Source organism: Callionymus lyra, chromosome 8 (assembly GCF_982586985.1).
Source record: "Callionymus lyra chromosome 8, fCalLyr1.hap1.1, whole genome shotgun sequence".
Classification (NCBI taxonomy): domain Eukaryota; kingdom Metazoa; phylum Chordata; class Actinopteri; order Syngnathiformes; family Callionymidae; genus Callionymus; species Callionymus lyra.
Genome location: NC_141825.1, coordinates 18,545,874 through 18,617,962, shown reverse-complemented (window position 1 = coordinate 18,617,962; position 72,089 = coordinate 18,545,874). Strand labels below are relative to the sequence as shown.

Sequence of the window (72,089 nt, the reverse complement as noted above, 5' to 3'; positions counted from 1 at the left end):
GAATTTCTCGAACTCCTGTGTTGTTCTCAGTATTATCTTGATCTTTAAAGTATGTACTTTTTTGAGTATTGTTTTGATTGTTTAAGCGCTTTGTGACCCTGGTCTCGAAAAGCGCTATATAAATAAATATTACTTACTTACTTACTTACTTTCTACCAAGGGTGAAAATGGCCGCAGGCTGTATTTCATAGTTTAGACAGCACGGTAAGCTAAGGCAGTTTGCGGCTGCAGAATATTGTGGTGAGCATCGCCCCCCCCCCCACACCCTCTCTCGACAAAACACACAATTCCATGCCAATCATTACTGGGCTACGATAGCAAGAAAGTAGACAAGGGAGGAAATGGCATCCGGCTCAGACATGGTGGAGCACAGCAGGCATTTAAGCCGTGCAACCGAGCTCCCGGCTTTTTAATTGAGGATAAATCACGGCGCGGAGATGTACCCTAAAACGCTGTGCGTAGACGACGTCTGTGGCTCAGAGACAGAGAGAAGGAGCGGGGTGTAGCAGATTGGGTTAGTGGGAGACAGCGCTGTATCTGAATCAGACTCCCACTCAGCTGTCTCCAGAGGAAATCAAACAAGCCTGTGCGGTTCATTATTTCGTCAGTCGACTCAGCAGCTCGGAGAACTGGCGACACGGCTATTTACCCGGGAGTCTCCGCTGACCTTGTTTTGGAGAGCCAGAATCAGAAGGGCCAGAGATATGGGAGCTTGTTTTTCCATGGCAAACCTGTTCTTGCTGTTTACGCGAGAAGCTGAGAAACTGAATGTCGGATCTTTGCATGTTCTAAGTCTGTGTTTTATTAAAAATAAATATAATACCACAAACTCTGTTTTCTGTTTACTGTTTACTGTTTTCGGGCCTCCGGGTCACCTTGACCCTGGGATAACATAAGGGTTACAAAGTGTCTGGAAGGCAATCACCGTCATTTTATACTTGGCTACAACAATAGTGAGAATTTGACAATGTTGTTAAATTGTAAAGATAGACTTGTCTTGTACAACTTTAAAAAAAACCAAAATCAGTGAAATGTCTACAAAAGTCTGTTTTTTGTGTGTTCCTCTAAAACGACACACTTACTATTTAAGTTAAGTTTAAAAGAAGTTTATTTTAAATTCACACAAATAAATAGCTTCAAAAAAATATATTAGATGGTTGTATTTCTGAAGTTGTATCCATTTAAAGTTCTCACTCAATAAATACAAAAATGGCCGACTATGGGCCTTCATAAAAATCCCACAATCCTTTGCAAATTTGTATAAGTTATGTTTCAGCATACATATCAAGATATAAACAAGTGAAGCACTCATTATTATATCGCCATCTCTGTGCCTGTTTTGGGACCGTAATAGTATTGCTGCTAACGCATATGCTAAAAGCTATGCTAAGTGTAATGCTAATTGCTAACTATTAAAACGATCAAAAAATAACAGAAATTAACATTAAGTTTGATGATTTCAATCTGATTCCTACATAAATAACATATATATATACAGTAAATATTTAATGTTTGTGTCATTAATATGACACCAGATAATTCGTATTTTCACAAATCACACTTTAGTCTTTTCATTTATTGAATACAGAATATATTTATCTATGTTGTTTTTTTATCATAAATACAAAAAACAAAATGTTTTAATCACATAAAAATGGTTCAGTAGTTTGAATAAATAGTAGTTTTATCTCCAAAGACAACATTCTAGTACTGACAAACAAGATCTGCAGTGGTTCACACTGCTCTCCATATAATTGTGTAACGTGTTGTTGTTACATACATGTATCGAGGTGTGGTTTTCCTGTCCGTTGCTATCTTGAAGTCACTGTGTCACAGTCGTGTATACAATTGGTTCTTAACCTCACAAAGTCCTGCGACGTGACCCGCGAGTCAGACCCACGTCCCACTGCACATTCTGTACAGACGGCACCGGCTCCGCTGACGACAGGAAGTATGCGTACTTGGTCAGCAGACCAGGCCTCGACCCCTGACCTCCGATCGTTTTATAGTCCCGACAGAGGAAGAATGTCTTCACAGGAGACACGTGCAGCGAGACACGTCTCTGAAACTGAGTCTAATAATGGCCGCCTCGTACCTTCCTTGGTTGTCGCTCTTGCTGCAAACAATCGTGGGAAATATTCTGAGATATTTTCGGTATCGGACTGATATTGACCGAGACACGCGTCTCTGCGCTATCATGGCTCTCGATGAAGCAGATACCATTGCTGCCAGGCAGTGGAGCGTGGCGATACGATGATGGCTAGACAGGCTGCAATGGGTTGTGGGAAATCAGAGGAGGAACATTCAAATGAAAGACCAAAGACATGACTCTTAAATGTTATCAACATATCTCTGTGTCGTTAAGGTCATGGAAGATGAAAGATTAGTTTCATATTTGGTCGACATTTCTTTGTCTTTGTCTTTGTTTGCCTTCAGTGTCGATCCTGTTGTCTTTATCTGAGGACAATACTCGTTTTTAAAAGTATTTTATTTTTGTGTGGGTTATTTCTTATGGTAACATGGAATAAGGCTCTGTGTATCAATATTAATATGATTTTATTTTTTAATAAAATGTTTAAAAAACTGAATAATAAAACATGTTTTTTTTCTTCTTTTCTCATTTAAAATAAAATATATTGTTTCTTTTCGCACCTTTTTCTTTTTTCTTTGCTTCTTGTACTTCTTTTTACTTTTCTTTTATCTTTTTTCTTCTTCTTTTTACTTCTCTTCCCTTTTTAATTCTTTTTAATTTTCTATTCTGCTTTTTCTTTTATCATTTCTTATTTCCTTTTGTTTCTTTTATTTAAAATTTATTTTATTAGTTTCTTTTTCTTTACCGTAATTAATTTTTAATCTTTTCTCCTTTTTCCCTTCACTTTTCCTTTTTATTTTCTTCTTATTTGTTTCTTTTTTAATTATTATTCTTAATTTCCTCCTTATCATTTTCTCCTTTTTTTCTTTTATCATTTCTTGTTCTTCCTTTTCCTTTCTTCTTTTTCCTTTTCTTGTTCTTCTATTTCTCATTATTTGTTTATTTTTCTTCTTTTTCTTTTGTATTTTCTAATTCTTTTCTTATTTGTTTCTTAGTCTTTTTCTCATATATTTTCTTCATTTTTCTTTCTACTTCTTTCTACATTACACACGGTTATGTCAGGCTACAAAATAGATCATTAAACCAACATCATCAAATACAAAATTTTCACCATCATAACTTATGTGTTTAACTGTCATATTCCTCTGTGTGGTTTAATTTCTTGGTTGTGTACTATAGGTGTTGTGCGTTCGTGTTGGTTTTGGCGCGAGTCCTCGCCTGTGTTTGCGAGTGTTTTTCTGACTCCTAGAAAAGCCCATTTGATCATGATTGTGTAACTGCAGCAGCGAAGGAAGGGATATTGAAAACAGATGTGGCCTCATATGTCAAGAATAAGGGGCTGGGTGGGTTCTAGGCAAAACATTCCCCTATTATTGATTGCTTATCCTCTGGTTTGTTTGGACTATCAGCGGGGTTCTAAGAGTCCTGATGATGAATTTGAGTGGTCTGGGGCAGGTTCAAGACAGTCGCGGGAAGAGAAAACCCTCTCTTCATTCATCATAAGCTACGAAGAGGTCGAAGTTCATCCGACTTGTCATGCATTTTATGGCTATACAGTCAGTTGTAGTATTATTTGAAAAACAGGTTTGGACTCTAAACAAAAGTTGGTATTCTACACGTCCGCCAGCCTCTGAGATCACAGAAGCCCGGCGCCTCTGTGTGTTTTTAATAAGCTTTCTTCAGTATTCCTCCCAAAGACCATCCGTCCAAAAACATTTCTTTCTCCGTATTTACACGTACATGATCTCAACTGGTTTGTTTTCAGCCACTCGATCTTTCTTTGCAAATCCCAGAAATTCGCAATTTGGTTTGGACCAGATCTCTGTTCTTGTCCGTCCAGAACTTTGACCCGTTCTGTTCGATCTGGGACAAGAATCCGGTCATATGTTTGCTCCAGCGCTGGCATGTGATGGTTGGATTCTCTCCATTTTGGACGTGAAATCTTGTCATTCCTTCAATCAAAAAACAACTTGTTTGTCTGGTTAATTGAACACTGATGTTTCCAGTGCTTGTTCTTTCACCCGATGAAGCCTGATTCCAGCCCTTTGACATCTGAAAATGAGCCACATAACTCGGAGTTCTCGATGTCATTGTGGAAGGCATTCCTGCCACGCCTGATTTTAACTGTCAGTAACTCCAGACCGGTGTGGAACCACCTATTGACCCCTTTTAACTTCAGAAAGATTTTGTTTTTTCTGCATAATAACAGCAATTATGCCATCATGAGTCATCGGAGCCTTTTATTTATATCGTAATGTTGCTTCTGTTTGTATGTGTTGAAGCTCGTTTTGTATGATTTGTATTATCATGCAAAATTATTTATGTTTTTGTGATTTAAGATACACTTGAATGACCTCTGACTGTTTTTTTGAATTGTCGTTACTCAAACCTGAAAAGGGGTTTGATCACAACACAAACATTAGAGAGAGAAATAGATAGATAGATAGATAGATAGATAGATAGATAGATAGATAGATAGATAGATAGATGGATGGATAGATAGATAGATAGATAGATAGATAGATAGATAGATAGATAGATAGATAGATAGATAGATAGATAGATAGATAGATGGATGGATGGATAGATTTAAGCTTTAAATCATTAAAAAATGATAAGGAAAATCTTTATTCCTCTTAATTTTTTATCCTTTTAGCAATTAGCATCGCACTTAGCATAGCTGTTAGCATATGTGCTAGCACCAATACTGTTACGAAACAGTAAGTAAGTAATTTGTATTTATATAGCACTTTTCCAGACCAGGGTCACAAAGCGCTTAAACAATCAAAACAATATTCAATAAAGTATATACTTTAAAGGTCAAGATAACACTGAGAACAACACGCACAAGTAAAGTTAGCTTTTGAGTATATGCTACCAAACAAGCAATTTTTATCTTTTTCCATGTTCAACTATGATATCAATAACACTTATAAAGTTCCATTTTTTTTATTCCCTTGTTTCTTTATTTATTTTAATGATTCTTACATTTATTTTAGATGAAAAACTATCAGGGCAGTTGCTACAACATACAACACAACCATATCTCAAAACATCCCCAATGCGCTCATTTCGCTTTGTTTCTTAAGATCTTTTTGATAAACTAATATAATTATCGTCACAGGAAGTGAACCGACGCATGAAATCAAACCTCCCTGAACACATGATCGATGGCTTGTCGTGAACAAAGGTTTTTTTTTTGGTAAACGAAGGAGGGGAAAGATGACAAACGACCTTGTTAAGTGTCGGAATGTAAAGTATTCCCCACAATGCCACACTGCGGCAATTAGTCGAGCGCCTGGTGCCGCGCCAAGACAATGAGACGACAGCTTGTGGTGTTTCGGGTGAGAGCCGTTGAACTTCCATCTTTCTTTTGGAACAGTTCAGACCAGCTACTTTCACACTCGGTCGTTTGGTTCCTCTGCAGAGGTGCCGCCCGTGTGATTGTGCGTAATTTTCCCTAATTTCCCAGAATGTCTGGAAAAAAAATCCCTGAATAAAAGTTAATGGCTGTGGCTGTTTTGTTGCTGCATAATGATGAGGACTTTTATTTGGAAGACAGAGATGGCAAAGGTTTGCCCGTAAACTCTGGTTGATGATGTGTGGACTTTTCTCAAAAGTTGTGGATTTGTTGGCAGTTCTGAGCTCAGAGTCCATGACTCCAGTATTTCTTTCTCTTCAAGTACACATGGCAACAGAGTGTGATGAATATTTTTTATAATATTGCATTTAAAACATTGAATGTTTTCCTCTGAATGTACAGAAGCGAGAATCATGGAATAAATGTTTCATAAACTTGATCTGTGCTTCACCAGAAATGTGATTTAAACTCACTCTACGGTTTATTTATGTAAAAAAATACAATATGAAATAATTGTTAGGTAGTTTTTACAATGTATACAGAGTAAATTTTGCAGATAAAGCGTGATTCTTGGTCGATGGAAAACATTTTTCATTATTTGGAAAATGATGTACATTTTTCAGAAACAATTTTGTTGAATAAGAGAGAAAACGTACCAGGAAGTTCCTTAAAAGTAGTGGTTCATCGGTTTTTACTTAGGCAGCGATGACGTCAAAACAGTAACAAAGAGAACCAAAGATCCAAAAGTTTTGAAAAACTTTGCGTTTATTAGCCCAAACCAGCAATTGATTGAAAAATGTTTTACAGTTGTGAATGTTTGCTTGTAAAAGAAGATATTCGTAAAGTAGCACAAACTTTTTACAAGTCACCACATATTTAAATGTGCCAACGAGGTCAAGTTGTGTACTGGTCTAGTTGTCTACTAAATTATTACTACTAATGTGTACTGGTGAATTAAGCTGCTCTTGAGTTTTTGTTTTGTCTGTTTTACTCAAATAACTCAAACCGTTTTAAACATTCTTAGATGGAATATTCAGGAAATGTTCATGACCGGATAAGAAATATGTAAGTTACATCAAATACATGAAATGTACATAATTACAAACATTTTGTAGGATTAATCGTTCAATTATATGGATTCAATTGATGATAAAAGACCAATGAGGTATTTGGCGCAGTTATGCACTTTATTCCTCAAAGGTACTACCTTGAGAATTCTGTATTTTCAAATCGTTTTTTAAACCTTAAAATGCCCTTTTCCGCATATTTTATTATGCTTTTATTATTTTCTTTATATGTTTTTTTAATTGTTATGGTTCAGGTTAGAATACCAGGGAAATTTATTTTGACTTTTTTAATATTTCTCGATTTTGTTGACAGTTAATCTTTTGCATTAGTTTTTGGGGTTTTAACAGGAAATTAATTTCAGCTTTAAACATTTTTTAAAATTTGAAATATAATGTATATTTATTTATATATTTTATCTTTTTATTCTTTTTTTCTTTTTTTTCTTTAAGAATACATTTTATTTTCAATTATTTGTTATTTTGTTTTAATGGGAAATTAATTCATAGTGTTTTTTTTGTTAAATATGTTTTTTATTTTGTTACTTTTCTGACATAGAAATATTTTGCATTTGTTATTTTGTTCTAATGGAAAATTAATTTAAATTTTTAACAATTTAGTTTTTTGTGAAATATTTGTAGATTTTGTTTTGAAATGTCTTTATTTTGGTACATTTTTTTAACAGGTCAATATTTTGCATTTGTTCTTTTGTTTTATTGGGAAATCAATTTTAACTTTGAATACATTTCTTTTTCTTAAATACTTTTAGTTTTTTTTTACAATTAAATGTATTTATTTCTATCAATTTCAAAACAGTTTTTTTTGTATTTGTTGTTTTGTCTAAATAGGAAATTAATGGATAATATTTAAAAATAAATAAATACATTTAAAATATTTTCAGATGTTTTTGTGACGTTTTTTTTACGTTTTATTCTGAAATTTAACATTTATTTTTAATTTCTTTGGTTTTTTCTTATAATGGGAAATCCTTTAACATGCTTCTTTTTGTTCGACACATTCTCAAACATCTCGATGATGTCCCGTGTGTAGAATATTTATAAGATATTTCCAAAGACTCCATTCATCTGATTCGTCATTGATATTGAAAACGGTGCCGGCGACGGCACAAAAGTTCCGACAACATTTTGGCGACTAGAAAACATCGACCAGGATGTTTCATGCGGCGAAGTTGTTGCCATTTCTTTATGAACTCGAGCTCGGTCGCTCCTGTGAAAGTAGACAGAAAAGAAAATAGGGGAGATTAGCCCGGGCAGTGGGGGGGGGGGGGGGGCCGGGATGTGGGAAGGGAACTTGCTGCAGCCAGAGTGTCTGCCTCCTGAGGCCTCGTCCGCTCGCCCGCCAAGAGCCGCCTGCCCTCCCGCCGCTGTTATCAGCTGGCTCAGCAGCAGCAAAGAAACAGCTAAACAAGGCGGCGTTTATCTGCGCCGACTGTGTTCACTGCACATCCCGGCCTCCGCGCCGCGGCACCACTTAAATCTGGCAGAGAAAGGAAGAGCAGACCCTCTTCATAACAGTCTGCTACCGAGGTGCCAGTGGGTCCCGCACCCCAGACCCCGACTCATCAGTGTTTTCCTTTGTCACGGCTAAAGAATCCTCTCAAGTTTTCTTTGTGTCCCGCCGATTTATCTGGACTCGACTCGATAAACGAGATGCAGCGTTGACGTCCGGGACCATTGATCCGGAGCCGAGCTGATTGTTACAACCTTTAATCAATATTCGCTGGAAGTCCGAGCTTAATGGCCGTCGTGTTATTAAAGTACTCGCGTCCATTAGCGTCGGCTTCTTTTCAACAAGTTCCATCGCGCTCGTAAATCCGGTCGTGAACGTCTCGACGTGAAGAATTAAAAAACAATTTAATCTAATTTTCTTGTTTGATTTCTCAAATTTATGAATCATGGATTTGATTGAATGATCCAAAGGTCAACAGATAACACTAGATGTCTTTTGACGTGATTTGCAAAAAGTCAACAAAATAACACTTGTTCTACTCTTAGCAACAAAACAAAACAAAACCTTACTTTATTCTTGCAACTTAATCGTCGTTGCTCTGGTTCTTTAAAAGCTGATTCATCACTTTTACTATGACTCAGAGCGATAGATTCTATCTGAGACATTAACACATACATTAAATTGAATACATTAAATGGTTTCCTGTCGTAAAATTATGTTTTTTGATACAAGAAATTACAAGTTTGTTACTTCATTTTAAAGAAATTAGATTAAAATCTTCAGAATAAACAAGAGTATAAGTATATATTAGCTAAGCTAGCAAGTCTAGCATTCGATTTAACGCTTCTTTCATTTTGCACTAGTGTTGACATTTTAAGTGAACTTAGTATCTACCAGTTGTTACGGGGTTCTGAGATATACGCCACCCAGAACATGCTCATGTATTTGACTTGACTTTAAAGAGTCTAAATTCATATTTAAAATGACAACGGAATTTTTTTCTTGTGGCACATTTTGTTTTGACGCGTTAATGCTCTTGAAATTTCCGTATAAAATCAATTTCAGGACGATGATGACTGTAATTCATTGGTACGGTGGCCTAGAAGTGCAAAACCTAATGAATAAATCTGAAACCAAAGGACTTTTTAAATTTGCTTCAAAAATTTGTATTTTTGTTTCAGATTTTATGGATTTGTTTTAGGAAATTGTAAATTTATTTCACAGTTAATACTTTATTTCATACAAAATACAAATACAAAATTTAATTGTTTTTCAAGTTTTGTAAATTTGTTTCAGTAAATTTTTTGTTTTGTGTCGTAATGTTGTACATTTTTTTTATCAGCAAATTGACATTTTCTTTCAGAGTTTAAAAATTTGCTTCAAAAGATGTGTAATTTTTATTTCAGAGTTTATGGATTTTTTTTAGGTAATTGTAAATTTGTTTCAAGAAATTTTAATTTTGTTTCAAAAATTGTACATTTGATTCAAGAAATTGTAATTTTGTTTCAGAATTTGTACATTCGTCTCTTGAAATTGTAATTTTGTTTCAAATCTTGAACATTTGTTTTAGGAAATTGTCATTTGTTTTACAGTTTATAAGTTTGAACCTCTGTGCCACCGTACTTATATAATAATAATATATATTATTATAATATAATAATACTTTATTTCAGGAAAATTTAATTGTTTTTCAAATTTTGTTTATTTGTATCAGGAATTTTTTTAGTTTTGTGTCAAAATGTTTTACATTTTTTAATCAGGAAATTGACCTTTTCTTTCAGAGTTAAACAATTTGTGATTTTATTTGACATTTTATGGATTTTTTTCAAGAAATTGTGAATTGGTTTCAGAGTTAATACATTAACTCATAGATTAAATAGTAAAAAGAAATTGTAAAAGTTTGTAAATTTGTTTGAGGGAATTGACATTTATTTTCAGAGTTTGTAGATTTGTTTCAGGAATTTGTAATTTTGTTCAAAAGTTCTTAGAGTTCTTTCAAGATATTTTCATTTTGTTTAAAAGATTGTACATTTAATTCAGGAAATTGTAGTTTTGTTTCAAATTTTGAACATTTGTTTCAGGAAATTGTCATTTGTTTCCCAGTTTATAAGTTTGATTTGAACCTCTGGGCCACCGTACGCCGGTCCTACAGTGAGAAAATGATGCCAGCATCAGTATCAAATACTCAGGCCTGCTCGCTCTCACTGTATCACAAGAACAAGAACTTTCTTATCTGCTGGCCGAGTCTCTCTGACTCCAGCCTGTGCAGACGGTCCTATCTTACTGGACCACGACTCTGTACGCACGAGGAAATCACTCAGTCCTCAGAAATAAACTTGTGTTTTTTTTCCAACATCCTGTCTCTGAGCCGGAAGAAGGAACAAAACAAAAGATGTAAAGGTTAATTCGCCTTGAAACTGTCGTCACAGAGCAACTTGAAAACCGACTTGACTGTCAGGAAGTTTCAGGTTTTCGACGGAGCTGATATTCAAAAGCCTCTTTTGTCCACCAGGTCCAAACGTCTCGCTGCCACTCACCGGCTGCGGCTCGCAGACTGACGGAGCGAAGGTGTGGAACCGACAGCTCAGCGCTGGAGGCAAGTAATTACAGGTCAAAGGTCATAGGGAAGTGGTGATTGCTGACCCCTCAACTGGACACTGCTCAGTGGCATTGACATAACACCGGTGACCTCTGGACGTGCGCTCCACAGGAGAAATAACCTAAATTCTTCCTTGAATACAAGCAGCCACCATGACAGTTCCAGACATAAACAATCAAACACAGATTGATGATACATTTCGACACATCTCGAAGCATTTCATCAAATTATGTTGGTATTTGGAAGCATATAATCTCCTTTTACTGGTTATTGCTCCTGATGATAAGGTTCCAGGGTTGAGTCAGTACTTGGGTGACTTAGGTCAGTCTGTCAAACTGAGCCTGAGAAACCTGGGTGTTGTATTTGACAAAGACATGTCTCTTGTTCCACACTGCAGAAAACTGACCAGAAACTGTTTCCTTCAACTGAGAAATATCTCTAAACTTAGGAAAATGTTGTCGGAACATGATCTGGAGCTTGTAATCCATGCATTTGTTTCTTCTCGTCTGGACTATTGTAACAGTTTGTTTTCATGTCTTAACAAGAAGGAACTGTCTCGTCTGCAGTTGATTCAGAACTCTGCAGCGAGAATTCTAACCCGCTCTAGTAGAAGAACTCACATTTCTCCGATCCTTAAAACTCTTCACTGGCTTCCAGTTTCTTTCAGGATCAACTTTAAAATTCTGGTTCTTACTTTCAGATCTATTCATGGTCAGGCTCCTCCTTACATCACTGATCTGATCCAGCCTTACACCCCAGCTCGGGCTCTGAGGTCTGTGGATCAGAATCTACTTATGGTTCCACGCACACGGTTCAGGACCAGAGGAGAGAAATCTTTTCAGGCTGTTGCTCCTAAGCTTTGGAACGATCTTCCTCTCTCTTTGTGCTTGATGGATCTACTGTCTCCTTTAAGAAACATCTTAAGACGTTTCTATTTGTTCAGGCTTTTCCTTGATTTTCTGGAACTCCTGTGTTGTTCTCAGTATTATCTTGATCTTTAAAGTATATATTTTATTGAATATTGTTTTGATTGTTTAAGCGCTTTGTGACCCTGGTCTGGAAAAGCGCTATATAAATAAATATTACTTACTTACTTACTTACTTTTGACTTGAATTTAACAATAACAAACACTTTTTATTAACTGAATGTAGGAAAAAGGGTTTATTTAAGTAGATATTTAACATTTACGGAATTCTGTTTTTTTTGTTCTCAAGTGGAAAACATGAAGATGGTTCACTTTACAAAGCGGAGGAAAAGAGCCTGGTTGCATGAATAATTGATGGTTATTCAAAAGATGACTCACATTAGTGGTGTCCGAGGTAATTAATCATTTTGTCATCGCGGAGCTTTAAAGACGATCAGGATGAAACGGCTGCTTCTCCACCAGTCGAGCAGTAATCCGACTCTCACTGGTCACCAGAGGAGACGCGCTTCATGTAGTCGTGCAGGTCTTTTCAGTCGGTTAATGAAGAATCGAGGTCAAATTGTTTTTTTAGAGTTTTAGAAAAAAAAAGTTTTTAACTTCCAATGTAAATGGACAACATTTAACTGTTATTTCTGCTGATTCAAATATATATTTTTAGTATGTGTTTCAGGAAATTGTAATTTTGTTTCAGAGTTTGTAAATTTGTTTCAGAAAATATGAATTTTGTTTCAAATTTTTTGAATCTGTTTCAGGAAATTCTAATTTTATTTTAGAATTTCAAAATCTCTTTCAAGAAATTGTTATTTTGTTTAAAAGTTTGTAAATTTGCTTCAGTTAATATCAATTTTGTTTCAAATTTTTTAATCTGTTTCAGGAAATTGTTATTTTGTTTCAGAGTTTGTAAATTTGTTTAAGAAAATATCAATTTTGTTTCAGAGTTTAAAAATCTGTTTCAGAATTTTTTTATTTTGTTTTAAGAGTTTCAAAATCTCTTTCAAGAAATTGTTATTTTTGTTTCAAAATTTCAAAATCTGTTTCAGGAAATTGTTATTTTGTTTTAAAGTTTGTCAATTTTTTTCATGAAATTGTCATTTTGTTTCAGGGTTTAAAAATCTGTTTCAGGAAATTCTAATTTTATTTCAGAGTTTGTAAATTTGTTTCAGAAAATATGAATTTTGTTTCAAATTTTTTGAATCTGTTTCAGGAAATTTTTATTTTGTTTTAAGAGTTTCAAAATCAGTTTCAAGAAATTGTTATTTTGTTTCAAAATTTCAAAATCTCTTTCAAGAAATTGTTATTTTGTATGAAAGTTTGTACATTTGTTTCAAAAAATATCAATTTTGTTTCAAATTTTGTACATTTGTTTCAGGATATTTTTTTTTTTTTTCAGATTTTCAAAATCTGTTCCAAGAAATGGTTATTTTGTTTTAAAGTTTGTCGTTTTTTTTCATGAAATTGTTATTTTGTTTCAGAGTTTCAAAATCTGTTTCAGGAAATTCTAATTTTATTTCAGAGTTTGTAAATTTGTTTAAGAAAATATCAATTTTGTTTCAGAGTTTCAAAATCTGTTTCAGGAAATGGTGACTTTGTTGAAATTGGTTTCAGGAAGGTCAAATTATATTTATAGAATTTAAGAAAAATCAAATGTTTGTATCTTGAAATATGAATTTAGAACATTTATCCAAATATGTTTTGCATGATGTTTCTTTTACATATGAAACCTAACTTTTTGTTGCACCTACACTTTATTTAAAACCTAATGTACCTTAAGTTTTATTTCCCTTCCAATCTTGGAACTTGATGACAATTAAAACATTTTTATGAAAATCTCATTGTGTCTAAACCATCTGGACTCCAAATACATACTCATTTTTTTAGTCACTTTTGATGCTCAACGTGGTCGCACTCTCTTCTTCAGCTGAAATGATTCACATTAATTTCTCAGAAAGAATTAATACAAGTAATAATTGGATTTGTGATCCAGTCGTTGAATTGGAACAGAAGCATTAGAGCCTTTTAATTAACACGGAGGTTTTAAAAAGCAAAAAAAGTTTTTGATTTTCCTGCCTTTAGATCTTTCCCAGGAGCTTTCAGTTCGTGACACACTTTGTTAATTCTCTGCATGAAGGTTTTTTCATTTTTATGCTATCGCGTAAAGCTTTTGGATCCGTTAACCTTCTGTTGATTCTACATTCATTCATTCATTCATTCATTGTCTACCGCTTTATCCCGGGGTCGGGGTCGCTGGGAGACTGGAGCCTATCCCAGTATCATAGGGCGAGAGGCAGGGGACACCCTGGACAGGGCACAGGGCACACACAAAGACAACCATTCACACACGCTCTCATACCTACGGACAATTTCCCAAAGTTCTCAATTAACCTCTTTATGTTTTTGGACTGTGGGAGGAAACCAGAGTGCCAGGAGTAAACCCACGCATCACGGGGAGAACATACAAACTCCACATAAAAAGGTTGTCTCGACCTGGACTTGAACCAGCAACCTTCTTGCTGTGAGGCCACTGTGCCACTGTGCGCCCTGATTCTATTTTCAATTCTAAAATAAAAGAATCCAAAAACTAATTTAATTTCTTTTTTTTTCCATTTCAATTTACGAAACAAACATTGAAAAATTGGACAACCAATTTAATAGCCTTTAAGAAAAAAAAACACTTGGCAAATGTAATGTTTTCTCTTTCATTTTGGTTTTATTTTGTTCTCTCACTTCCAGTTCTGTCCTTTCTCATTTCCCAGAGTCTGGAGTAAAGACTTCAACAACATGACTTCCAGATCAAAAATGTTCCTTCACTGGTTCGTAGTTGTTTCACTTTGTTTCCTTCTGTTGATTATTCTTGTTGGACCTCTTGTGTTTTTGTCTCTTTACCCCATGAGTGCTTAAGTTTGTTCTTGTTTGTTAACGAGTGTTTTGACCTCTCTGTTTTCTTTTCTGTTTTCCAGTTTCCCTTTTTCTTCCCCTTTGTTTCCTGTTTAATTCCCTGTTTCGGTGAACGCTTTGGTTATTGGACTTTTAGACATGCAGAGATATTGGACTCTTTTGTTTTGCTTAGTATTTTTCTAAGATTGAATTGTCAGGAATTGGGGAAAATGTGCATACTTTGAACTGATATCTACTACTACTACTATTTCACTTTATACCTTCATATTTGTGTACTTTGTGTTTTCTAGGGGCACAAAAAAACATAGTTGGAAAACATAAATCTTTAAAAATGGAATGACCATTTCAATGTAAATCCATATTTGGTTCTTAAAAACCTAAACACCACGTTACACAATGGAAAACAAAAGTAAAAATAATAAAGAAATAACCACTCGGTTTCATCGGGTGATCCGTCTGTAACTTTACTTAAATACGTCCTTCAACCCGCAAACCCCAAAACGTTACATGGAAAGTTCACATCGGCTCCTGCGGAATCAAACCACCGGCTCGGATTTTATTTGATTCTTTAAAATGTCCGACTTCAGCAATACGACATTCTTGGTTTGAATTATGATGGACAGATGTGACCTTCAAGCATATTTGATGTCAAAACCCTCCATGGTTTTCGTGGACCAGCAGGAATTTTTTTAAAAGCTCTTTTTTTTAAGGAGAAGGTCCGACATCCGTGATGCCAGCTGTCATTACACGGTAAAAAAAAAACGTTACGTCCACGCCGACCTAAACCCACAGACAAAAGGCGAGGAATTAGAGGCTTCCAGGTTTCGGGAGGTTCCAAAGCTGTCCTTCATGGAGGATGATTGGACAAATGTGTGGAGGGACAGAAGTCAGAAGTGAGAGAGGAAGAGAAGACTTAAGGGGATTTGAATGAAGGGGAAAGAAATCAACTAGAAAAGTGGTAGACTTCGGGATTTATGGTCTGAAAAGAGTGTCATGGAATGGACTGAAGAAGTAGGAAGGGGGTTGGTGTTGGCGTCTTCACCCGCCAGCGAGTCATGGCTGTCAGTGCCGGGGCCTCCCCCTGCACTCAGGGCTCCAGGGCTGTGGCCACATAATGAAGGCTTGTTTGAGTTCACATTCAAACATCACAGAGCGCCTGGAAAAACAGTGCCCCACGGGCGACTTTTATTAACCCGGCTAGGATTCCCAGCCTTCGAACCCCTTTTGCCCGAAAAAAGGCGTCCTCTCTTCTCGAAACCGTCTGCCTGGTAAAAAAAAACAAAAAAAAACTGTCCGTCAAACCATCAGGACTTTGATTAAGTTGAACTGTGAGAAACAAAGCTGCTTTTTTTTCTTTGCCGAGCAATTTCAGGAACGTCTTTGTTGCACAAGATGTCAGGACGTGGATTAGGGATGTTTTACTTCTCCGTCTCCTGGAGGAATCCACTCTGGCGTTTTTCACTGTCTTTCCTCTCTCTCGGTACCTCGTTGTCATAACACAGACGCAGCGACTGAATGATGGCCCTGTGAGATGCACTGGGGAGGATATTCGACTCAGGATTTTTCCGATAATAGGATTTGAAGCATGCTCGCAACAGAGAGTGGTTTTGTGGTGAAGTAAAGATGTATACAGTCCTGCTTCTGTGTGTAAATACAGCAGCTATAACGTCAGAAGAGTGTATCTATGGTTTGGATTGTTTGTGATCACACGTGGTTGTTTAAGCCACGGCGCTAATACGTACTTCAACTATTTGGGTTAAAGAGGCCGCTAAATACATATGTAAGTAAGTAGGTAATATTTGTAAAGCGCTTTTCTAGACCAGGGTCACAAAGCGCTTAAACAATCAAAACAATACTCAATAAAATATATGCTTAAAAGGTCAGGATAACACCGAGACAAACAGAGGAGTCTCAGAGAATCAAGGAAAAATCTGCACAAATAAAAGTGTCTTAAGATGTTTCTTGAAGGAGTCAGTAGATCATCAAACACAGAGGGAGAGATAAGGTAAGGTAAGGTAAGGTAGAACTTTATTGATCCCTCAGGAGGTCTCCTTCGGGAAATTGTTTTTTTCCAATAGCCACAGCAATTAAGCAATTTTTCACAAAAAATAAATCAAAATAAAATAAGAACAAGAACAAAGATAAATAAAGAGAAAGAGAAGAAGATCGTTCCAAAGCTTAGGAGCAACAGCCTGGAAGGATTTCTCTCCTCTGGTCCTGAACCGTGTTCAGGAACCATCAGTAGATTCTGATCCACAGACCTCAGAGCCCGAGCTGGGGTGTAAGGCTGGATCAGATCACTGATGTAAGGAGGAGCCTGACCATGAATAGATCTGAGAGTAAGAACCAGAATTTTTAAAGTTGATCCTGAAAGAGCAGCCAGTGAAGAGTTTTAAGAATCTGAGAAATGTGAGTTCTTCTACTAGAGCAGTTTTTTGTATCAATGTGTGTGCTGCTCTGTTGGCTCCACTATAATAGTATAATAGTGATGTTGTGAACAAGCTCTTTGCTATAAAACAAGTGTCATGAAGAGTGTAACGATTGGGCGAAAAGTCAAACAAGAGATCTTGTTTGTCTTGGCACAATTTGACAAATAAAAAAATTCATGGACGGGCAGTAACTAACCTTGAGAAAACAGAAACCTGCTTGACTTGATTCCGATATGAGATTTTTGAAATGTAACGATATTTACTGCTGAAAAAACAATAGAAATGTAGTTTTTGAATTAAAGTACTTCAGAAACGTAGGGGTTCTTTAAGATCCAACTTCTTTTGAGGTGCATAAGATCTGTCTCCACTGTGTCTTTTAGAAGTCTCAGTCTGCTGTTCATATTGTAATTTATAAACATTTTGAAGTACGATAAACCCTTAAGTATGACTGCAATAAAACTTCGATGATGATGAATCTTGTGACGGCGCCGTTTTGACGAAATGACGTTTGGGTGGCATGGTAGGACTTGAAATGCTGCTTAACCCTTGTGTTATCTCCCAAGGGCCCTTGGGTCACCTTGACCCTGAGATAACACAAGGGTTAAGCAAGTATAGTGATATTCGGCCCTCCATGAACCAATGAAACCCATGCTTTAGTGAAAAATCCGTAACATTTGAAGACGTAACCCCCAAAGAAAATACGCCGAGTGGTAAAGCTGCACTATATAAACCAAAAAATGGTTAGTATAAAAGTGTAGGGTACTGAATTTCATTTATATTACTCTCAAATGATTTTCATAATATTGGTCTTGCTGGCACATTTTATTTCTGAGTTCTGCCATGTATTGCATTACCTTCATTATTTTAGTGTCTTCATGGGCTGTTGCAAAAAAGCATTTTATCAGTTTAATCTAGCCATCATACAAACACCAAATCAGCAGTTTTAATTTACAACAAACAGAGCTAATGGAATCTTAAAGTGCTCCGACTCAAAGTGCGGACCTTATGATAGACATTGGTTTATTTTCTAATAGAGGCCTAATCAAATAACCTGGAACTCCACAAACAGCGCTTCTTGCAACAGTAACAGTAAAGTTGTAAGTGTACTTTAATCGCAACCATCATTGCGAATCCGGCGCAAACTGTGGTGTTTTGGGGTTTAAATCCGGCCAGTAAGAGTCTATAATGAGAACGCAAGGACACTATGGGATGTGTTTTGTATACAGTATATCGATACATCCCAAAACTGTAGGATGACGTATATATTTGTAGTTTAGTCAAGTACTTAACTTTGGTGTTTACAGAACACATGAATCTTGATGAAGTCGTATCTGCTTTCATTTGTTTTGAAACCAAAATGTTGTTATACATTATACAATTTTATATATATATATATATAATTGTTTAGCTGTAGAGGATGCAATGACTGGTGCCACCTAGCGGCCAGGGGTTTAATTGCAACACAAAAAAGAACAAACACCGTGTTGACACTTGTTGATTGTAAAATAAAATAAAAATCATAGTGTTTTTATTTCACACATTTTATTTGAAATTTAATATGTTAAAAAATAAATATACAATACAGTATTTTTGAATAACGATACAGTATCGTAAAGTGGTCTGAATAACAAAATTGAATGCTTTTTATTTTAACTCTTCCATGAACTTCTTTTCATCATCTATTTTCTTTAGCAGTAGAACAACATAACTGTACCTGGTGACTTCAGCTAACTAGCATGATATGAAAACCAACACCAGTGCTAAACCTTATGATTAGTCTTTTGCATTTTTTTGACAGTTTGGCAGGCGCACTATAAATCTGAGACAACTATATCGACCTGGCAAACGATCCCGTTCCTCTGTTACATTCAGAAGGGCTGACATATAAAAGTGCTCGGGTAAAAGTGAAGCATGAGATCTGAGCACCTCCAGTTCTTTCCCAGGGTTTCCTGTTCAAGGGAACCCGTCAATCCCAGCCGACTCGCACAAATCCCCTTAAAACCTGTGGAGTCACCGAGGGTGTATCGGGCTGTGGGATCTGGTGTGAGCAGGGCTGGGTGACGGGCTGCAGTCTGGAGCCAGCCAGGGGAGTGGGCAGGGGGGTGGTGGTGGGGGGGGCGGCGGCCACCGCGAGGGCGCCCAGAAAGCTGGGAGTCACTCAGCCACAGAAACCCTGTGTTTGTGTATGGAGCGCTCTGCTCTTATCTCCCGCCTGTACTGACGCCACACTCTTCCTGTTTCAAATCTTTACTGCTGATTTTCTCTTCACTCCTGCCTCAGTTCCAGCCGCTCTTGTTTTTTTGCTGTTCTTGTTCTTTCAAACACAGATTAGATAGAGTCGCTGTGGTGACATGAAACATGGCCATGAATGTGAAAATATTTGTGGGCTTTAAATGATTATTTGATGAATAAATCCCCCGAGTCTTTAATGCAATCACATGTTTCATTCCGTGGAATTTTATTTATGTTATTATGGCGATGCAGCCCATGTTCCCATCCGTCTTCTAAACTATACAGTGGAGAAGATTTATGTTTCATAAATCCTAAAATCTTCAAGGAAGTAGAGTATTATTTGTCCTAGACATGTGACTTCAACATGGAACACAGTTAACTGGACTGAACTTAGAGCATATTTAAAATAATCCGTTTAAAAGAGGGTTTAGTATTACAAGTTGAAAATATTTTTGTTAAAAAGTTTTGTGTTCCTTTATCTAACCTAGTTATAAGTTACAAAAACAACAACTTCAAACTAAAGACGTTTTTAGATTGACAGTGAAAACAGTGACAGTTAGACAGTTTAAAGTCAAAACCAGTTTTCAATAAGACCAAAGTATCCGTACACAACTTCATTGCTGTGTTGGATTGGCTTGCAATCCATAGCTCACTTTATTAAAAAGACTGGCCAGGTTGTATTAAAGTATTTTATTTAAGGTGGACTGGTCAATTCTATTTTTTCAGATTTTTATTGGCTAAAAATGTAGATCTATAGAGTGCATTCTAATCAAGTAATCCATCTTTAACTCGGCCAAAAAATCTAGTATCATCAGCATAAATGTACATTTTTTTGTGCTGTTCTTTATTTCCATATGGATTTAGGAAGACTTTAAAGGATTCCTGTCAGTGGAGCGCCGCACGAGGAGCTTAAAAAACTTCTTACCCTGTGAGTTCTGCAAGCGAGCTATCTTGGCTAACAGTAATATTTCAAATGCCAAAAAATGTAGGTTATATATTTATGTTATTTCAAGATTAAGTTAAATTTTAAATGGAATTTATTGAATCTTTGTTAGTACATATCGTACAGAGGTGTCAAACTCAATCACACACATGTCCGAAATCTATAGGCAAAAGTATACAAATGTACAAATGTACTTCGTAAAATGCTTTGTGACCCTGGTCTGGAAAAGCGCCATACAACTAAAAATGACTTACTTACCTACTTAATTGCCTTCCACAGAAAAAACAACAGTTTTTAAAGGATTTATCTGTTGCTACCAACTTGCTTTATTGTATTGTTTTTTTGGTTCGTATTTCCTGGTTTGATTTTATTCTGTGATTTTTATGGTACTGTGTGATCTTATTGTTGGTATCTTTGAAGTGACCTTGAGTTTTCTGAAAGGCACTTTCAAATGAAATGTATTATTATTATTATTATTATTATTAGTAGTAGTAGTAGTAGCAGTAAGAAGTACAGTACCCACAGTCCAAAAACATACAGAGGTTGATTGGAAACTTGGGGACATTGTCCGTAAGTATGAGTGTGTGTGTGAATGTTTGTGTGTCTTTGTGTGCCTTGCGACAGACTGGCGTCCTAGACAGTCTGTCCAGGGTGTCCCCCGCCTCTCACCCTGTGAAGCTGGGACAGTCATATAACCAAGGGAAATATGTGACTCTAATACATCAACGGTTCCTGCTGTTACAAAATCCAAAAATCATAAATCTAAAACCCATAAACATTCTTTAAACTTTCCAAAAGTCACCAGCATTCTTCCTCTCGCCCGTCAGGCTGGCCCTGCTGACTGGTCGCCCGATTTCGATGGCGCCAAGCACTCTGTTACCCTGCCGCAATCAGGAACAGCGAGGGGCAGTCCTATCACAGAGTTTCTTTCCCTTTCCTTTGTTTTCCACAGATTTCCTTCCTCGTTTTCTTAGATATTGTCTCTGCACTGATGTAAGTCCAAACAGAGGCCTATTTAGAAAGTAAACAGATGAATGAGGGGAGGTTCTGTGCCTGGCGTCCGCCGAGTCAGGAGACGTCTCGCTATTGCCGCCTTTTGCTGACACAGCCTGCAGAATACACAACAGCTCCGCAGTAGTCTGACATGCGGACCTGATGCCGAAGAGGCTCGCAGACTGTCGGTGTCTGATTCACTGTCACAAGAGATTCATTGTTTATCAGACAATGAGACACTGTAACATAAACACTAATGCCCTCGGGGTGGGTGACACATCGGGAAACCCCTAAGTATTGTGACCTTCGATGGAGCATTTCTGCACCTTCTCGCCAATCCTGGAGTTCAGTGGCTAGAATATACATGGCAGAACGAAATATTAAAAAAACAGTGGAAAAATAAGAACCCACAAATATGTAAGGATATGGCCTCAAGAAGCTTAATATCTGCATTAAAATCTGGCTTCAAAGTCTTTCTAACCCTCATTAACACTAACCCCCTGAAACTGGAGCAAAGCAAAGTTACTGCGGAAACTGGAAGTAGCAAGAGAGCAATTGTTACATTTCTTTACGTAATTTTTTGTCTAGACCACTGGTCTCAAACTCAACCACGCTAGAGGCCAACTCTCTTTAGCTGCAGCCAAACAAAATGTTTATTTACCAAACTTTCCTTAAAAGTAATTATGAGTCTGATGCGATATTGTTTCTTGTTATGGAGGCTTGATATATTATAATTATCTCTGTTTTTATCCTCCTTCATTAAACTCTCACCAAAAACATTCCTTTATTTCCTATCTTATATCCCTTAGCTAATATGAAACACTGGATTCTTGATGATCCAAGTTTGACACATTTCTTTTTTTTAATCATTATTTCTTTAGGTATTTGAGATAAGAAGAACCCAATAGTTGTGTGTCGACAGTTGGCCTAATACCACAACTAGAACTATTACTATGCAGTATCAATCAAAGTACATTTTAGGATACAAAGAAAAATAGTGGAAAATTACTTTTTTATTTTGATTCAACCTGGATGTTCAAGCATGGGTTAAACACAAATATGTTTTGCAATTGAAACCTCTAGATGTATCATGTCTTGTGCACACGTGCCAGTCATCACAGGTATATTATTGTTGTCACATGAAGTCAGGAGGCAGAACAGTAGGCACTCAAACTTTTATGAAAGTCCTTTCTATTCAGGACAGACTCACAAAGTTATACGACTTCTCTTCAGCGACCAGGATTTCCTTCTGTGGGCCACATCCACCGCTGGGGACCCGCGCCCCGGTGAGCCGCCTATTTTGAGCTTCTAACAAGCATGCCGGCTGAGGTCATACAAGGGAGGCTGCAGCGCCAGACTGGCAGGCGATTTACAGTTTCCTCCAAGATGTGAGATCAAGTAATCCAGGAGTTGGTTGTTTCGTTGCCTGTACGAGTCTTAATGACCGAATGTCCCTTTACCACCGAGCAGAGTGCTGTTTGTAAGTGGGGCATTATGAAGACGGTTTGTATCGACTGGCCCTTCTTACAATGAACCTGATATCCTGGTGTCATGACTTCCCTAATGTAGCAGTGATACTGTTCTGTTATTTAACATATACTAATGATGGATTAGCCAAATTTAGTGGTTTCAAATCGAATCCCTGTCTCTAGACGTTCAGTTGCTCGGCCGAAAACACCCCGACGCACCCGTCTTTACCAACCACTTATCTGAGGTCAGGTCAGCACCCTGGGTCTCCCCATGGTCTGCTTTGAATGTCCTATGGATGCCTGACCTACTTAACAGTCCAGAAACCACACAGAGAAAACTAATTTCAGACTAAAATACTATCTTGCGCTTCTTCGTCACTTCCCTAAGCTTGTGGCCATTCTGTAGTTACAAAAATTGACTTTTGGCATGAACAATACATCCACTTGGGGAAGGATATCTCCAGCAACCCTAGTCATTCTACACATCCAGATTAACACCATTGTCTAAGAATTAGAGGAGCTGATTCTCCTCTTTCCTAGCAAAAACTGAAGGTGCCTTGAGGGTTCAATCCATGGAAGGGGAACCATGAAAGTCCGACTCTGTGGAGATTCCATGAAAGAATTTAGGATATCTTCCTTTGCAAATGGTCAACACAGGTCAATGACTTCACTGAAAAAAAGTCATATTATCTTTTCGTTCACATATCTACACCATTCAAACCGATTCCGAAAGTAGTGACTTGTGTGGGATGACCACGTACATCCAAATCCTGATGGATTTACACGTCACATCGTGCAGCTGCCAAGTGTTCTGCTCTTGATTTAATAAAAAGTAATCTGCTTCTGATTTACCTCACGGGGCCTGACAGTGGATTTGTTTTATGTAAGTTGTTGAGTAGCTTCCCTGTGTGCAAACTAATGACTCCTGAGGGAGGAACCGACTGGCATGGTGCCTATTGGAGTGACAGGAATGCCCTTTGTGCATAAGTGAATCATCTCTGGAGGAAGCCACGGCTGAGGGCCAGTTTAAATCATCAATGACTTACAAGCCTGTACATAGTGACAGCTTTTTGTGTACAAGATGCTTGTATTTCATTTTCTACTTGATTCATGTTCAAAAGATACTGTATTCTTCAGGCCATAATGCACACTTAAAATACTTGAATTTTCTCAGAAATCGACAGTGCAGGTTATGTATTAATTTGTTTTTTACTTACTTACATTGAACTGTCTTCATGTACTAATATTACTTTGCTGGCTCTGTAGCGGTACTCTGCGATGCTAAGTAATATTATTCCGCAATGCTTAGTTATATTAATTTGCAAGGCTCTAATGTATTACTCCATGATGCTTAGTAAAATTACTCCGCGATTCTTATCAATATTATTTCGCAAGCTCTGATGTATTACTCCGCAATGCTTATTAATATAACTCCCCAATGCCTCATTGTATTACTTTCTGAAGCTCCATTGTAATCCTCCACTAGGTTCCGTTGTATTACTCTGTGATGCTTAGTAATATTACTCCGCGATGCTTGGTAATATCGATTCACAAGGGTCTGTTGTATTACTCAACAAGGGTTGGTAGTATTACTCAGCAATTCGAATCGAAGCGCCATTGTATTACTCCGTGATGCTCCGTAGTAGTACTGCATATGGCTCTGTAGTATTACTCTGTAATGCTCTGTTATAATGTATAATACTCCACGAGGCTCCTTAGTATTTTTCTCCAATGCTAGTTGGTTTTATTCCGCAATGAACCGAAAAATTACTCCATGAGGCTTCGTAGTATTACTCCAAGAGCCTCTGTATAATAAGTCCATGGCTCTGTTGTATTACCCACTGTATACTATAGTGGAAGCTATTTCTGTTAAATAAAGGTCAGTCATGCTTTTGCATGAGGTTGTTTATTATTATTACTCTTTTTTCTCCATTTCTTCTCACTCACGTCATCAAATGTTTTGCGATCCTCAACTATGCTCTCAAAATCAGTGCATTTAATGTTTGCCGACACAAACTTTTTCTTGGGTCAACAGAGTTACAAGCAGCACCGCCCATAATGCACCTTGTAATCCGAGGTACCTTATGTATAAAAACAAACCTGTCCATTGATATTTCTCCTTATTATCCGGTGTACCTTTAACTGCGGAAAATTCTGCAAGTGTCTGAATATTTTTTCTCAATATGTTTGACCTTGTTGCAGTGATTATTATTCTTGGCCAATATTGAAAACCACACAGAGAGGTGATGCAAAGTCGCAGTAGGCTGGGCAGTGGAGAGCGTCTCTCCCGTCCTTTAGGCGACTCAAAGTCTGACCTGTTTCTGTGAATCAAGGAGGTTCTTCTAGCTCTGAGAACGGCACGCCGTTTATTTTCGGGGTCAAGTCCTTGTCTGACGCCTGTCTCGGATATTTGTCTGCCATTAGCCGCAATGGCTCTGATGACAACTTCTTCCTGAACTAGCTTGTTTGAGAGTCTTTGCTTTGGCTGGAGGTGCCGGTGGCCCTTGGTCTTCAGGCACTTGTCTATTTTGGGAGGTCATTTGGGTGCCGGACTTTCTGACTCCCCGTCGTGGTACGTCTCCTGATACCGCTATCAACTGGCGGCTTTTAACATGGAGCCGCTGCAATTTACTTGAGTGACGCCAAGAGGGGCAGTTATCAGGACCCCAAGCGCAGATTAGCGGGTCGGTCTTCTAATGAGCATCCTTGAACAGGGAAATGGGGGGAGACTATCAGAAGAGACGTATTATCTGTTGTTCTGTCGCAACAGGAAATTCTTTAGAAAATACATCATTGGAAAAAAAACATAAAGAAGTATACTTTCATCGACTCATTAAGTGTCGTCTTCGTGTATTCCATTAGATCTGCTCCTCTCAAGGATTAACCCTTGGACTCCGCCGTCAAGGCACGTTTACCAGTTATTGTTGTTCCAAATAATAGTTAGGAATCAATTTCTCGGAAGCTTATCTTCACACTGGTCCCACAAAGTCTACTGGTTATATCAGCACTCTTCCTGCAGCCTTTTAGAGCAAGGCCCTTGTGGTTGTTGTTTGTTTTTCATCTCTCAAAAGAAAAAAACTTGATTGAGACGTGCTTTAAATTACAGAGTTGTTGTTGCTGTTGTTGTTGTTGTGCATTACCGGACAAACAATTGAAACTTATGGGTTGACTCTGCTCCTTATGACTCAAATACATTTTAAACTCAAAACATATTTTAAAGGTCATTTAAAGGAATGTAGATGATGAAGGTGTGTATGGTTGAATTTTTGTTATGCTCTGAGGTTCTGCCATTTACATGTATGGCTTTAAACTGCTGCTGCTAACTAGCCCAACAGTTTTCAGAACTAACTAAACTAACTAAAATAAAGCTTGAAATTATTTTTCTTGAAATATGTGTAAAACAAAGAGATGTTTGTTTGCTCATATTCTACCAATTTAACGAAATCATTTAATTTTGATATGAATGTGTTGTCATTTCACAACAAAAATGTGTTGACAAAAAAGATAATACAGCAAAAAAAGTCAAATCAATTATTTAGTTACATAATATTTAGGGTTATAATCAATAAAGCGAGAATGCTACAAAAGTATCTTCCTGGTTGAATAGTGGCTAAGACTAATTTCCAAACCTTTTTTAGTTTTTCTTAGTCAAATAACTTATTTGAGCCATTGAAAAAATACATTTCTTCATGATATTGATTTGGATGCTTTTTTCATGAAGTTAAATATCAAAGAATTAAGAAAATGACGCGCTAACATGCTAAAATATAAAAAAAAGTTTTTAAATTATGACCTAGACTTTTTGCTGCTTAACTTTATATTAAATGATAAACAGGAATAGATTATTTTTAAACACAATTTCTCATTTAAAAATAAAACTGTCATCTTTAAAAAGTATTGGCTGTCGCTTGTGTCTCCACAGCTCCTAATTTACTGGGTTACAAGAAATGTCTTCCAAACGTCATATTCTAAAGAACTTCAGTTCGCCCGCAGCTCGACATAATCATCGTCCTGTTTGTGTGACTCATTGTACGTAGAAAAACTGTTAAACTACCACAATTAAACTTTTACTATCTTGGACGCCTTACAATTCACACTCTGATTTGGTCAAATTCAATTAAAGTAACGAGTCAAATGAATGAGTCTGGCTTGCGCTATTTTGTGAATAAAGTCTCTTATCCCGTCTAAGGATGATGTCATCCACCAATGATTGAAGGAATTTGGTGAGAATACTGCGAGACTTTAACAGCTACAGTGGTGCCTTCACGCTCCACTTTTCACCTCCTGTCTAGTACCAGTCAGCAGCATTGCGGGAAATTAAATTTTCCAACTGAGACCTTTTTTTTTACATTAAAAATTAAAATTTCACTCATTTCACTCCAGATCCTCCAGTAATAAGTGATAATTCATATTATTTTTTACAATGAAATAAAATACCTTTACCATTTTAAATAAGTTCAATGACTTTACGATAGTAAGAACGCCTTCAGGCAGTCCATCAATTAGCAAAGATGCTTTGTCTAGACCGCCTCAATAAAATGTTCACCATCAGCTTTTTTGCCTAAGCTAGGATCATCGGACGATGTAAAATATGAATAGGAGGGTAAGGGCTAATGCTAGGGTTAGAGTTAGGTTAACAGCTAGGGCTAGGGTTGCCGTTAGTGTTAGTGTAAGGTTAAGGGTTAGAGCTAGGGCTACTGCTAGGGCTAGGGCTAGAACTAGGGCTAGGGTTAGAGTTAGGGTTAGGGCTACGGCTAGGGCTAAAATTTGGGTTAGGGTTAGAGTTAAGATTAGGGTACTAGTAGACATTTGGCTTTCTAACACATCATGGCCATTTTATGAAGACACATTGTGTTTTCTTTTTAATTTAGGATTTTGTAAAGTGTAGGTTTGTGACGTTGTTGGCCCAATTTTAGTGGACTTAACCAGACACCAGATACACACACGAAAATCCACAGACCTTGTGTAATACATTTTCTTTGTCACGCAAATTACATCACCTCATGGAAAAATGTGTCAACACTCTTTAGCACCAAGTTTTATGGATGAATAAAGTCGCAACCTCGTAAATTCCTCCGACCGTTGTGGACCAATGTCACCTTGACCTGCAAATAATACCAGTCCTACTCAGTATTTATTTCAGTGGTTATGATGTTTATTTATACTTTTTTATTGATTTAATTAAAAAGAAACGTAAACAACTTAAATATGAGGAAACTTCTGATGTCATTGAAAACACTCAATTATTATGACATGACATCACAGGGCGAAAGGAAAAAGGACAACTTTTTCAAAGATTTGTTTGTCAACTGGGGAAGGAAACCGAAACCAGAGACGATCTCCAAACACATTTAAAAGAGATCATTTATAATCATGGGTGCAAACTTGGGTGGAGGGTGGGTGGGTTGGTGTATAGATAAATGGATGGATGGAAGGATGAATTGATTGGAGGATGGGTGGCTGGATTTGTGGGTGGGTCAGGTGGATGGGTGTGTGAATAAATGGATGGATGGATGAAAGGATTTATGGATAGATGGATGGATGCATAGATGGACAGGCAGGTGGATTGATAGATGGATGGAAAGCTGGTAGGTGGGTGAGTGAATGAATGGATGATGGGTGGATAGATGGTTGGTGGGTGAATGGATGGATTGAAGAATGAAAGTATGGATTGATAAAAGGATAGGCGAAAAAAAATGGATGGATAAATAAAAGCTTGGTTAGATTTCTGGATGGTGGATGGATGGCTAGGTGAATGAATAGATGGATGAAAGGTTGGCTGGGTGGATGGATTAATGAATGGATGAAAGGATGGATGGATGGACTGGTGGGTGGATGGATGAATTGGTAGATTGATAGGTTAAAGGATGGTGGGTGGGTGGAAGGAATTAATGAATGGATGAAAGGATGGATGGATGGACTCGTGGGTGGGTGGATTGATAGATTAATGGTGGGTAGGTGGATGGATGGATGAACGGGTGGATTGATAGATTAATGGTGGGTAGGTGGATGGATGGATGAATGGGTGGATTGAAGGATGCATGTATTAATAAAAGGCTGGTTGGATTCAAAAATAGATGGATAATGAGTGAGTGGATGGATTCATGGAAGGATGGATGGATGAAAGGATGACACAGGTTCTGAAGCCTGGGGTGCAAATGGCTTCTCAACTGTTCGTAACAAATGGAGTCTTGGAAACATATTCAGTGTATGAAGTCGAGCCAGAAACATTCAGAAGCTCTTTCCAAAGATGCAACAATGAACACATCATTTGATGAAAACAGGTCGTGTCGTGTGTCGTCATATTTCCCGTCACTTGGCGAGACAAGATTTCAACTTAATCCGATCATGTTTCGCTGGTTTCTCTGGTCGCGGCTCCATCTCCAGACGCGAATCTAAGTTTGTGTTTGTCTCCGAGGTGTGGATTAGTGTGGAGTCAGGCCCGGGCGAGGGCCCGGGAGGTCAGCGCCGAGAGAGGCCCACGTAAGCAGGCTCCAGTGCTGCTGAATGGGCTGATAATGGCCTGGATCAGAAGGAATGCGTTCATGGAGCCTTGCTACTGACAGCCAGCCCCCGGGGACACAAATTACTCTGACTGATACAGAAAGAAGATGACAAAAACGCTGCCTCGGGCTCCGTCTCCCCGGACTTCTCGTCTCCGACACAGCTAAATGAATCCAATTGCCTCCAATTAAAGATTTAACCATACAGTTTTGCTCCGGGCTCTTCTATTTTCTCCTCCTCGACTTTCATAATCCAGAAACACTCGATTGTTTCAGACAATAGCTGCGTGTTTACATGTGTGCGAGACTTTTATGGAACTATTATTCCTGATTTAGCAGCAAAACAATCAAGTGCTTATGCTTTTATTGTGTTTTTGCACTTAGAACTTGAATTATTCACCATTGTGTTTTATTTATTTAAAATAACTGTGGGTGTCGAATGATTCGATGAATTGCGATTAAATATAACAGTCATAATTAGTGCTTTTTTTTCAATCAATTTATTTTTTAATCAAGTTAATCTTGTTTTTTAATCTCTAATTTTACTTTTACTTTTGTAAAAATGAATGTTTTGTAAAAAATTAAATTATGCGATTAATTGCGATTAAATATAACAGTCATAATTAGTGCTTTATTTTTTAAATAAAGTTAATCTTGTTTTTTAATCTCTAATTTTACTTTTACTTTTGTAAAAATATATTTATTGTAAAATATTAAATCATGCGATTAATTGCGATTAAATATAACAGTCATAATTAGTGCTTTTTTTTAGATCAATTTTTTTTATCTTATTTTACTTTAACTTTTGTAGAAAATATATATATTATAAAATATTCAATAATGCGATTAATTGCAATTAATTCTAACGGTCATAATTACTGCTTTATTTTTTAATTAAGTTAATCTTGTTTTTTAATCTCTAATTTTACTTTTACTTTTGTAAAAATATATTAATTGTAAAATATTAAATCATGCGATTAATTGCGATTAAATATAACAGTCATAATTACAACTTTTTTAATTTTTTTATAAAGTTAATCTCTTTTTTTATTCCCTAATTGTACCTTTACATTTGTAAAAAAAATATATATATTATGAAATAATAAATCATGCGATTAATTGCGATGAAATATAACAGTCATTATAAGTGCTTTATTTTTTTAATCGAGTTAATCTCATTTTTAATCTCTAATTTTACTTTTGTTAAAAATATATATGTTGTATCATTTTAAATAATGCGATTAATTGCGATTAAATATAACTTATTTTTTTTTTTCAACTATTATTTTTTAATAAAATAAAGAAACACTTTTCCTTTATATACATATTTACATCCGTTAAAATAAATAATTCTAGTTGTTTGAAAACTCAAGTTGAGGGTAATACCAAGATATTTAAAGTGAGATTAACTAATATAATTATTTGATTGATTAATCGATTAATCGTATGTTGCGATTAAATAAGTAAGTAAGTAAGTAAGTAATATTTATTTATATAGCGCTTTTCCAGACCAGGGTCACAAAGCGCTTAAACAATCAAAACAATACTCAAAAAAGTACATACTTTAAAGATCAAGATAATACTGAGAACAACACAGGATTTCCAGAAAATCAAGGAAAAGCCTGAACAAATAGAAACGTCTTAAGATGTTTCTTAAAGGAGTCATTAATTAATCTCTTTTTTTTATTTTTTAGATTAGATTAGATTAGATCCTTCTGTAGATCCCCTTTGGGAAATTGAGTTCCCATTTCACATCAGACCGTAGTTCCAAAAAACAAAAACAAGAACAAAGTGCAAATAAAAGGAACAACGTGCAAGAGATGACAAAGTGCAAATCTTAAGAATATAGATCAAAGAAAAGGATACAAAGATTACCCTTAAATCTATTATCTCAAATCAACAGCTTTTAAAAGGCAAACACCTTATATTTCAGGTGACACTGCGCTTAAATTCAGATATTTTGTTCGCACAAAGACTTTTTCTTTGGTTCAGCCGATGGAAAACGTCACCTTTTCAAATATTAATGCCTAATGAACGAGCAGCTGAGGGGGAGTGGGATTCTGCGGCCATATTCTCCGTAGAGAACATTAACACAGTTGATCAATGAGGGCGCTGGCGCGCTGAGATCACCTCCAAACAGCTTACAAATTAATTAAGCCCATATTTCATCACCAGCAGTGGGACGTGTGTTCTCTCTCTCTTTCTCCACCGAGGCGAGTAAATACTTTGCATTAAAAATGCAGCCTCCGTCGCCGTTCAATTACTTTAATGAGACTTTTGGCTCGGAGGACGGAGCGAGGACTGCGGCGTGACCTCAGATTGGAGTGGAGGACTCTTGACGGGACGTGATGTATTCCGTAGACGAGCCGGTCGAGTCGTGACTTTAACGGATGTCTGGCGTCGCTCGTCCGTCCAGACAAACCAGATTATGAACTTTTATTTTTTCGACAACGAGATTTATGTGTTTTGGTGGAAATGTTTGGAGTCAACGGTCGTTAGAAGTTATTCGAATGAAATAACAGGGAAGTTCTGAGTCCTCCGGATCGGGTTTCTTGGAGACTGACAGCTTTCTTGAAAAGGATTTTCTCTGTAAATGATCGACAAAAACCTTGGCTCGTTATTCGTGGCATTAAGACTCATTTGTTTTATGGCGACTTCATGCATTTTCACTTGACGTCATCGACCACAGTTGGTTCTGCTCGGAGGTCACGCTGCAACCGATCTTCCATATCTGTCCTTTCCTGGGTTTACTGGGTGATCCGTGTGCAGTTGGGAGGAAGCCCAGGACATATCCGCACTCCCACACCCATATATTAGCAAAGACACAGATCAATGCATCGTCTACTAAAAATGGTCGTACACTCAAATCCAGAAAATGGTGCCTCTTTCCATGCCCTCGTTTACGTATTTAAAACATGTTTAAATGAAACAGAGTCTGTGAATGAAAGAAAAAACTAAGGAAAACATTAATTTAAACTGGATTAACAGTTTATATTTGTTCATTTAAAACACACATCACATGGATAACATACTTAATGGATCACATACTTACATTTAAACGTGAATCCTTTATTTACAGAGACGATCAGGGGCTTATTTTGAAGATGTTATTTCACAAGAACGTCTGTGACTCTTGTAGAGAAGACTTGAAGCGATCAGACACTTATCATTGTGTTCGTTATATTATAAAAACAAGCTCATTATTTCTTTAAATATTTTCTGAATAGCGTGGAATAGCGGATTCAAATATTAAGTATAAAACGATCGACGTTCTCGTAATAAATGCAGATCATCAGTTTGTTGAATGAGAACATATTTATAAGTTTGTGAATAATTTAATATGTGTGTATGTTCATTTCTGATCAATATTGATAATTGTTAATGTAACTCGTGAACGTCTCAACGTGACTAGTGAGGCTGACATGTACCTGAGCAGTAAATAAGAACATACGCCTCCTACAAACATGTCGGGAAGTCCGATCTTTTCATAATTGATACATATGGACTTTGACGTGGAAAAGTAGGTCCGTTTTTTGTACGTACGACCCCTTAGTACATGAGGCCCCTGATTTCAAAGGTGTGTTCCAGGAAGAAACTACAAAATCTTTCTTTGATCTTGAGGAAGGGAATTACTTTAAACGTCTATAAAGGACCTAACCTTTGATAAACACAACGAGATGGAAGAAAGAATGAATGATTGTTAAACATTGTTTATGTTATGTTGGTTTTCTTTTGCAATATTTATGACCAATTTTTACAATAAATTTGACTTTGTAACAAAACATCCCAAATATTATGCTAAGATAAGGGGCAGAGATGATGGATGTGAAAAATAGTAAAACAGATGTTGAATAGTATGACGTTAAAATTTATATCAAAATCAGACTTCCTGTTAAAATATTTGTTTGACCTGCGACTTACAGTGTGTTAGTAAGTTGGACTCCCCTGGTATGAAGGTGTGGTCATTATTAAATCATTTGTATCTGAAAGTTGCTCAAAAAGGTTTATTAGGATATAATCATACAACATTTTACTTTAAAATAATGAGAAAAACGTGAAAGAAATATAAGAAATATTTATTTTATAATAACAAAAAAACATGCATATGTAAATGACTGTATTGTAAGAATTGACTACAAAAGTAAAACATTGAATAAAAAACAAATACAAATGAAACAATTATATATATACAAATATAAAAAAAAAGTATTTTAAAATAATAACAAATTAGGTACACATATTTTTTCATATTTGACTACAAAGTAAATACAGAAAATGATATATAAAACATTTATTTTAAAATAATAAGAAAACGTACATAAATGATTGTCTTTATTGTCCTAATTGACTACAAAAGTAAGACATTGACTAAAAAAGCAAATACGGAAAAATATATATATAAAACTTTACATTAAAATAATAACAAAAACGTAGATATCCCAAAAATGTCCTATTTAACTACAAAGTAAAAAAAAATGCAGATAAAAATAAAACATTAACTTAAAAATAACAAGAAAATGTAAATATTTAATTGCCTTTATTGTCATAATTGATGGCAAAGAAAAGAAAAGAAGCAAAATGCAGAAAAAAAATATGTATGTTTTACATATTTTATTTTACTTTAAAATAATAAGAGAAACATACATATATTATGACTGACAAGTAAACACATAAAAAACATAAATTTAAATTGATTTCAAAATAATAACAAAAACGTACATATACAATTGTCTTTATTTATATAGTTGACTATGTTACAAAAAAGCGTTAAAAAATATATTTTTATTAAATAAAAATAGGGAATGGGAAAAGAATTGTGATATTTTCTATATTTTTTCTGTTCATAGCCTAGACTTCAGATCAGACTATTGGTTTTATTGGTTTTGTCTACAAGGGGGAAGTTGTAAACAAAACGGGAACTTTGTCGCCGGTCAATAAAAGCGAAAGTGACAAGTCAGCAAAATGGATGCAATAAAAATAACAAAGTGCAAGATGACCAAATCCAAGTATAAAGAACATAGATCAAAGAAAAATAATAAAGATTAACCTGGAATACATCATCTTTTCACTCCTCTTCTGCCCCCAAACTCAGAATTAAACAGCCTACTAGCACTAGGAATGAATGAGTCCCTGAGTCTCTTAGTGTTGCATCATGGGAGGAGCATTCATGCTTCTGTGCCCACTGATGACAGTGTTCAGAACATGACATGACGGTGGGATGGTGCTTAAAGCCAGGTAGTCGGCACTGGTTTGAAAACCTCCATAAAAGCGCCACATGGCCCCGACGCCGCCAGACGTTCGTCTCCGGAGGACGACCTCCAGCGCGAGGATGAGAAACCGCCACGGTGACTTAAGCGCCAGATGGGTCTTCCTTTGACTCGATAGAAAATCGCATGACACTGATTTAAATGAAGTGGCTCTCTGTAATAACAGTTTTCTTTTCCTTGTCTGACATGTGATTGAGTTACAAAGGGGAATGTGTTTGCAACAGGTGCCTGTGACACACAGTGTAGGCATGAGGGCCTCCGTGTCCACCCTCGCTAACCTCCCTCTGCTCCCCGCCACTAAGCCTGCCAGGGAAACCTGACTCGGGTTCAGACACTGGCAAACTACTGGTGCAACCCTGAGAGCTTCACAGATGTCCCAGGGAGGTTCAGGAGCTCACATTTAATGCCACGGTTCCTCAACCCCCCTGGCTGGCATCTGTCTATTTTGTGTGAAAATCACTTGTTATAATGAATTTATCTAACCATTTTAAACATATAACTCACTTTAAGATCAATATAGCAAATATTTTGAACCTGCCAATATATTTTTGTTCAATTTTAGACACGAAATTTCAATTACTCAGTTCAGGTATACAAAGAAAATGGTCTTGTAGCAAAATAAAAAGCAAAAATCAACACTCCTGTGTTGTTCTCAGTATTATCTTGATCTTTAAAGTATATACTTTTTTGAGTATTGTTTTGATTGTTTAAGCGCTTTGTGACCCTGGTCTAGAAAAGCGCTATATAAATAAATATTACTTACTTACTTACTTACTTACATATATATTTTTTTTTAATGTTGATAATGGGTTGATGATTGGTTAATCTTGAATTCCATTTTGATTTAAGATGTTTTTTTTGTAGCTGGTCTTTCTCAACAAGCATTAATAACTAGCAGTAAAAAAATGAATTAGTCATTCCAAAAATGTATCAAATTGATCAAAATAATGTGAAGTTGCTTTTCTTTCTCAGCAACTGTTCATAACTAGCAAAAGAAAACATTAGTCATTAAAAATTATTAAAAAGAAAAATCAAAATAAATGTTATTTGATGGGAAAGTTTCTTGTCTTGCTCAGCAACTGTTCATAACTAGCTAAAATCAAAAAATTTGTAATTTAAAAAATGGATCAAGTTGTTCTAAATATATCGACTTTTTGTGAAAGTTGTTCATAACTCGCAAAGAAAAGAATCTGTACAAAAATGAATCAAATTTTTAAAAGTAAATCAACTTTATTGTGAAAGTAGCTTGTCTTGCTTAGCAACCTTACATTACTAGCAAAAGACAAGCATTAGTCATTACAAATGTATAAGATTTTTCTAAATGAATCAAATTTCACATGAAAGTAGCTTTTCTTGCTCAGCAAATGTTCATAACTGGCTAAAAACCAGAATTAGTCATTACAAGAATGAATCAAATTGGTCTAAATAAATCAACTTCCATGTGATTGTGAAGCAAACATGTCTTACTTTGTTGACTCACTATTGTTGACAAGTCAGGAATATTGCTAAGCTAGCCGTGGCTACTGCTCAGTACCACATTTATTTCATGGATTTGATTTTTATTGATTGATATTTCAAATATTTATATATAATCTGTTGACATTGGACAGAGCTATGCAGTACAAACTGCCTCAGGGACGTTTCACTTAAATACATACATGAGGAATGTGATTTATTTTTTCACGTATTCCTATATAGCAAGATATAGCATCTTCCACCTACTCTATTAAATTTGCAAGAGCAATCATTTAAAGTTGTGCAGTGATCCGGGATGGTTAAGAAGAGAGTGCAGGCAGGGTCTAACTGTGAGTGATGACTGAAAGGGGTGACATTAGATTGAAAGTGATTGAATCGAGGACAGTTTTAAGATCCTCCATTTTGTACGGACAGTAGCTCTGACCAGAGACAACTGGACGAGACTGGATTTAGCGATCAGAGAGAAATATTGCGTGGAAAAAAGTATGCGATAAAAGTAAGATAAGTAAGAATAAATTTGATTTTGTTTTGTTGTTTTTTTAAGAAATTGAAATGTTAAAAACAAGGAAATTCCTTCCATTATGGTACCACAAATGCACAAAGATGTTTAGGACGTTATCATTTCGCTTCATTCTTGCAGCAGTTTCAAAGCGTTCTAAACCTGACACACAAGTCAGACTTGCAGGACGTGGACGCGACCCCTCCTTGACCTCCATCGGCAAACACAGTTAAATGTTAGTTTAAATAAACCGTCTGTTGTTCCACCGGCTAAAATCCACTCGTTTAATGGAGAACCAGTACCTCCTTTCATTTCTGCTTCCTATTAAGTTCTATGAGTTTTACTGTCAGAATCCATTACCTAAACGTGTCACGTCAATCATGAACTCTGAGTTCTTTAAAGCCTTAATCAATAAAAAAACGTCCATGTTTAAGTTGCTGACCGCGCTTAGGGTTTTTCATGCTTGAAAAATATTGAAAAATGATGATAAAACCTCAAAACATGAGACTTAAAGAAGATAATTTCTTGATACATAACATATATTTGAATTGATTAATAAAACATGAACTTAATTTGGTCTCATTTTGTAAATTCATATCAAACATTTCTTTGCTCTGGCTTAAGCAGTGGTCAGTAGCGATTAAACATGGTCCAAAGTAAAAACTGAAAACCAAAATCTCCAAATATCCATCTTGATATTGACAAAAATCTATCCAAATCTCAGGAATACTTCATAAAACTTGATTTTTCTGAAATATTTTCATTGTTGCCTTCAATTCCTAAACATATTTATTTCCTTTAACACAATTTATTATTGACAATCATCTCTGTTCCTTATTTTACCTAAAACACTACAACTTTACTATAACAAAACACACAAAAAGTAAAATATGAATGAATTCAAGACAATAAATGAACCATTAATTGACAATAACATGCAAATAAAAGAGAGTAATTCCTAATTTTTAAAACGTTGACATATGTCGTTTTTTAACACAAATTTACAAAATACGAAATGTATTGTATCCTTTATCATATCACTATTACTTTGGACGTACTGTGACACTTTAAAATGAACCGTGTTTTTATTCTTTATTTATTCATGTTGTGATTTAAAACATCTAAAAATGTGATATATTATTTAAATTACTATTATAGCTCTTCCTTCAAGACTTTTCCATAGGTGCTGACCACTGCAGACATGTAATCAATCATCATTTCTTCATTATAAGAATAGATATCATTCATTTTAATTAAATTATTTGGTATTAAAAATGATATAATATATGTTTATTTTAATCATATGCCATTTTTTTTTATTACAGTTGTCTCAACCCAGTGTATTTTCTCATGATGTTGACATGTAAAAAATGGAATCGTGTGTACATGTACACAAAGTGAACGTATGTAAGTTCGGTGAAGTTTGGACGTGGAGCGAGGGTTTGCTTGTTTCGCCTTTAAGAGTTAAGAAACTTGAAACCTTGTTTGCGCAACAATCAGTGCAGCTCACAGCCGCCAAAGTGTCTAGACTAGCACATGATGGTAGTCAGCCAATGGCTCCACCGCTCTCCTCGGGGGCCCCGCGTGTGTGTGTGTGTGTGTGCGTGTGTGTGTGTGTGACTGAGGAAGAGGGGGAGAGAAAAGAGAGAGGAGCGAGGAAAGAAAGGATCGCAGTTTGATTCAGATCCGAGAAGGAGGAACAGGGACGCGATCCTCTTGTCGGTTCTGCTGGATATTTTGCTCGGGATTTGTAACATCTTGAAGGACTTTTCTCGCTTTTTTTCTCTGGGATTTAACGTGCTCGTGCTGAAGCGTGCACGGGCGACTTGTCAAGTGGACTTAAGTGTTAAAAGTGTGCGGGTTCGAAGGCGACGACCACCGGGTTCGGGGTTCAAACTCTTCTTTATTTTTCGCCGGGTTTAGTCGCGATTGAAAGAAAAGGTACCCCCCAAACCCCCCCCCCCCCCGGGTAGTGGTGCTGGGTTTGTTTTCAGTCGGTCACTTTTTTTGGGCTATGTCGGTCCCGGAGCTTCGGTTCGTCGTAGTCGAACTCTCTCGGTTCTAATGTTGCGATCGCCCGGCTCGAGCCTCGGCTGTGCTGTCGCCGCGCGGCGCCCCGCAGCTATTGATGTTTCACGACCACGCTCGGAGTAACACCCGGTTCTTCTCGCCTGCGCCCCGAAAACAACCCCGTCTAAGGTAGTCAAGTTGTCGTATGTTCAGGACGAGACGCTCAGGTCTTGTGCGGCGACTCTGGAGAAGCCGTTTGATCCCAGACAGAGACGGGGAAGATGGAACTAGCGAGGGCTCCTGCAGGGACGAGCTGTTCGCCAACAACCCGGAGAAGATTCCCAAGACGGAGTTCGGACCGATGACCCCGAGCGGGTCCGCGGTGGTGGTGCCGCAGCCATCGCCCGTCGTCGTCGACCAGGATGGGGGCGCAGCGGTCCAGGATCAGGGGCGATCCATTCAGGACCCGGAGTGCAGGACGGTGACGTGCTGCCTGTTCAAGGACCGGGACCACCTTCCAGAGACGGGTCCGGCCGGCGTGGACTCCGGCTCGTGTCATTTCGTGCTGAGGAACCTCGGCGGTTCCGCTCACGAGGAGGCGATGATGCCGCGGACGGTGCTGGAGCAAGAACTCAAATCCGCCACTTATTGTCTTTTAAAAAAGCTGAAGGAGAAGTCCTTGGACACCCTGCTGGAGGCGGTGGAGTCCAGGGGAGGGATGCCCAGCGACTGTGTCATGGTGCCCCGGACAGAGCTGAGGCTGGGCGGCCAAGTGGCCTCTCCTCAGCTGCTGGTGTGCAAACTGTACCGCTGGTCCGACCTCCAGAACTCGACCCAGCTCAAACCACTCTGTGAGTGCAAGAGCTTCCTGGGCCTGGACGGTCCGACAGTATGCTGCAACCCCTTCCACTACAGCCGGCTCTGTGGGCCAGGTGAGTCCAGCCACGTCACACACCTTTGGGCTAGCCAAGCCAGGTAGATCGAAATATTCAGTGTATGCTTGGAAAACTGTGACAAAGTCGATTTTTTTTAAGACTGTTTAATCATTAATGACAGCAGAGTACCTATTTGACCATCTAAACCCTGAAAAGTATGTATAGATTTTTACTGGTTACAAGAATTTGTGAGTTTAAACCTTGATAACATTTTAAATGCTGAACCTCCGGCTTATTATCTGTTCATATTATTAAAGGATAAACATGTATAAGATTCAGCTAAAGGACCAGTCGGGTCTGAATGTGTAAGATTAAGATTAAGATATATAACATTAAACTTGAGATATTGACAAAAATGGTGTGCTTAGTCAATTGGCCTTTAAATGACACGTCTTTTTATTTGCCTTTATTACAAATGTGTTTTTTGTACTTATCTGATTCCGGTCTTGGATATACAGATTATACTATGTTCATTTAATACTAGGAATATGTCATCCAAGTGTACTGGGGATAAACACAAGTTCAAACATGTGTATATATAACTAGATACAAACATAATATTTGAGCAGGATTGATAAGCTGAAGGAGCAATATTGAGTCTAAATCATTAAGCTAAGAAGCTGCTCGTGCTAACATGAACTCAACTAGACAAAAAAAGTTTTATATACAACTTTAACCCTCAACTGAGACTGTTTTGCAATTGTTTGAAACTTTATTGATCAAATGGTAAAAAATACTTTTGGAAATGAGTTCATATTTTAGCCACGTAAACGTCTTTAAGATGTGCTTCTTGAAGGTTTTTCAGTTTAAAATGCTAGTTATAATGATAATAAACCAAGCATATCTTGTTTTTCATTAACAAAGTCCGTTTAATTTTCTTTAGTATTTCACATTCTTAGCTACACGTGATTCAGTTCACTTGGTGGCCAATAATTCAGTCCAATCTCTTAGTTATGTGGTTCTAAAACCGCCAGGTTACCTAATAGTGTCTATAAATGCACAGATAGACCCACCCTGTGGAAGATCCAGCCGGAGCCAGAGACAGTAAATCACCATTATCAATAAAGTATCCGTGGCAGCAGCAGCTCCTCCACACTTATTAAACAGATTAGATTTTGGAAGGAGGCAGGCCTGTCATTTTGGCAAACCGTCGGCCTCTGGCTCGACCCCGCTGACCCAATGACAACGCGTGGTATCATGTGTAAAGATGCGAGCGTCAGTATTTCTGTCTCCTCACTGGCACAGGAGGAGGATTTTCCATAACATCCATGTTTACTAGAGCCAGCTGGCTGTGACCTGCTCTTCAAAGACTCTCCAGCCCCAACAATATTAGGATTTATAGGGTACAAATGAAGGGAACTGCTGTCGGCGGGATCACTCATGTCCCACTTATTCATCTGAACCTGCCCGAGACCGTTTTACTGTTTGTAAAAAGAATGCAAGAAGGAAGTTATTTCGATTTTATTATCTTGATTCCTGTTGATTAAAACTCGTAGTACATTCATGAAGAGAAATCCGTTATTTTGGTCTGAGCAAGTATTTCCGTCAGAAGTTGCCGTTGAGGTTCATTCCGGGATGTTTGGTCTGCGACAAGAAAAGTGAATCACAAGTGGAGGTGGAGGGCACGTACCCCATATTGGGCCTAAAGCTCGTAGTAGACATAGCTGGCATGCGCTCATGCGTGGCTGGAAAGAGATGGTATTTCTTTCATGCTATTCAAAGGGGTGGGCTTAGGATCAAGACCGCCATTGCTAGTTTTGACAGTGTTTGTTGTATAATAGACTTGTGTAAGAATTAAAAATAAAAACATGGCGGTATTTTAAGAAGCCGCTTAAAGCTTCTTGTTTTTTTTTCTAATTGAACAAAACTTTCCTCTTCACTATGCCACTCACTCGCTCAAATGAGATCAGTTTCAAGTTTCACATTAAAAGCCCTTATGTCCTAAGGAGGTCCCCTCATGCTATTTAGGTGAAGGAGTGGTGATAATATACAGTTTGCATACGACTGGCGCCAGACTGACTCGCTGTGTATCTGAGTGACTGAGTTCAGATCCTGGCAATTACTGCCGCCACTCTTAAAGGACCCGCCGCTATTATGTTCTCTCTCTCTCCCCTCCACCACCCCCTCTTTCCCCCTGTAGGCGAGGTCACAGTGAGCCTGCAAAGTTTTTCTTTCCTCTCCAAAGTCGCCTTTTAGTATAAACTATTCTTCAATTTCTGCTTGTCTTTCAGCAGAGGAAGCCAGGATCACTAAACAAATTGAGGGAGTGGAGTAGAGACGTTGCTATTAGACCATTATATTTTGTCCCAACTGCCAGTTTTTTCATCTCACGTGGACAAAGAAACGACCGTAAACATTGTTTTACTTGTGTGTCTATGTTATATGTATATAGTATATTTACTTACAACTCCGAGGCTGTCTCAGCAAATATTAAACAAGACCTTTTTGAAAAAATAACACGCACACAAACCATGTTTTGAAAAGAGAATCAAGGGTGAATTTCAATAAAGCTTTTGTCTATATTAACATGTAATACGTTCCTGCTTGTGTTGCAGAGTCACCCCCTCCTCCTTATTCAAGGCTTTCCCCCAATGAAGAACACAAGCCACTGGGTGAGTTATTGTTCATGTTTAGCAATAAAATGTCAAAGAAAGAGGATAATAAGCATCAAAGGTAAACAATACATGTTAAATTCAAAAAGGAATGTTGATAAATAATCAGAATTTAGATGTAAAACGATCCAGTCGACCATTATTTTCCAGATTATATATCCATAGTCATGTGGAGATATTTAAAAAAAAGTCCTGTGTGTTAATCTTTGTACAAAGGATAGATGTTTTTTTTTCTTTTTACCTCTTTCTAACTTTTTTCTAATCAATGGATGTATAAAACATGTTTTAAGTGCAAACAATCATCAAAAAAGAGAAGTTTCATTGACAAAAAGCAGATATATTTTGTTCCTGTTTGTTACTTTTTTTTCTGCATCTCAAGTACTAAATCATTTCAAACATGGTCTTAAATACTAATATTTAAAAATGTATTTATATTATTTTCCTTTTTTTTCTGGAAAAAGGCAGCATTTAATGAAACTATGACTTGTACAATATAAACAACATCACATTTTGTTAATCCAGTGCTTTATGAGGTTAGATCAAGTGAAATAAGCAGGTGTGATGATCCAGAAAAACAAATATTTATTGGAGAGTCCTAAGTTGTTAATGAAACTCAATTTTTATTAAAGATACAATTTTTTTTTTAATCAATCCTTCCAAAATTTCTGACACTGACTAGTCCACCACGGGAGGGTCTCAGCAATAATGTATTTGTATGAAAGTCGGGATGTAGTGTGGTGGTATTGTTATCACTTGAACTATTCTACTTGATGACGAAGGAAGATGTTCACTTCTCCTTTGTCCCTCCACAGATCTGTCAGACTCCACATTGTCTTACACTGAAACCGAGGCGGCCAGCTCACCAAACATCACACCCGGGGATTTCTCAGGTGGGTGTTCCCCTCCAACAGTTGCTGTATCTCTGAGCGGTCCGGTCTAGACGACACAAAATTGAGGAACTTGTCTGGTTCCCGTTTGAGATTGTGATCGTCGCACTTTTGGATTTCTACTTTTCCTGGTTCTATCATCGCATCATTTACTGTTTTGTTCCTACTTCTCGACACAATTGTTTTCCAGGTGTGTGAGGTCGGCATCAACATTTATGTCAATTCTAGTGTGTGTGGTTGTCTGTCTCGGACTGTTGTGGCTAGCCAAAGGGGGTCCCGTAACTGGCCCCAAGACAGGGTTAGGGTTATCAACTGGGAATTGCCTCGAAGTCAATGGGTCGATGTACACTTTGGCCTTTCAACCTTTTTTTTGTAAACCGAAATTGGATTAACCATTTTACCATTACCTTTTAAATAGTTGTTTTAAATGTTTGTCTTCTTGTGTTTATGATGGGTCGCCCTGGTGATGATGTGTGTTGAAACTTGTTTTATGTATTTGTAGATTTTTAATTGGGTTAGCCAGAAGCACAAGTTTTACAAGTTACAGGCATAATGTAGCAGAAGCCTAATGTATAAATGGACCCTTTTTAAGATATGGTTTCAAACAAAACAGCCGTTTCCTGGTCAAATTTTGGAACGCGCCAACCTTTTAACGATGGGTCATATGGTTTCTCGTTGTTAACCAAAAAGAGTAGATTTTTTTTTTGTGATACATTTTTAATGGTACTTTTAAGGAAGCAGGTCAGTCAGTTTCAAAATAAAAAGTTGTGTACACTGACCTCCATGTCTCCCCCGACTTGTCGTGGTTAAGGGATGAAAAGAAAAAGATCCTGGGATGAATGAAGACACGTTGAGGGTTGGTCACCCCAATTTAGGCCTTGAAAGGGGTCATTCTGAGTAAAACAAAACAAAACGGGGAGGAATGTTTAGTTTAGGGAGTGCACTTTTAATAACAGTGCCGCCCACTCTGGACCAATGCCGCCGCAAATTTATGAGGGTAATTACGTTCTGATGTTGCGCTTTATTCCTTCTCATTAAAGGCCATTACGAACAGTATCAGCACTACAGATAGAGGTCTCATTGTGAGTGGCCCAGAGGTTCAGCGGGGCGTGTGTGTTGTCCACAGATCTGGACCTCTCCACCTCCCGATTTTTCTTCCAGAAATATTTGAGTGGGATCAAACTGTAACAGGATCCCGGCTCATTCAGAAACACACGCAGGCAAAGGCGTATTTGCGCACATGTGTGTGTGTGTGTGTGTGTGTGCGCCGACACACTTGCGGCTCTATGTCGCCGGACAGTGAGTGGGCTTCAGCGAGGGGTGGGTTGAGAAGGGAAATGGTCCTGCTCCTGTGAATGAGGCCACACCAAAGGAAGTGAGTGGAAACAGTTTTGTCCTCTGATTTAAAACACTCGTTTCTTATGCGACTTCTGCTTCTGAACTTCGCTCGCATGCAAAGGTTGATGTCGATGTGGAGTCCTCAATATGCAAGGGGGAACAGAACTTCCTGTTGTATGGAGTCTGCCTTGGCTCAAAGGTCTGGAGACTCTGCAGTTGACATGGCTACCCAGGCGAAGTATTCAGTCGGAGAGGGCCCCTCCTCCCCAGTGCACATGCTGTCACCACCTCAGCATGGCCTGGCGACACTCCCTGAGTCAACAAATGAGGGGCTTGTCAGAGCGTGCACCACAATTCCTCTGAGACTGTGGTGTGCAGAGAGGTTCTAGACCTGCTGGTCTTTGGTTTCTTCTTCCACGGTGTTGTTGCTCACAATGTCTCATCTTGGAGCCGGGGACATAAAAATAGCCGAGGTCAAGAGGGTGGTTGACGAAGCTCAGGGATTCAAGTGTACAGCGACTTTAAGTATCGTAGCACAAGTTAACCATCAATCACAAGTGTGACTTGAACTAGTTGTTAGATAATGGCATGTTTGTTGGTCATTTTCTAGGTTGTTGGCCATTTTCCCGAAGAGCAAATATGTTGTTTCACGATTCTGTACCTTGCAATGCATTGTGGGATGCATTGGCTTATCACAGGGGTGTCAAACCCGATCACACAAGGGAGTGAAATCTTTTATCAGTCGAGGTCACGAGCCGAAAGATTCTATATATATACCAAACTGTCTGTAATGGGAGTGTTTCTGATGGCTTTAGCGATAATGCTAATCTCTATGTTTTTCCACATTCTCTCTAAACACTCGTTAAATTCAACATCAGTTTCCTGTTGACTTTATAGGTCACAATATCAACATGAGCATTCATCCACTAACATTCTGAGCCAAACATGCCTTAGATGGGACGGATTTGGCCTTGAGTTTGACATGAATTGCTATAGAAGAACCTTGAACATTTCAGGAAACCTTGATAATGGCCAAAGTAACCGAAATGTTGGTGTTTGTTTTGTATCTTCATCTGGATTAAGGGGCGGAAGATTTCCTCATTCACCTGTATGGCTTTTAACCGCTGCTGCTCAGCAAACCAATGAATCAATAAAATAACTTTCAGCTGTGGCGGCGCTTTTGTTCTACTATGTTTTAGGGTTGCTAGCTTAGACAACAGAGCTAGCATGAGTGTGATCTTCTTGAATCCCTAAGGGGGATTCAAAACAAAATCTTTGAATCGTTGAAGTTGTGCTATTGATTTTGTTTCTTGGCAGAGGTACGTGTCGTTTCGGTGCTTTTCCAGTTTCATTATAAAACAGGCTTTTTTTTGTGAATATCGTGCGTTGGTACAACAAATATATCACCTGTGAAAAGTATTTGTAACATTGATTTTTCATGATTTTGAGCCTTGGTTTGACCTCTATAATCTATATTATTGATAACTCATTGATTGACTTCTTTAATACCTTTTTGGCACGTCGGTGTGTATTCTTGTGTAACTCCTGCGTGTTGTTATATCAGTGTCTCCGGATAGTAATCCCACTGTCAGTGACTGTGTGGTCATCGTCTTTTGGAACGCTCTCAGTGATTTATTTAGGGATGGCTGTGTCACATTGTGGGAGAAAGACACTCTGGGATGTCTGTTTACGTCATGAGCCGCCAGAGCTTTCAAGCCAGAGCCTATAGTGTATCTCAGTGTGTGTGTGTGTGCGTGTTTGTGTGTGTGTGAGGGAATGTGACTTTGCCTGTGCTGCCCTCCCAGAGTGCCAGCACACCTGTTTCCTCAGCGCCGGGGCCTCGTCGTGTGGACATCAGAGCGAAGCCCTTTGAAGCAGATCTCATTGCTTCCTGAATGACTGTCTGAGGGCCGTTTTCTCTCGACACATTGACTCTGGTCGCATTCATGGAAACCCGAGTTCCCATGTCGCTTATTCCTAGAAAAAAAATCTCTTTCTAACGGTACGTGAGGCATACAAGAAAGCAGGAAAATGAGGTTCCTAAGCCATACTTGGGAACAATTTGTAGATTATTTGAACTAAGAAATCCGTTTGTCACGCCTGTCAAATGTACAAAAAAAAAGAAAAAAAAAACAATTTTTAACCCTTGTGTAATCTGGGGACAAGGGATATCACAAGCACATTTGGTTTCGGGCCAACGGGTCACTTTGACCCAGAGATAACACAAGGGTTAAACGTCCTATTGGGGTAAACTTTCGTTGATTTTCTGGAACTCCTGTGTTGTTCTCAGTGTTATCTTGACCTTTAAAGCATATACTTTATTGAATATTGTTTTGATTGTTTAAGCACTTTGTGACCCTGGTACAAATTACTTACTTAATTACTTAAATTATAGGCCACCGCTGCAATATATGTGCGTATATATTGACGATAAATACTGGGGTTGTGTGTTGGCACTAATCTGGCGATACATATCACGATACAGGGGGAACGATATATTACGATACTGTAGAACAACGATATTTTGACTGCTTTTGAATAATTTCATTGTAGGAAATTCAAACCGAGGGATCTATATCGAAGTTATACAAGTGGATATTTGCATTTTAATTGTTAATAAGTACCGTATCGATACAGGTAATATATTGATACGGTATCATGAAAAAAATATTCCGCAATCTTTAAGAGAATGAAAAAACTTCACTGTTGCTGATGACGCATTTGGAGTTTAGCTTGGTGTTAAAGCTTGTTTTTGTGAATCCAGGGGCTCCCCCAGAACTATTTTCCTAAAAACATTAGTCACCGCTGTGATTGATTTACCTGATCTTCCTGCTTTGGGAAACTAGATATGATGAGGAGAACTTGGGAAGTTTTTCGAGTAAGTTTGGATTGAGATCAGATGCAGTCATCTGAGAAGATCCGAGACATTCTCTTGGCTTGTTTTGTGGACCAAAATACCGGATAGTAGTGAAAACAAACATGCATTTACTCCAACACATGTTGCATGTTAGCTTAATTTCTCCGTCATTTATCTTAAAAGTGAACCCACACGGAGTAATGAATGCACTTGATGCGTGTCTGGGTTTAAGCAAGAGAGACTCAACATGTAACTTTATGTCTCTCAGTCACATCTAAGGGAAGTTAATTCACAGCTTATGGTTCTCCTAATGTCGCGCAGCATTAGCTCATCTCTTTCACCGCCGGCCTCGGATTTTATGAATGACTCTAAAGTGAAGTAAGTGTCAAGAAATGTTTGACTTAATGTAGCTGACATCATTCACAACACGCCCAGACTGAAGCTCTGTCAAATTAATTGTATGGAAGTTTATATTAAACATCTGGACCGTGACTTGTTATTAGGAACTCTCGAGGCAGTTTTTATTTGGGAAATTAATGTGATAAATACATGAAACATGAAAATGTGGATATATATATACAAATATAATAATAGAATGAGCGACTTGTACAGTTGGTTTATAAAAATAAAATAAATAATAAATAACAATGAAATAACTTAAATGTTTATGGTTGCAAAAGCAGACGGGTAGTAGATTCATATAGTTAACTAAATCTATATTTTTACCATCACTGTGAATACCCTTATTATATTCAAGTCAAAAGGTAAACATTTGAAATAATATAAAAACAGTAATTGTATTGTTTGTTTATACCCTTTTTATTTTCACATGGTTACAGTTCCACATTTTGAGAATTCAAAAATAAGGGAGAAATTGCCTAAAACAATCTTTTTGGGGGGAATTTACGGACTTGGTTACCCCTGAATTTCTATATATATTTATTTATTTAATTTCTACCACTGATTGAGTTTATCCCAGCTAATTTGGGGGTGAGACGGGGGACACCCTGAACATATTACTAGTCACAGGGCTTGCTTGTTTGTCCCATGCAAACATGGGAAGGATTTCTTTATCAATATATATATATATATATATATATATATATATAATGTTTTATTATTATTACATATTTGGCCCCAGTTACTTGTGAATAGCTCTGAGAAACGTAATACTTTTAAATCGTCCTCATGTCTCGCTGCCATGCCAACGGCGGCAACACCGTTCAGATGCGATGACCACTACATCGTCCTCGCCACCACGAGGTATGATCCCCCTCCTGCGTCACGCCGAGTGCCATGCAGACCAGGACCGGTCTCCCCCTGCATCCCTGGCACTCGTCCTCAGGTTTCCACCGCAGCCCCGAGCATTCCCAGCGCCTTACCGCCCACACTCCCTTAGGAGCCCCAATGCTCCAGGATACGGGATGTGGAAATAATGTGACTCGAGTGCTTCCACCCAGCCTCCCGAAATCAGGTTTTGTGGATTGTTTATTTGAGGGGAAGGAGGCCTCAGACAAACATCCTGTTTTAAAAAGCTGCCTGGGTTTTGTAGCAGGCGGTGAATTACTCCTTTGACAGTAAGGGTGGAAGGGGGGGGCGCAGAAGAATGCTAAAGAGAAGGTCAACATCTCGGGGGACACGTCATACCTTCCCCAGTCCCCCCGCTTGTCACGGTCGGTCTGCGACGTATTTTAAAAGCGCTGGTTGTGAAGTTGTCACTAAACATCCTGGAGGCTCCCGTCTGTGTTGCTGTACCCACAGTCCTCGTCTCAAGTATCCGTTCCTGTCCTGGGAGGCGGACTTCCGTTTCCCCTTACGTAACGCGCATATACGCAGAGAAACGCTGCCATTGATAAGAGCGATAAGTTTGTTTTTTCGTTTTCCCTTTCTCGGCATTGTTGGGCTGTGAAACTCTGAGGTTACGCCACCATCGATTCTTTAACAAATGACTAGTTTAGTGAGAAGAGGTTTTGTTGACGGTCCTCATGGAGACTAACTAAGAACTGGTACCTCTTCAACTTTTAGTGTTGTTTTTGTGTGTACTTGAAACTCTTACTTCACTACTCATGTTGACAATAATCTGTACTTTAATGCCATCCACATTTTTCTATACAACTCCACTCGTTCTGTACTTTTATTGTGACAGTCCTGTCAAAAAATTGCATTTCCTTTAAATCAGGAAACCAGCTTTGTTGACTCGCCTTTCAGGTGGACTACTTGATATGGGTTGATGACGCCTCCTGAAACGGCTGAAAAGGTATCACGATACAGTTTCTTCTTTTGGAAAAGTTCCTCGAAAGCCAGGTTTGATTGACCTGGTGGCTAAAGATTATAAAGTAGAGAGCTCCATCTAGTGGCCTTTCAAAATGAAGACACTGTATCATGATACTTCATCAGCTGGTTCATGAGGCCTCATCGACCCATGACTACAGATGATGACTTTGGGTTGATTGGTTGGTCTACAGTGGATACTTTACTAGCAGATAGTCCTTGTTTAAAAAAACCAAAAACAATACATGTTCGTTGAAAATTCGGTTAAACTTGTTGATTGGATGAAGAGTTTTGAGTTCTTATGCGTGTTGTTTTTTTATTTGATTTTTAATTTTGAGTTTGAGATTCAGTTTGATGTTTAAAATGATTTTACATCAGTAAACTGAAATCTGTAGAAGCCCAACAAACATTTATTTTTCATCTTTCGCTTTATTGTATACCAATATATCAGAATGCTAACTGTTAGCTGTTAGCTCAGAGACCTCTGTCTGAGTGCACAAGAGTCAGTTTAAAGCATTGGTGTAGGTGTTTCGTGAGTCATCGAGAAAAACTTTTTTTTTTCCACAGGTCAAACTTGAGACTAGCTGCTGAACGATTGTATTTCTTTGATGCACCCGAGACTGTGAGTGCCAGACGACTTGGGAACTGATAAGAGGAATTGAAATTTAGAACTGGTTCTCGATACCCAACCCTAGGCAAAGTCAATGTGGTACCAACACTGCCACAAGCAAGCGGTTGTGTATTTAATTAAGAGATTCCCTGTAATGGGTTCTGAAGAAGGGATTGGGATTCCAACTACTACTACTGGTTAAAATTTTAGAGTTGGGAGTATTGACTATACTGTCTAGTGCTTTTATTTTGTTACATTCAATTAAGATTGTGGGTTAAAGGAAGTTATGTTTGCTTATTTTTATTTGACCCAAGTAACAAGTTTGTGTACTCTTTGTTCACGAGCAGAACTGAAGGGAACTACCTATTCCTGTTGCATGTCATCTTGGTACTACTTTGCTCAGTGTAAAGATACTTTACACACCATGTCTTTCATGTCTCACCATGTCTTCAACTGACAATTTGTTTCACTTTCCGCATTTCTTTGCTGTTACTAAGACAAATCTGGAATCTAAGCAAGTGTTTAGGTCTTGCTCCAAGTATAAGATGTTTTGTTTTATGTCATTGAGAGAGAAATAAGACACTGTAATTGCCTTTAAGAGTAAAAAAATATACAGTATATTTCAATAGGTGAGAATTTAATACCTTTTCTTTTAGACATTTTTGCTTCGAGAAAGTCTACAAAAAACTTGCCTCATCCCATAATATCAAGTGTATTTTCATTATAAATATCTTAAAAATAGCATGTTTTTCTGTTGAATGTACAGTATCCCAATATTAATTATAATGAGAATATATATTGCTAATTAGATATAAGCAAGTAACGGTTATTTGTAAAGCGTCTTTCTAGACCAGGGTCACAAAACAATTTGCTTAGATTTCAGATTTACAGTTTATGCGTAATACTATCATAAAGAATATTAATTCAAGTCTTAACATCCTTCATCTTAGGATGCAAAGTTTTGATAGACACGCATGATTAAAACTTGATAATGTGTGGATTTTAAGTGTAGATTTACCAAAGCTGAAAGATTAAACTTCAAATATGTAATATGTGTCAATTTTCCTTTTTTTAGAATTGATCTTATAAAATTAGTTTATCAGTTTTGTTCGGGAACCTGTTTCAAAATGAAGGCATCGATATGGACATTCAGTCCTAGTGTATTTCTTCTGGTTGTTGCTCTGCCATGTGGACGTGTTATCGACTCCCATTGCTGTCTAAGGTGACTCCACGAATCTTGTTTTTGTGTGTTGGAGGAATATGAATTGGACCGTGAGTCATGTGAGGGCAGCAGGGTTGTGCGACTGAAAGCAAAAGCTAATCCAAGAGCAAGTCTTGGGAGGGGTCCGAAAAACACGTACATGTCAACAGAAACCTTTGTGCATAGCTTGGTTTTTTTTGGGCATTTCACAAGTCCGTGTGGTGTCGGTGGAGGATGTTGTTTGATTAACCTTTGACAGCTCGAGGAGACGTCGACGATTCTCCAGCTCCGTGTGTGTGAATATAATGCCTTAGTTCTGTGTGCTCGGGAGGGGTTGTGACCTTTTGGCCACGAGAAAATGCGTGTCTGCGTTGGGCGGTGATGAGAGAAACAAAAGCTAACAGAAGCACTACCTTTTCTTTAAATTTAAAAAAAAAAAAGATGTTGACCTCATCACTGACTGCTGTCGCCTCCTCGCTCCTCGCGCCTCATCACGGCACCAGCCTTCACCAAAGGCGCCATTCATCGGGCGCAGGGCAGCGGGTTACAGCAACAAATAAAGAGCGGGCAATGCCATTAAAAATGCATGGAATGTCCAACTGTTGGTTTAGTGTTTTAGCTAGCTCAAGGCTGAGGGGCCCGACAATGCTCCCATTCGAGCAGGGCCACTGTAAACGTGCTAGCTTGCATCACCTGGCGAAAAAAAAAAAAAAGAGTCAAATCCACGCCAATGATACTTGATTTTACCCACAATTATGGATCCAAACATGGGCTATGATTTAGCGTGGCGGTGCGATTGCCGGCCAAAATAGATTTAAGGTTTTTTCCCTTCCTCCCCAGAGGAGCATTGACAGTTGTGCCTGAACCTATAGCTGTCAGTATTTTTGAAACTCAGAATAGCCAGCGCATTCTTTGAGCCTCCAGAATGCAGTGTGTGGATTAACTGTAGAGGCCCGTGTCACTCGACATCTCTACTCAAGCCTCTTGCAGCGAGAGGGAGTGGAAAGAGGCGGCTCTTCTCGGTTCATGTTCTCTCCACTGTACACATGCAAACAATTACTGAAGGGGGACCTTTTTTTTTTTTTGACCGGATCTATCAGGAGACTTTTCTTAAATGATCTAGCATGAGTTTGATTGACAGCATTTGGAAAACCTTTTGTTGTAACTCCTGACGTATTGAAGACGAACGTGCCTGATGTGCAACCGAGTCCATTGGAAGGAAGTCTGTGTCAGAAGGAGCCATGTTTTTGAGATCCCATGATGACTTGGCCCAAGTCAGGAACTGGGGACCATAGATGTCCGCCCATTGGAATGGACAAAGAGTTGTAATCTCTCCTAATAAAGCAGGTTATAAATCTAAAACTAGATCGAAGGAACACATTATTTTAGCCCCAGTCTGTTACAGATTCAGATCGTTTAGGTCATGAAGGGTCAAAGTATCCTGAAGGTAATGGATAAACGTGCGTATGAAGGTCAATCTGTGGAACCTATTTTGCGTAAGGTATTTATTTTACATACTACCCTGTAACGCTTCCATGCATTGGCTGATATAAAGATATCATAGATGATATCCCCTCAAACCATGGCAGGAGCCAAGGTCCAGCGCAAAAAGGTTTCCGTACTTCGAAAAAGAAATTCTGTTTAGAAATGTCAGAGTACATTATTTATTTTAAATGTATGGCAAATTGTTGCTGAGACTATGATGACATTTTTGAAGGTCTTCTTTTTTTTTCTTGTTTTTTTTATCCAAAACTTTGTCGATTTCTGTTCGGTTTCACTTTGAATTTTGTCTAATGCCACGGTTTCTTAAGAAATCTTTTCCATCTTTACTGTATTATCAAATCTTTATGAATGTCAATAATCACCGAACTATCTGACTTTGTACATGAAACTTTGTATGAAATCCCTTTTTTTTTTTTTTTGTCTCATTCCACGACTCATAGCAATCTTGGCCGAGCTGTATTTTTGTAGTAGCAGATCCAACTGTAAATCCAATAAATTCCGTGTATTTACTAAACAAAAATGACGGATTTGAGGAGTAACTGGCGAGAGAAGTCCAGGGACTCTTGTGTGTCCCACTAAGCGTAGTCTGCCTGTCGCATTTCAGGGTCCGGTTTAGATTAGAGGTCTGGCTTCAGCTTCCCCCCTCCGTCCCCACGCTGTGACTGCCAGCACATAATTCACTTAATGAAATCCTGCCATTCCCTTTAGCGTCAAGATTTCTAGCAGATGTTGACAAGGGGAGGACGACGTGAATTATTGGGAGATGTTCGCTCCTGCATTTTTAATGAACTTGTGAAACGGGTGTTGAAGGGAGGAGGGCGGTTGTTTGTGTTTTGGGGGAGGCCGTGTCTGGAGTTACCGTCCGGCAAGTGTTGTGATTGAAACAGAAACTCCGGTGTGATCCTGACGGAACACGCTCTCCGATCGATGGCTGACTTTTGTTCAAGCGGCGACTCTGTCCGTCGTAGAACCCGACACCGACCTCTCTTCCTAAATGAGTCCTCGCCGATATACAAGTCGTGGGACCCCTCTTTAACTTCTTCAACCGGACTCGGGGAACAAACACAAACTCCTGGCTCTACCCCTCCCCCCAGACTCCTAACCAGAGTAGGAAGTTAGAAGGCAACGGCGAGGAGGGGGGAGTTCAGGAATGTGCTGGGTCTCCTCGACTCGAATGCTCCAGCCTACTTGGCTCGGAGCAGGTCCGCGCACCCGCACACACTGGAAGGCGAGCGCACGTACGCTCGCGCACGGCCAGGCTAGGTTGTACGAGGAGGTGAAAGGGTGCAGCCACCCAGCAGGATGTTCTCCGAGTGTTTTGCTTTTGCTTCTCCGCTGCGATCTCAGGAGTCGCTGGCCCTTAACTCGACCTGTGGATACAACATGGCCCGAGTGACCCCTGACTGACCGCCTGGCTGGGGGGGGGGGGGGGGGGGTTACTTTGTGGAGTTACTGATGTCAAGAGAGACAAATACAAATAAGGCAGGGGTTTTTTTTTCTAGTCGCCGCTGGTTTTTCCAAGGTCCCCGGATGACCGTAAAACTTCGGATGTTCTAGCCACAAATCAAACCCGGAGAGTTTGATTCTCCTTTTCCTGCATTCCTGAGAGAAAGGTTAACAATTCAAAGTCCATGTACTAGTGATTTAAAGTCGTCTAAGAAAACATATTGAACCTTGTGCAATCCAAGTCTACGCAGTTCATAGTTTCATTTTTCTTTTTGATCTCGCCATCTTTCTCCATATATTATTCCGTTTTTTTTATCAAGTTACTTTGAAGAAAAATTTGATCAAACTCCCGACATTTCCATACTTGTGGCTCTGGGGCCAGATGCGGCCGTTTGACTGTACTAATGTGGTCCTTGTATGGATGGAAGGAAACTGAAACTGAACTTGTAGAAATATTTACTGTAAACTGGCAAATGTATTGTTTATCTTGTCATTTCTTACTATTGCAGATTTAAATCTAACTTGTTAAATTTGTTTTAGTTCTTTAAGCTGGAATTTAGATGTATTTCGGTATTTTTCAGTTGTTTTTTTGTAAGCATTTATTGTCCCTCAAAATAATCGATAAATAAATATTCTGACAATAAACTGTCATATTTATCCATAGTTCATTCATTTCATTTAAATAAAATGTACATAACACAGAATAATACGCAACTAAAATTAAAATATTGCTTATTTCTGTAATAATCTGCGTTCTTATTTACAGCAATTTTGTCCTCGTTATGCATGTATTTTTGATTTAATGACCCTTCGTCACAGAATATAATTTGACCACATCGTGTATTTCATTAGTACTCGCGGAAGACTTCATGTTCTCGTCAGTCTGCAGATAATAACCTTTTTCTGGCTCAACCTCCGATTTGTCAAGTGTGGTGCAGTGATGGGTACACATCGTGCTGTTGAACTGAAGTACAAGCTGTCAGTGCAGCGAATAAAAGTTGCTGTTAATATTAATATTGTCATTTTTTTTACTTAACAATGTTTTATTCAAGTTTAATAAAAGACAAATCCTCATTGGCTGATGATCATAGCTTCAAGTTGTCTTTTTCAAAATAAAACGCTCTGCAAAATCTCCAAATATTTGAAAAATGATTTACCAAAGCGGAATGAATCAGGATTTTGTGAACCGAAAAAAAGTATTTTTGTAACAAAGTGGATATTTTTTATTATAGCGTGTCCAAAGGCACGTACAGGGTCGGTTGGCAGCCCCTGCTGAATTGTAATGGGTCACACATGGTCTGTCATAAAATGTAATTTTTCCAAATGTTGTCATTTTGTTTCACAAGATGGCTTTGTCAAAACATCAATCCAATCATCAAGTTTTATAGTGTATTTTTACTGACGAGTCTTCAAGACAAACCCACCAAAATGAACATAACTGTTCTTGAAACATGTGTTGAGTTCATGAAAACTACAACTTACCATAGCACTGACTCATTGACATCTTCAATGACAAGGGTCCATATGTTGTTTTCAGGTTGAATAAAATTCACTATTTTGTATTGATCATACAAACCAACAATAAAACTGTATTGAAAAAAACACAACAACCTTTAAAGGAGAATAAATAAGAAACAAAAGAACACTCAAAAGTGTTTAAATTCAAAATAAAATAGCTAGAAAACTAAAGTAAAGTAGTGCTAACAGCATTAAACTAATTGTTAATTGTAGTGATTTCAGTTCAGTTAGCGTTTAGTTTTCAAATTTCCTATGCTCTCGAACGCACCACAGCAATCCTGCCGTCATTGAATGCATCATTTGCATAGTAGATGTGGTGCAAGAAGTTAACGTACATCATGTTTCTTGGAGTTTACCTCATGCACACATTCATTGTTGATTTACAGGAGGTTCCATCCATCTATTTTTTTTTTTTCTTAATTGGCCCATATTTGTCGTTTGATTGGCCGATCATAATAACGCCATAAATTACTGATCAAATTTTTATGTTTATAACTCATTAGCGCTACTTCACAGGCTTATTTTCGAACGTAAATTGATCGAAAAAGGTTGAAAATGAAAAAAAACCACCAGTTTTTCAACCCAAACACCTTCTGGACTCTCATAATCGACACATACTCTACGAAAATATTAATTCTTTCTACACAAGCCCAAACCAGTGCCGAGGTTGGGAATCACTAGTTTGGTAGTCAATTAGCCTGCACTAGCTTAAGAAACAGTCTTATGTCTCACATCTTGTTTCATTACATCATCATAGCAATATTTTAGCTAAAATTCCTGTAGAATACCCCATCGAACCTCAACCCAACCCAAACCAAAGCTCAAGATCAAGCTTGACTTAATGACCCGGAACCATTTCTCTGTGAGAACCTGGTATGAAGTCCACGTTCTGGTCTTGAATTACGTCTCCTGGAGGACGGAGAGGAAGTTAATTACAATGTGGAGCATTCTTATTGTGAGCAGTGAGGCTCGCCGGGTTCAGTTTCTTCCTTTTGATTCCACCGCATTTTGGTCCCAGAACTCTCTTCCTCCCCCCCCCCTCTCTTTTTTTTTTTATTCTCTGAGCTTTTCTATCTGTCGGCATGGAAAGGCCCGACCTCGGGGAGTAAAATCCATAGACGTATAAGAGCAGCTCCAGTTAGTGTGTCTGACTGATAAAGCCGACTTTGATGGCAGAGATAGCCCAGACGCCAGCCTAAATGTGGCCTGCTCAGGGGTTAGAGTCTGCCTCTAGGAGCCATTGTCTGCAGAATTAAAGTGGTACCGAGCGCTTGCACCGGCGGGGGAGGCTCCTGCTTTGTTGTTTTAGTTGTAAAAGAGACTATTAACCAATTATTTGACTGCTGCTCAGGCGTGAACATGTCAGTCTGGATTATTAAAAAAAAAAAAAAAGTTTGTTCAGAATTTTCATGCACAACCACAATATACACATCCTCTCCTCCTTCTTCCCCCCCCTCCAGCCCTTCATCCCATCAGTTCATTGGTAGAAACGAATAGCTGGAGGGGGAATCTAATCCTTGGCACAGGATGAGAGACTCTGACTCCCCCTCTCTCTCTCCTCCTCTTGACTGGCAACCTTGTTTTTTTTTCTTCACCCAAAGTTTTTTCGGGAATGAGGTGTTCCTCGCTCCGGCTCGGATGAAGTATAATGGCGGTGGCCCCGGATCTTGGTGGGGAGATGTTAGCACGGAGGGGAAGCTGTTGTTTGTCTGCTTGTCCCTGACACGCGGCCTCCCATTCATCTCACTTCAAGGCTGTGGAGCTCTGTTTACCCGCGGGCAGTTTTTTTTTTTCTTCTTTTTTTTCGCCGTCTTCCTCTCCCCCCCCACCCTTAAAAAAGTTTTTTTTTTTAAGTTTTCAGTCTATGTGCAGAGACCCACCCTGGTGTGAGATCAGCTGTAAATGATATTGAAGAGAAGAAGTTCAAGAGCAACAGTCTGGTCAAATGACATTCTCTGTGATGAAGTTTTAAAAAGACAAAAGTAGTTTTTACAGTTTTCAGTCATTTTCTTCTGTCCTTGCGTGTCCTTACAGCTTAGCTTGTTTAAAATGTAAATGTTGACTCAAGAAATTGATTAAAAACTTTCAGAATCTGGATGTTGACATTTTAAAATGATAATATTTGTTTAACTTTTTAAGCGATAAATCTGCCAAAATTCTAATTTCACTCATTTTCTACTTGATCTCATGTTGACCAAGGGTTGGGATTTTTTCAGAGTAATCGGTTCCTTTTTATTGTTGTCACCAAATGTAGCGACTGGAGCTCATTTATAATCGTCTTCATCTTCGTCCAAAAAGACACTTAAAAACGTCCAACGCCTCCATACTGCTCGTCTGTAACATTTTAAAAGAGTCTATATTTTAAGTTTGTACAGATACACTGATAGCCGAACAGCTTCCCACTAAAAGACAAAGATGACTGAGCTCCAGTCGCTACATTAAAATGAACAAACATTTTTGTCTATAGTTCTAAAAAGAAACTTGCTTACTCTGAAAATAATCAGAATAAATACAATTTTTCCTCCATATTATCTTAACCTGAATACATATCACATTTTTGCCAATTAAAGAAAAATATGAATCAATATTTAATATTGAAATCTACATGTTAAAAAACTACAACGTAATTACTCAGAAAAACTTTTACATATTTTTTTTTATCTGTTGCATTAACAAGATAAATTGCTATCGAATAATAGTATAAAAAAATGATGCGCCCGCATGAAGATGTAACCTGAAGACTTACAAAGATGAAGGTTGTTGTCAGATAAGTGCACATGTCGGAAAAAAAGGGGAATTCTCTCCTCTCCGTCGAGACAAAACACCAGTTGTGTAAAACAAACCGACTCTGCTCCATTCTAATCCAAAACAAAACTATGAAATTCATTTTTTCCGGGCAAAAGCCCCTCGAGGCACGAGAGATCGGCTCCGCTTTCATCGCAGCTAATAATTCTTTTTGTGTTCGTTGTGTTGTCCGATCAGATGTCAATATTTGATAGTGAAATGTCACCACCGTGCGAGACGCTCACATGGCGAGAGTCAAATCTTAACCATCGCCTCCAACGTCTTAATCTACTGCGTGCTTGACCTTTGAACTGCAATAAACACGCAGCCGATGACTATCGGTTTAATTTAATCCGCTGGAATGTGTGAGAAATACTTTAAGTGTTGTCATTTGTTTACCCTTTGTTTTTGCGTTCTGGATCCTTTCCTGTGTTGTTTATATCATCACCGAACCGTCGGTTAAATCAGTATCAATTCAGTTATAAATATCTGACTTTTATGTTGTCCTTCGGCGATTTGACATTCTTTTAGTGACACTTTTACTGGAACATTTAATTCAAGTTTTAGTAGATTCCAACACATAATCATGGCTATAAACTAGATTTTGTGCCTTGCTATTTCAGGATCTACTTCAATCGCTCCTTTTTAGATATAATGGCCATTAAATGATGGAAAATCTATGAAAACAGTGTTCAAAATGTACTTTTTAGGTTGAGGCAGTGAAGGTTAAACCAATATAGAAGGTTTGCTAGCATATCATGGAAGAAATGTGTTGTTGTTGATTCAAAATATTAGATTGAAATAAGTTGCACACATTTAGAATAAATGTATAAAGCCGTGCAGAAGATACTTTTGAGATTTAAACTGAATTTAATGGAGGTTGGTCGTATAGCTATCATGGAAGAAAAAAATGTTTTGTGTGTTTCTGGAGTTAAAATATAATTTTGAGGGTTAAAATGGGTAAATTAATTGGTAGCATAGCAAGCTAGCATGAAGGGGAAAAAATGACCAAAGTTGTGGATTAGAAAAACAGATTAAATATGTTACTCACATTTAGAAAAGGTGTTTAAAACATAATTTTGAGGTTAAAAATGACTAACATTTAGCGTTAAATAGTGGTCATTGTGGTAGGTTTGGTAGCTTAGCTTGCTAGCTAAAAGAAGAGACGGTTTGTTGGCTTCCAGAGTTGGATTTGAATATATTACACACATTTGAAATCAAAACGGTAAAGGTGTTCAAAATGTCATTTGAGCCTTAAAATTAATCAAAGGAAAGGATTAATGGTAGCATAGCACGATAGCATGGGGGTAAATAATCACCATTGTGGGAAGATTGATAGTATAGCTAGCTAGCTAGCGTGGAAGAAAGGACAGTTTGTGGTTTTCCTGAGTTAGTCATTAGAAAATCGAAATAGAATGGAGTCAAACAGAAAAAAAAAGAAAATTTAATTTTGATTTTCTTTTTTTACTCTTAAAAGAAAAGGTTAAATGTTGGCATAGCAAGCTAGCTATGCAAGAAAATAGCCATTTAGCAGAGTTGCTGACTAGAAAATGTGACATAATGAGTTACCGGAGTCACTGAATTGTGTGAAGACACTCATTTATCGGGTAAACTTGACCAGACTACACGTGCAAGATCGGATCATCTTCAGCCGGTCCACGGATCCACGCCCTCTGGCGACAGGAAGCGAAGCTAAAGAGGCTTCACGGGTCACCGGCTCCGAGAGTGACACTAAGAGTCGAGGCTTTTGAGAATAAAATAACAAAAATAACACGGCCTACTATTCTAATGGGTAAACAGAGCAGTTAAAAGGTGGCGAGGTTAAATGGATGCAGAGCAGCAGTAATTGCTCCCATCCTGTCCTGGCCCCGCCCGAGCCCGGATCCTTTTGAAGGCCGACGTGTACTCAGAAGAGAGAGCCGGTTCCTCTGCTGTGGTCGGGGAGGGAAGGAAGACACGCAGCCAACCTCCACCGCTTCGTGTCTGACTCGAGGAGGCCTCGGTCTCGGCCTGACCGCCCCTTGCATCATTGTCTGGTCAAGTCCCAATTATTTGAGCAGACTTCCTCACGAAGGAGCCTTTTCACGATTAAAGAAAGAGGAGATAATCTCCGACATCTGCGGCTTCTTTGAGGGAAGACTTCAGACCAAGTGGGGGGGGAAATGAAGATCATAATTAAGGGTGTGTGTTCGGCAAGAATCTGGTGATTTGTATCACGACACGAGGGCAACGATTTTGATACTATAGGATCCAGGATATACTTGTGGTATTGTCCGCGGTTGCCTCGTAGCATGATGGTTGCTATTGATTGTGGGGCACGCAAAGACACACAACCAGTCTCACTCACACTCATACCTACTGTCACCCTTTCCAGGGTGTCCCCCGCCTCTTGCCCGATTAAACTGGGATAGGCGCCAGAAAAAGCGGTAGAAAAAGGGATGGATGTTCGATTACTTGACTGGCGTATTTACGGACACCATGACAAAGTCGTAACTGCTTTCCGCTAGATTAAAGTGTATCCTCTCGTCCTCAGTCATCGCCAGGATCTTGCAGGATGTAATTGTTAGCATTATCTAGTGACGATGCTATTTGCTACTATAGGAATCAGGATATAGTTGTAGTGTCGTCCGCGATCGCCTCACGGCAAGAAGGTTGTCAGTTTGCTTCTGGGTACGGAGGCAAGGAGAGTTTGTATGTTCTCCCCGTGTTGCGCAGGTTTTCTCCGGGCACTCCGGTTTCCTCCTACAGCCCAAAAATATAGAGAAGTTGATTGTGAACTTGGGGGAAAATAGGCCGTAGGTATGAATGTGTTTGTGACTGGTAGTGTGTCTTTGTGTGCCCTGCGACGAACTGGCGTCCTTTCCAGGGTGTCCCCCGCCTCTTGCCCGAAGACACTGGGACAGCCTCCGACCCCCCAAACCCCCCCATGCAACTCCCATGAGGGAATAGGCGGTAGAAAAGGGGTGGATGAATGTCCGAGTACTTGACTCTGGCGTATTTTACAGACCACATGCCTCTTGATGAAGTCATAACTGCTTTTCGCTGGATTCAAGTGTATCCTCTTGTCCTCAGTCATCATGGTTAGCCTTATATAGCGGGCGGGACTTAAATGGCAACACGAAAATGAACGCTGTGAAAATTATAAGTACAAAACGAATCCATAAAAGAACTATGATGGAAAATAAAACATGATTTGAAATATTGTGATACTGAAGTTTGTCAGTGTTTCCTTACACGTCTAATCCGAAACCAGGACAAAACCCCAAAAAAGGCTGCAGATTCCGGGTCGTCCTGCAAACAGACACGTGTGCGCAGAGACACACGTAGACAAGTGAGCAACAGGAAAAGGCCTGGCCCGCGTTGAACTCATTGTCTTCCCCTCAGGCCCGGCCGTAACATTAGATACATTTCTAACCTTTGTCCCTGCTCGCTCCTCTTCCTGGTCCCTGCAGACGCTCTGGCTACCCCTTTTCCAGCCTACGTGTGAAATCTAGACATTGTTTCTGCCTCGTTCTTTCCGTCTGGAGACGCCGGAATTCTGGTTCTGGATGTGTGTGTGTGTGTCAGAAAAAGTGAGTCCACCTTGATGTGTGGGCCGTGTTTGATTTCGGACAATAGAGGCCGTAAACAAGTTGGGCCCGGAGTTCTTTGAGTGAGCGAGCCGCGTCGCTGTAAAGCTCCGGGTTGAGGAGTGTGGAATTTACTAATGGCACATGCACGTCGGGGGCCCCTGAAGAGAGAGGTGGGCGGGGGGGTCATTTCAGCCACCAGTGTGTGCGCAAACACACAGAGAGTCTGTCTGCAGCTCACTCCTTCCCTCCCTCCTCGGCAGAATTCTCTCCGACCAGCGGGCGTTTTGTCTCTGCACGTCTGGTTTTTGCTAATCTTTGTATAAACTTCGCTAATGTGGGTCACTCGGCAGAAAAGCGAGGCATTTTGTTGCCTGCCTGCGTGTCCGACGCTCCACCTTTTAAAGGCGTTTGTTAATGTGGCGGGCGGTCATTAAGCCCCGAGAGCAGGGAGAACTGAAAGGAATTGGGGCCACAGGCCCGGGCTTTAAACCCTCTGTGCCAATAGACTCTCTGAAGCAAAATAATGGCATCACTCTGTGTGTGAGTTAATGGGAGCTGATAGCATGAAGGCTGCGGGGTCAGCGGGTCACGGGCTTGTGCTAAGTTGTCAGGGAGCTGAATGCCGTCCCCGGGCCCGCAGCAGGGGGAAGAGCCGGGTGTTTGGGGGGGACGGAGGGAGGGGGGACCCCCTGCCACGTCTTCTGCCCGTCACCCCCTCTCTGTCGGAATGTGGAGGATAAAAAAGCGGAAGTTCTTCTCCGGGAGTGAGGAGGACGTGTGAGCTCATGCCCCCCCCTCACGCCCCACTTTAGATGTCGTGAATCAGAGCAGCCGGACTCATCTGGATCACAACGTTGTTCAGCTTTGTCTGAATGATTTAAAAATGTTTGAGTTGTTCTCTAAAGTTCATGTTTGAATAGTTTCCCTCGACCTGCTTCTCCGTGTCACTGTCCTCTAGAGGCCGGAGAGGGAACTACAGCTCCTTACTGAAGCTGAGATGGTGTTTTGGATTTTCTTTTTTTCCCTATTAAGTTGGCGCTAAATTATAATCCCCCAACCACAATGTGTAATACAAATGAAACAAATTAATTGATCTCTTTGTGTTTTTTTTATTTTATTTGATTTACTGTTTCAATGTTTGGTTACATTTTATATTAGGAAATTCCCAATTAATGAACTACTTGACTACATAACTTTTAATGATGTTTTTACAGTCTTGTTTTCGATGCACTTTGAGATTTGTTCACCAAATGTAAAGTGCAATACAAATTAAATTATTAGTTTTTACTTATTTTGTGTTGTTGGAAGAATATCAGTTATTAAACATAATGTTCAATTCATGCAATAATTACTGCCTTATTTACAGACAATATTTCCTTAGATGTTTGTTCACACATTTTTATTACGATATATAAGTGTGTAATTATTATTATTAATGTTGTAATTTTAGCTGTTTTGATTTTTTTTTTTACATGTATTGTTTTGTCCTCCATTACTGCAGATACCATAAATAATATTCATGTTTATTTATATTTTTCTCATATTTAAATTTTAGTTCATGTATTTCTTTGTTTTTTAATTCATATTTTTTCTCAGTAATTGCTTTAAAAGTTATTATTGTTATTACTTATTTTCTTCTTATAGAATATAATTAGTAGTTATATATGTATATATTTTTCTATATCAACCATTTTTTTTATTCAGTTGTATACACAAAATAAGGCTGTTTTTATCAGTATTATTTTTATAATTTTTCTGGAAAAACTGGTTCACTTTGAATCATAAAAAAAAATTCTCAAGTGAAACATCAACAATCTTCCATAACTTTGTTTTAATTTTTGGGTGGAAATGTTGATAAAAAAAGAATGAATCATAACCTTCAAGTTGCTGACGTTCTTGCCTCTCCTCTGTGTTCCAGATGCCAGTTTGTCTCCCGACGCCTCCAAACAGAGTCATTGGTGCAACGTGGCGTACTGGGAGCACCGGACCCGGGTGGGCCGCCTCTACACAGTGTACGATCACTCCGTCAGCATCTTCTACGATCTACCTCAGGGCACCGGCTTCTGCCTGGGCCAGCTCCACCTGGAGCACCGCAGCAGCACGGTCCAGCGCACGCGCGGCAAAATCGGCTACGGCCTCCTCCTCAGCAAGGAGCCGGACGGCGTCTGGGCGTACAACCGCAGCGAGCACCCCATCTTCGTCAACTCGCCCACCCTGGACGTGCCCAACAGCAGGACTCTGGTGGTGCGGAAGGTGATGCCGGGCTTCTCCATCAAGGTGTTCGACTACGAGCGCTCCTTCCTGCTGAGGCACAACACGGACCCGGACCTCATGGACGGACCTTACGACCCCAACAGTGTTCGCATCAGCTTCGCCAAGGGCTGGGGTCCCTGCTACTCTAGACAGTTCATCACCTCCTGCCCCTGCTGGCTGGAAATACTCCTCAACAACCACAGATAACACACGCCACGGACGATCCCAAATATCATCTACCTAGATTTAATATAAAGTTTTATATATTATATGGAAATATATATTATACTTGTAAATACGGAGTCATTTTTACAATGTCGTTATTTATGTATGGTGCAATGTGTACATGGACAAGAGGAAAAAAATGGAAATGCACTTTGGCTTATATATATTATATATATAAATATATAAAAGAAGATACCAACTTGAGAAATTATACAGCAAAATTAGGATCAGCCTGGATTTGGTGTATAGTTTTTATATACGATAAATGTCCAGACGAAAAGCTAACGCCATTCACACATTGATAATAAAGTATTCGCATAATAATGTTTTGGAAGTCTCAAGGATTCATTTCGGCTTCATTTCATCGCGGCTGGCTCGTCCAGCTCCTTTTTTTTTTCCAGGTCAAAATCAGCAACGGAATGATCAACATTCCATTCATGATGATGTCATTCATACCTCTAGATCACATGTTGTTTAAGTCACGAATGTGACCCCTTGGAAGGTTGTCTCAAAAATCAAACTACAGTATCAATGTCGCCAATTATATAGAAACTTGAGGTTTCAATATTATATATATATAATATTATATATATACACTATATGAGATAAATTGAGTCTCCAAAAACGAAAAGACAATATCACACTCGTACTTACGGTTATAGACAGTTTGGACCAATATATGTTTAAAAAATGACATTTAAATGAATATAAAAGCACTAATTTGTATGGCAAAGAAATGCATACAGACACGAATAAGTCATTATTTATAATGAGAAACAAGGTCGTTCAATTAATTTTCTGCTTTTCCAAAAAAAACTGATTCGCAGCAACTTTTCTCACCAGCTGATGTTTTCGTCTATTTACTTCAGCTTTTTCTTTTTTTCCTGTTAATGTCTCTTTATCCCATCATTTTTTACTACCTGGTTATGGCACAGCTGGTGTTCCATGTGGCTAAAGATAAAATGTAATTACTTTACTGGCCTATAGTCATTTATCACGTTTATCAAGTCAAAACAGATTTGACGTTTTGGGATCCAAAGATTATAAATATATTTAAATGGCCTTGGAGCCAAAGTGAATTTGTCAATATTTAATCACTAAATACAATATATCAAGACGGCCATATTTGATGAAGTATAGTTTGATATTCGTTAAAAATTGAAATCTATGCTGACTATTTATGAATCATCATCGATACTTTGCTGTGTTTTTCTTTTTCTAATGATATCTCCTCATAAGAAGCTTGTTTTACTTTTAAAAAACTTTCATTTTTACAATTAAAAATTCGATTTTTGGATCCTCTGGTTGAATAAAACGGTAAATAACGACTCAAGTGTCCCGGAACCTGATATATTAGAAAAGGTATATTTTTTGTAGGGAAAGTTTTCGTATGAAATAACGACTTAGATTGGATTAGATGGATTTATTAATCCCTCTGGAGATCTCCTTCAGGAAATTGGGTTTCCAGTTCACAGCAGACATCATAAAAACAAGAACTAGAACAAAGTGCAAATAAAAAAATAAGTGCAAAGGATGACAAAGTGCAAATACAAAGAACATGGATTAAAGGAAATAACGCAACAGAAATGGATGCGAAGGAAAAAGGTGACAAAGATTAACATTACATTCCTCCACTGTTCATCAGTCCAGATCCTGGTTTAGCACTTTCCATCTGGCCAGGGTGTCACAGATGTTCAATCATTTTCTTAGTGTTTTTTTTTTCTTTTCCACGAGTGAATCAATGAACCGTCACCAAGACTCGCCCAACTCTCCTTGAGGTCCCGCTGAGCCTCATGTCAACGCTGGAGAGAGGAAGCAGGAAGACGCTTCCACACCAGAGACTCATTTCTGGACGGCCGCTGACCAGAGGAGACGCTCGGGGTTGATAGTGGAACGTGTGTGGAGGGAACCGACTTTTTTTTTTTCTTTTTTTTTTTTACGAGCCTGGTGGAATCTTAAAAAGTGCAGCCAAGGTGGATGTGGTTTCTCTGGCTTCCTTCGTAATTGCTGGTGTTGGGCTGTCAGATTGGTGCTGGTGGCGGTGATAGGAGAGGGAGGGGGGTTCCAATTTCTGCCAACAATCAGCAGCAGAACTATTTAGTCACTCTGGTGCTGGTTAGACCAGAGCTGACGTTAGGAGGAAGTGACTTTTCTTTTTTTTTTTTAATGTAGGCCACAGTGCAGTGTTGGGGGTTGAAGCCACAAACAGGAAGACTTACTGATGACTTCTTCAGTTTTTCGGTCACGACAAACAATGAAGTTTCACTCAAAACGCAGAGTTGTCTCAGTGTGGCTTTGAACTCGCAACTCCAGAACAAACCACTGCATCAGCTTAAGACCTGGTAAAAGTGCAGTTTGGGGGCCGCATGAAGTGCTTTGACTTTATTTATGTGGCCCTCATGAGGTCAAAGATAATATAGACATTTTATTTTGTATTTATTTTTATTATTTATCACTAGATCAAATCCAAATATGACTTCTGTCCCCCAGTTTTTGTCATTGTCAGTATGTATTGCCCAGCAAAAATACAAATCCTTATCACAGGGTCAAGGTGACCCGAAGGCCAAAAAAAACAAATGTGTTTGTGGTATCCCTTGTGTTGTGTCTGGTTAGAGGTGAACAACCTTCATCATTGCATATGTATTTCTGGAAGCCAGGGAGGTCGTTCACCTTGACCCAGAGACAACACAAGGGATACAACAAACAGATTTGTTTTCTGGCCTTCGGGTCACCTTGACCCAGAGATAACACAAGGATTCATTCACTTTTAAGAAAATATTTGGGGAAAAAAAATTTCATATCAGATTAAAAATTTAAAACAAAATACTATTTCGTGCATATTCATCTTTTTTTATTATATTTTCTTTAATGACTCTTTTTACGCGGCCCCTCACAACAGCCACTGTATGACATGTAGTCATTGAGATCATGTAAATGCTCACGACTATTATTTCCCACCATCACTGCCTCTACAGCCTGAAATGTCAGCAAGTATTCTGGAAACTATCAAGATGTCGATGGAAGGGATCGTCCTGCAGGAGTTCAAGTAATGCAAGAAAAAAAAAAAGGCATTTTTGGAACTAAGCAAAAAGGAAAAAAAATACTGAGGCAGCAAATACCTCTGCCAAGGAGCTCATTACACAACATTATGTGTCATCATAGATAGATCAATAAAAACAACTGCCAAAATTCAAAAATTGTCTTGGCTTATGGGAAAGGTTGTGTTTCCAGACCGGGTCTTGAACTAGTGATGGGTTTGGTTTCATCCAAAAGCTCTTATTTTGGTGAGTCCTCATGAGACAGTTGATAAGAGAGTCTCCTGATTCTGACTGGCCACTAGGTGACGCTCTTAATTTGAAAAAGATGCCAGGATTCATTGATTTAGTGGATTAGGGCCAAATATCATAAAGTAGAGAGTGACATCTAGTGGCCATTCAAAATAAAGACACTGTATCATGATGCAAAAACAAATGCTAAATGCGCAGCATTTTGTCTCCAAAAGGTATTTTAGTGTTATCAAGTCAAGTTTCCTGGTTTCTGATAGTTGGCGGGCGCAGCAGCGTGTCGAGGCCATACAAGTGAATGAGGAAACCTTAAGCAACATATGTGAATCCAGATCAAACTAGATACATGTAAACTCTTCCCAGCCCAATTCTAACCAGTCCTGAAATTCTCAATGAAATATATTATTGTAATCTTGGGGGGTTTGTGTGTTTCCAATGAGCCCTCGTCAATCACGTTACAACTTCTGCAGTCAGAGGCATTTTTTACTTCACCAAACTTACTTACGGTGCCGACAAAACACCGAACTCTGCACACGGTTCCATCTAGTGTCGACTGTTTGTACTTTAACATACTGTATTTAAATGCTACGTCTTTTACCCTGGTCTAGAAAAGCGCTATACAAATAAGAATTACTTACTTACTATGACAAAAGTGATCGACAATTCTGATTGGTTGGCTGGGCGGCAAAGCATCACAGGAGCTGTTCAGGGTCACGGGCTTACCGAAAGGTTGCGGGATCATGTGCAATGTCGAGTTTGTAAGTTGACATAAATGCTGTAAATGAAACACTAATTGGTCCGTATACCTCACAGATATCGGTGAATGCGGGGGAAGGTTCAGTGCGTGACCCCCGCCATGAACCGAGGTAATTACATTGAAACTAGCCTCCATGAAACAACATGTTCTGTGGAGTTACAGGGGAAGGTTCGGGCCTCTGACCGCTCGAAACACACACAAAGACACGTCCGTTTGACCTCGACATGATTTCAAACCTCTCTCGCTGTGAGGCTGCACAAATACGACTCCACCGCCCTGAACTCAGCGCTCTGGTTCAGACAATAGAAGAGTTCTGTCCAAACCTCTGTGGTGGAATTATTTTATTGTACAAAAAAAAGAAATATTGGATAAAAAAAATGATGTTGGAAACTATGGGAAATACCCTATAACTCTGCAAGGGCTTCCTACTCTGTCTCCTCTCCGCCTCTGCCCCTGGACTCTACCCTCTACATTTGGGGGCCATTATCCCACGTGGTGTGTCTGCGTTATGGGAAAGAGGGTCCACGTAACAATTAAAACGGGGTGGTGAGGAGCTCAAGCTTACACAAGCCACCACAGAGGGAAGGGGTCTAATTAAAGGAGCCCTGGGTCGGAGCCAGAGCGACAACATCCAGCGGAGTCTCGGAGAAAGGGGCGCGAGCTGGAATACTTGCGGCAGGAGGACGGCAACTCTGGAGGAGGTTGGGGGGGGGGGGGGGCGTGGAGGAGAAAAGCGTTAGTGGGCTTTGCTCAGGAATGGAACTGATTAGAGGGTCTGCAGACCTCCAGTGCTTTTGGGAAAAATATGTGTCGCTCTCAACCTCCAGGAAACTCAGACGCCATTTTGTGGCATAGAAGCTTCAGTACGAATGTTCTTGTTGAAGATCAGAGTTCATGTGTGACAATCATCTACTGTTTGATGATAAGATTTTTATTGTTTAAGGTCACCATGTATTGTCTAACAAAATAAGAAGGAAGGATGTTGTGCCATCAATTCAGTTTCAAGCTACAGCTAGTTAGTTAGCATTGTAGCTATCAGACATCAGGTTTAAACTTATGTTTTTCTGATTTTTTTTAAACTTTTCACTGCATAAATACCTTTTTTAAATGTCCATTTAAAGACATTTAAACGTATCTTCAGGCTAGGTAGAAATCATAAAATGAGAAAAAATAACTTATTTAAAGAACAATTATAAGTCATCAAGATGTATTTCTGAAATAGCCATAAGCGCTGCCATGCTAGCTAGTTAATACTTTAGCGGGGGTAAAGGGGAATTAGCATAGCGACGCTATCTAACTTAACATTAGATTTAATCGATGATGGCTTGATACAAATAATTTTGGTAGACAAGCGTAAAGTAAAGTAAGTCAAACGATCTAAAGTCATGAACGTATAATTTTACTAATATTAATTATTTAATTAATTATATTAATGTTGTTATTAATATATTGTTCATATATGTTTATTTATACATTGTCTTCAATTTTGGCAATATATTTATGTAAAAAAATAAATACTTATTGTGTTATTTCTGGGTTGAAGGCGTGACCCAAAGGCCCGTAACCAAATATGTTTATGGTATCCCTTTTGTTGTCTTTGGGTCAAGCTCAATGTCGTATTAAACCGCGATTCATTTATACACTCCAAACCTGCAGGGGGCGAACACATGCAAAAGCAGTTGGTGGAACCCTAGTTCTTGCGCACACACATGAAAATCAAGGCATCAAATGTTTGGAAGTAGCTCCGTTAGCTTTTTCACCTGCTCCTGAAAAAATTGTCACGACCACAGCTTCTGATCAAGCAGAAGATGCAACTGGTAGGAAAAAAAACACTTTTAATCTGAAGGATGTGTTGAAGTCATTCTTCTCCATGACTGTTGTTGACTTTTTAAGTAATGGTACTTTAATCATTGATTTTAAATACTCGGTTAATTGAAATTAGTTGGTTTGAAGATCAAGTAATAGTAACATTTTATTTAAGAGAACTTTGAGGGTAAATGTTTGTTGGAATTAATTTACCGATAATGCATGTCTTTTCTGTCCATTTTGAAGGTTATCATCTATTGCATTCCATCATTTTGTTTATGTCCGCTGAAAACATCGATAAAAAGCAAAGAATAAGAATAATTGAGTTGTCCTTCAACAGTTGATCAAGCAGTTTTACAAGTTTAAGCAGAGTTGGGGTCAGAAAACACACAGTGAACGACCTCCCATAAATACATTACCACAAACACATTTGTTTTTTGGGCCACAGGGTCACCTTGACCCTGAGATAACGCAAGGGTTAAGATGCTAGTGTTTAAGATAAGATAAGAAAAGGTTAATTAATATAGTTTGGTAAAGGAAAAACACGGAAAATTTGGATCAATTGAGCCTCAAAGAATAAAAAAGACGGCTACTTCCTGTTTGGCAAATATACCTTTTGTTTGACCTGTTTCTAAAAAAGAGCCACTTTGATTGAGCGAAGTAAGAACTTTGATAACCAGGAGATATTTGGGATTTGGTGAGGTTAAGAGGTCCACCATGACGAACTTGAACTTCACCGTTGTAGAAAGTCATGTAACGTTGTCATGAGTCCTGATTTAAAAAAAAAAAATGCTCCATTTGGACAAATCTGTGTTTGCAATTCTGTGTCTTTTTTTTTTTCTACGGCTTTTTAAAGCTCTTGACTTTCCAAACCCTGTTATTACGACGTCTGTCCTGCCAAAGTTTCGGTACATTCTTTTGCGAGATGTCGATTTTTTCCCCCAAAAAAGCCGACCAACTTTTCTCTTGTTTTTAATCGAAATAAAAAAAAGGGAGGAATCGCGTGTTGATAAACAGCGACGAGGAAAGGGTCGGTGAAGATCGTGGGGCAGATTTGGAAGCGACTGGTCCAGATGATGGACCCTGCTGCACATCTGGCCCCCGGGGTCGTGAGGTAATAGCACCTTTTTTTGCAGACGCAGAGAGATTACACAGACTTCCTGCTCTCTCTCTTTCTCTCTGGTCTCTCATGAATGGTGCTCGACTCAAGTCTTCTATCTGGGCTGAAGGTGTTAATTACGGCTCCTCGCAGCTGCCATGCTCACCACTTACTGGGCGTGCTGACACATGCCGGCGTACAGGGGATCCACGCTCTCAGAGGGGATTACGGGTCGGCACGCAGGGCCAGCGCCGGAGAGCGGCTGCTCCTTTTTTTTTTTTTTTTTTTTTTTTTTTTTTTAAACTAAGACCCAGAACCCAGAAGCCACGAGGAGCAGCCGAGTAGTGACCCCGCTGCAGCCCTCAAACTCTCCAGAAGCCAGCAGTGGCCCTGATGCTCTCCTCGCGGAGCCTCCCCTTTCTTTTCCCTTCGGTAATTACAGGGTTGCTGCGGGGCCTCTCTGACGTAGGAGAAGGATTTATTTTAGTGAGTTTCCATCGAGGTTAAAAAGAAACGCCGCAGATTTAGAGCGAGCGCACACAACACACAACCACCCGCAAGTATGACGGCATCCATCATGCACTGATGCACTGCTGAGAAGTATGTTGAGGTGCATCGATATGTTTTTAACAAGCATGTAGGAAGGGTTTTATGGACTGCTTCAATGTTCTTGCAGTGAATTAACCTGGAAACATCAAAAGGAAAGTTGATAAAATAATAAGACGTGGCTGCATGTTGCAAATGGCATTTTACCTTACTTTTTTGGTTTTTATTTCTGCAGAAAACTGACCAGAAACTGTTCCTTCAACTGAGAAAAATCTCTAAACGTAGGAAAATGATGTCAAAACATGATCTGTAGCTTATAATCCATGCATTTGTGTCTTCTCGTCTGGACTATTGTA

At 38.6% G+C, this 72,089-nt stretch overlaps 1 protein-coding gene across 1 annotated transcript; it reads left to right on the top strand.

Moving 5' to 3' along the window:
• Positions 1 to 37,814: 37,814 nt before the first annotated feature.
• On the top strand, positions 37,815 to 64,569 carry smad6b (SMAD family member 6b). Its single transcript, XM_087796645.1, has 4 exons — positions 37,815 to 39,161; positions 41,720 to 41,776; positions 42,589 to 42,666; positions 63,682 to 64,569. The coding sequence occupies exons 1-4, from the start codon at positions 38,435 to 38,437 to the stop codon at positions 64,221 to 64,223; spliced, it is 1,404 nt and encodes a 467-aa protein (XP_087652771.1). The 5' UTR covers positions 37,815 to 38,434; the 3' UTR covers positions 64,224 to 64,569.
• The last annotated feature ends 7,520 nt before the right edge of the window (positions 64,570 to 72,089 follow it).

What these genes read in the sequence shown, in the direction of transcription:
- smad6b (XM_087796645.1), top strand. Translation starts at nt 38,435, where the DNA reads ATGTTCAGGACGAGACGCTCAGGTCTTGTGCGGCGACTCTGGAGAAGC. An exon ending in TGAAGAACACAAGCCACTGG is followed by an intron (nt 41,777 to 42,588) that starts GTGAGTTATTGT and finishes GTCCCTCCACAG; the next exon opens with ATCTGTCAGACTCCACATTG. An exon ending in CACACCCGGGGATTTCTCAG is followed by an intron (nt 42,667 to 63,681) that starts GTGGGTGTTCCC and finishes TCTGTGTTCCAG; the next exon opens with ATGCCAGTTTGTCTCCCGAC.